General features: G+C 35.1%; 1 protein-coding gene and 2 non-coding genes across 3 annotated transcripts; 2 read left to right on the top strand and 1 right to left on the bottom strand.

Annotated features, from left to right (window-relative positions):
- Positions 1-2,210: 2,210 nt before the first annotated feature.
- On the top strand, positions 2,211-2,318 carry LOC148574247 (small nucleolar RNA R71). The gene has a single exon (XR_015906794.1). It is a non-coding gene; the product is annotated as a small nucleolar RNA R71 (small nucleolar RNA).
- Positions 2,319-47,042: 44,724 nt separating this feature from the next.
- LOC148574246 (small nucleolar RNA R71) lies at positions 47,043-47,150 on the bottom strand. Its single transcript, XR_015906858.1, has one exon. It is a non-coding gene; the product is annotated as a small nucleolar RNA R71 (small nucleolar RNA).
- A 9,141-nt stretch (positions 47,151-56,291) lies between these two features.
- On the top strand, positions 56,292-69,935 carry D-CDES (D-cysteine desulfhydrase). Its single transcript, XM_016327948.3, has 11 exons — positions 56,292-56,351; positions 59,670-60,009; positions 60,113-60,178; positions 60,315-60,509; positions 61,198-61,308; positions 62,118-62,209; positions 63,200-63,292; positions 63,615-63,672; positions 63,752-63,865; positions 64,346-64,443; positions 69,503-69,935. The coding sequence occupies exons 2-11, from the start codon at positions 59,773-59,775 to the stop codon at positions 69,705-69,707; spliced, it is 1,269 nt and encodes a 422-aa protein (XP_016183434.1). The 5' UTR covers positions 56,292-56,351; positions 59,670-59,772; the 3' UTR covers positions 69,708-69,935.
- Positions 69,936-72,089: the final 2,154 nt, after the last annotated feature.

The following is a 72,089-nucleotide window of genomic DNA, read 5'->3' as shown; positions in this document are numbered from 1 at the left end:
AGGTAGGGTAGTGGGGATCCTGTGGGGTCCATAGATCTAGAGGGCTCAAGGATTTAACATCCCTGCTCCAAGTAGGCGTACAAAAAGCCCTTAGAATGCAAGTCTGGCGTTAAACGGCAGCTTGCTGCATGTTTCTGGCGTTAAATGCCAGCTTGCTGCTTGTTTCTGGCATTTAACGCCACTTCCATGCTCTGTTATGGCATTAAACACCAGTCTGGTGCTTGTTTCTGGCGTTTAACGCCAGTTTGATACTTTTTTCTGGCGTTAAACGCCAGTTTGATGCTTCTTACTGGCGTTTAAACGCCAGTAAGCTCTTCCTCTAGGGTGAGCTGTTTTTAATGCAGTTTTTCATTCTGTTTTTAATTTTTCAGTAGTTTTCGTGACTTCACATGATCATCAACCTAAAAAAACATAAAATAGAAATGAAAAATAATTAAATATAGTTAAATAACATTAGTTTGCCTTCCAACAAGCACTTCTTTAATGTCAATCGCTTGACAGTGAGCTCTCATGGAGCCTCACAGATATTCAGAGCATTGTTGGGACCTCTCAACACCAAACTTAGAGTTTGAATGTGGGGGTTCAACACCAAACTTAGAGTTTGGTTGTGGCCTCCTAACACCAAACTTAGAGTTTGACTGTGGGGGCTTTGGTTGACTCTGCAGTGAGAGAAGCTTTTCATGCTTCCTCTCCATGGTTACAGAAGGAGATCCTTGAGTTTTAAACACAAGGTTGTCCTCATTTAGTTGAAGGACCAACTCTCCTCTGTCCACATCAATCACAGCTTTTGCTGTGGCTAGGAAGGGTCTTCCAAGGATGATGGATTCATCCTCATCCTTCCCAGTGTCTAGGATTATGAAATCAGCAGGGATGTAAAGGCTTTCAATCTTTACTAACAAGTCTTCTACTAATCCATAAGCCTATTTTATTGATTTGTCTGCCATCTCTAGTGAGATTCTTACATCTTGTACCTCAAAGATTCCCAGTTTCTCCATTACAGAGAGTGGCATGAGGTTTATCCCTGACCCAAGGTCCCACAGAGCCTTCTCAAAGGTCATGGTGCCTATGGTACAAGGTATGAAGAACTTTCCGGGATCCGGTTTCTTCTGAGGCAATGTCTGCCTTATCAATGCACTCAGTTCATTGGTGAACAAGGGGGGTTCATCCTCCCAATTATCATTACCAAATAAACTGGCATTCAACTTCATGATGGCTCCTAGATACTTAGCAACCTGCTCTTCACTGATGTCTTCATCCTCTTCAGAGGAAGAATAGTCATCAGAGCTCATGAATGGTAAAAGGAGGTTCAATGGAATCTCTATGGTCTCTAGATAAGCCTCAGATTCCTTTGGTTCCTCAAAGAAAAACTCCTTATAGGTCAATGGATGTCCCAGGAGGTCTTCCTTACTAGGATTCACGTCCTTCTCCTCCTCTCTGGGTTCGGCCACACCAAGTAAGGTTATGACCTTGCACTCTCTTTTTAGATTCTCTTCTGTATTGCTTGGGAGAGTACTAGGAGGAGTTTCAGTGACTCTTTTACTCAGCTGGCCCACTTGTGCCTCCAAATTTCTAATGGAGGACCTTATTTCATTCATGAAACTTAGAGTGGCCTTAGATAGATTAGAGACTATATTTGCTAAGCTAGATGGATTCTGCTCAGAATTCTCTGTCTGTTGCAGAGAGGATGATGGAAAAGGCTTGCTATTGCTAAACCTGTTTCTTCCACCATTATTAAAGCCTTGTTGAGGCTTTTGTTGATCCTTCCATGAGAAATTTGGATGATTTCTCCATGAGGAATTATAGGTGTTTCCATAGGGTTCTTCCATGTAATTCATCTATGCTATTGCAGGGTTCTCAGGATCATAAGCTTCTTCTTCAGAAGATGCTTCTTTAGTACTGTTGGATGTAGCTTGCAATCCATTCAGACTCTGAAAAATCATATTAACTTGCTGAATTAATATTTTATTCTGAGCCAATATGGCATTCAGAGTATCATTTTCAAGAACTCCCTTCCTCTGAGGTGTCCCATTACTCACAGGATTCCTTTTAGAAGTGTACATGAACTGGTTATTTGCAACCATGTCAATGAGTTTCTGAGCTTCTGCAGGCGTTTTCTTTAGGTGAATGGATCCACCTGCAGAATAGTCCAATGACATCTTTGATAATTCAGACAGACCATCATAGAATATATCCAGGATGGTCCATTCTGAAAGCATGTCAGAAGGACAATTTTTGGTCAGTTGCTTGTATCTCTCCCAAGCTTCATAGAGGGATTCACCTTCTTTCTGTTTGAAGGTTTGAACATCCACTCTAAGCTTGCTAATCTTTTGAGGAGGAAAGAACTTGGCTAACAAAGCCGTGACCAGCTTATCCCAAGAGTTCAGACTATCTTTAGGTTGAGAGTCCAACCATATTCTAGCTCTGTCTCTTACAGCAAATGGGAAAAGCATAAGCTTGTAGACCTCGGGATCAACCCCATTGGTCTTAACAGTATCACAGATTTACAAGAATTCAGTTAAGAACTGAAAGGATCTTCTGATGGAAGTCCATGAAACTTGCAATTCTGTTGCAGCAGAGAAACTAATTGAGGCTTTAGCTCAAAATTGTTTGCTCCAATGGCAGGAATTGAGATGCTTCTTCCATGTAAGTTGGAATTTGGTGCAATAAAGTCACCAAGCATCTTCCTTGCATCTCCACCATTATTATTATTTTCGGCCATGTCTACTTCTTTTTTGAAAATTTCTGTCAGATTTTCTCCAGAGAGTTGTGCTTTAGCTTCCCTTAGCTTCCTCTTCAGAGTCCTTTCAGGTTCAGGATCAGCTTCAACAAGAATGTTCTTATCCTTGTTCCTGCTCATATGAAAAAGAAGAGAACAGAAAAGAAAATATGGAATCCTCTATGTCACAGTATAGAGATTCCTTATATGAGTATAAGAAGAGAAGGATGGAAGAAAGAAAAGATAAGAATTCGAACACAGAGGAGAAGAGTTAGTTCGAATTTTTGAGTAGAAAAGAAGTGTTAGTAGATAAATATATAGAAGGAGTTGAGAGAGAGGAAAATTCAAAAATTAAAAATAAAATGAAAAATATTTTTTTGTTTTTAAATTCGAAATTTAAGATGGGAAATTAAATTAAAATTTAAGACAATTAGTTAATTAAAACAAATTTTGAAAAAGGGGTTAGTAATTTTCGAAAATAAGAGAGAGAAAAGTAGTTAGGTGGTTTTGAAAGAGATATGATTGAAATAGTAAACTTTTAAAATCAAACAAAAAGTTAAGCGGTTATTTGAAAAAGATTTGAAAATCAATTTTGAAAAGATAAGTGGTTAGAAAAGATTTTGAAATTGATTTTGAAAAAGATGTGATTGAAATTTATTTTGAGAAAAGATTTGAAAAAGAAATTTAAAAATATTTGATTTTGAAAATTAAAGTTGATTACTTGACTAACAAGAAACAAAAAGATATGATTTTAAAATTTAAAGATTGAACCTTTCTTACTAGGCAAGTAACAAACTTAAAATGTTTTGAATCAATCACATTAATTGTTAGCATTAATTTCGAAAATATGAAATAGAAATAAGAAAAAGATTTTGAAAATAAATTTTGAAAATTTCGAAATTATGAAAGAAAAAATGAAAATGATTTGAAAAAGATAGAATTTTTAAATTGAAAATTTGACTTGACTCATAAGAAACAACTAAATTTTAAAAAGTTTTGAAAAAGTCAACTCAAATTTTTGAAAATTTATGAGAGAATAAGGGAAAGATATTTTTTTTATTTTTGAAATTTTAATGGTGCAAGAGAAAAACATCAAAAAGACTTAATACATGAAAATTTTGGATCAAAACAAATGATGCATGCAAAAACACTATGAATGTCAAGATGAACACCAAGAACACTTTGAATGTCAAGATGAACACCAAGAACTTATTTTTGAAAATTTTTAAGAAAAGAAAAACATGCAAGACACCAAACTTAGAGATTTTCAAACTTTAGACATTAACAAATTGAAAATGCATATGAAAAACAAGGAAAGACACAAAACATAAAAATGCAAAGATCAAACAAAGCAAATCATCAAGAACAACTTGAAGATTATGAAGAACATCATGCATGAGTTTTCGAAAATTTTAATGAAATTAACAAGATGCAATTGACACCAAACTTAAAAATTGACACAAAACTCAAACAAGAAACACAAAATTATTTTTGGTTTTATTGATTTTAAAATTTTTTTTTAATTTTTCAAAAATTATTTTGAAAAAGGAAAATAAGGATTTCAAAATATTTTTTAATGAGAATTCCAGGAATCATGCAATGTTAGTCTAAAGCTCCAGTCCAGAAATTAGACATGGCTTACTAGCCAGCCAAGCTTTTAGTGAAAGCTCCGGTCCAAAACACTAGACATGGCCAATGGCCAGCCAAGCTTCAGCAGATATAAATCAGGCATATAACAGCTGATTATATGAGAGTCCAAGGGCTCTTGCCATGATAAGTGGAGGCCTCAGTCCAAAAAAATAGACATGGCTTGACAGCCAGCCTGGCTTCAACAGATCATGAAGAAACTCTAGAATTCCTTCTTAAAAATTTTGAAGAACATAGAATAATTTATAAATTTTTTTTTGAAAATTTTTTGAAAATAAAAAGAATAAAAACAAAAACTTAAAATTAAAATAAAATTACCTAATCTGAGCAGCAAGATGAACCGTCAGTTGTCCAAACTCAAACAATCCCCAGCAACGGCGCCAAAAACTTGGTGCACGAAATTGTGATCGTTCATTCCTTGGTAACGGCATCAAAAACTTTATATGCACGTTCATAATCTTAATTCTTTGTCATAACTTCGCACAACTAACCAGCAAGTGCACTGGGTCGTCCAAGTAATAAACCTTGCGTGAGTAAGGGTCAATCCCACAGAGATTGTCGGCTTGAAACAAGCTATGGTCACCTTGTAAATCTCAGTCAGGTGGATTCAAATGGTTATGGTGAATTGATAATTAAAATATAATTAAAATATAAAATGGGATATAGATACGTATGTAATTCATTGGTGAGAATTTCAGATAAGCGTATGGAGATGCTTTTGTTCCTTCTGAACCTCTACTTTCCTACTACTTTCATCCGATCATTTATATTCCTTTCCATGGCAAGCTGTATGTTGGGCATCACCGTTGTCAATGGCTACATCCCGTCCTCTCAGTGAAAATGGTCCAAATGCGCTGTCACCGCACGGCTAATCATCTGTTGGTTCTCGATCATGTTGGAATAGGATCCAGTGATCCTTTTGCGTCTGTCACTACGCCCAGCACTCGCGAGTTCGAAGCTCGTCACATCCATCCCTTCCCAGATCCTACTCGGAATACCATAGACAAGGTTTAGACTTTCCGAACCTCAAGAATGGCCGCCAATAATTCTAGCCTATACCACGAAGACTCTGATCGTAGATCAGGAGGCTAAGAGATATGCATTCAAGCTTGCTTTCATATAGAACGGAAGTGTTTGTCAGGCACGCGTTCATAAGTGAGAATGGTGATGAGCGTAACATAATCATCACATTCATCATGTTCTTGTGTATGAATATCTTAGAGAAGAAATAGGCTTGAATTGAATAGAGAGACAATAGTACTTTGTATTAATTCATGAGGAACAGCAGAGCTCCACACCTTAATCTATGGTGTGTAGAAACTCTACCATTGAAAATACATAAGTGATGATAGGGTAGACACGGCCAAGTCGCCAGCCTCCCATGGAGGTCTCAAAATGTAAAAGTTACATAATGTGTTCCAGAGATTCCTAACACAATAGTAAAAAGTTCTATTTATACTAAACTAGTTACTAGGGTTACAGAAATAAGTAAATGATGCAGAAATCCACTTTCGGACCCACTTGGTGTGTGCTTGGGCTGAGCATTGAAGTTTTCACGTGTAGAGGTCTTCCTTGGAGTTAAACTCCAGTTTGTAACCTGTTTCTGGCGTTTAACTCCAGAATAGGGTAGAAAGCTGGCGTTGAACGCCAGTTTGAGTCATTTAAACTCGGGCAAAGTATGGACTATTATACATTGGAGGAAAGCCCTGGATGTCTCGTTTCCAACGCAATTGAGAGCGCGCCATTTAAGTTTCTGTAGCTCCTGAAAATGCATTTTGAGTGCAGGGAGGTCAGAATCCAACAGCATCTGCAGTCCTTCTTCAGCCTCTGAATATGATTTTTGCTCAAGTCCCTCAATTTCAGCCAGAAAATACCTGAAATCACAGAAAAACACACAAACTCATAGTAAAGTCCAGAAATGTGATTTTTATTTAAAAACTAATTAAAATATACTAAAAACTAATCAAATTATACTAAAAACTATGTAAAAACAATGCCAAAAAGCGTATAAATTATCCGCTCATCATCCTTCCTGGAGTGTTAAATGGTGAAGGATCCACAAGAATGCAAGGTTCACCAAGAAAGCCAAATCAAGAAGTAACATTCAAGTGTGGTGCAAGGTTCAATTAGGAGGATTCCCAGATTTAATTGAGTGCTTCAAAGGTGGTTTGGGAGATTGTTCATCCAAGTACAAGAGTGAAGGTCAACAGGAGGATGACCAGAAAACTAAAGTATGGGATCTGGGTATATACTTCTACAACCAACAATCTTGAGTCCCAGTTGCTTGCTTGAGATTGCTTGAGAGCTTGAGGTACTTTGTTTGGGATCCCAGAGGATTTTGGAAGAGCAAACATGGGTGGCAACTCAAGGATGAATGGAAGTACAAGCCTCCTTGATGTGAGCTTCACCCAAAAGTCCAACTTAAGGACTTTAAATAAAAGTGTTAGGTGGGAGACACCCTACCATGGTAACATCCTTCTAACCCCTCTCTTCTTTTAGCTTTTGCTTATTGAATTTTGTTCTTTTTGTTTGGTTTAATTTAATTGGATTATAGGCTTAGTTTAGTTTAGTTGCATTTTAGCATGGTAACATCCTTCTAACCCCTCTCTTCTTTTAGCTTTTGCTTATTGAATTTTGTTCCTTTTGTTTGGTTTAATTTAATTGGATTATAGGCTTAGTTTAGTTTAGTTGCATTTTAGTTTTAATCATGTGTTTTTGATGAATAATATGTTTTGGGGTTGAAAACCTTTGTTTGATATCATGTTTAATGCCTTATAGACATTAAAATTTTTGTAGAAACGGAGCATTGTGCATACGCACAGACCTGTGCGTACACACACCTCCCCTAGTTTTAACATATGTGCGTACACACACCCAGTAGCAACCGTTCTGTTGGGAGCACTCACACACCCCTGTGTGTGTGCATCCCATCCTTTTTCCCTCTGTGTGTCTGCATCTCCTCATGTGTGCACGCACACATGACCTATTTCTTCTTGAAAAAAATCGCCTTTTATGTGCATGCACACAGCCTTATGCGTACGCACACTTCTGAATTGCCTCTCTATTCAGTGCGTTCACACATGTTTGTGCGGGTGCACCCCTTACATCTCCATCCTGTGTGCATACGCATACATGTACGTGCGTACGCACAAGTGCTGTTTTGGGCATAATTTTGATTGCACGTTGAATTAAGCCCTAACACACTTCTGCCTCCCCTCCATCCCTCTCCTCCCTTGCTTTTGCCCTGTTTTCAACTTATTCTAGTTAGTTTTAAATGTATTTTGTTTTTATTTTAGCAAATATATTAGGTCAAGTTTAGTTGTTTGTTAATTAAATAAGCTGCTAGTGTTTGCTTGATGTCGATTAGGTTGCTTGTTGCTTGAAATTTGGCTTAAATTTGATGAATATGTGCACTGAGCATTAAGTCTTTGTTTAATTGCCTAAATGATTTTTGAGTTTGATTCATATGTTGTAGCTACTATATACATTAAAGTATATCCTTGTTTGGAAACTTAATTAAATCATGAATTGTGCACCTTATATGATTGTTGAAGCTATTTAAGATTGAATTTCCTCAATGCACTTATACTTTGCTTTAAATTACTAGTACCTAGAGGGTTTGAAAATTCATGTTTTGATTGCATCCTAGGACAAATTATTTATAAGTGTATTTGAATTTAATCAAGTGAATTGAATTACTTGTTCATCATGATTTTCATATCAATTTAATCATATAACAAGGTCCTTGTTTCTTTTTAACGCTTTGCATTTGTTTGAGTTGACTTGACTTTATTCTTATCAAGCTTGTCACTTTTTACAACAAGCACCTTCTCCATGTGATTATTTCATTATTCTTGAGGATGAATAAGTAGTCTTCTTCTCATCATTGAATTGGTTATTGTTTTTGTGCTAATTTTTAACAATCTTGTGCTTTCACTTGCACAATTTCAATCTCCAATATTCTCTAAATTCAATTCACTCTTCTTGTAATTGCCTAAGCTTGCTTGTATTTAATTGATGCTCATCCTGATGCACGGAAAACTTGTCTCTCAACAAATTTTCCTTCGGCAAGTATACCGAATTGTCATCAAGTAATAACTCACAAAAGAGTGAGGTCGAATCCCACAGAGATTAACGGATTAAGCAATCAATGGTTAATTGATTATCCTAGTCAGACGAATCATATTGGAGTGATAAGTAACAAGGAAATGTAAATGGCATAAAAGTAAAGAAAAGCAATAAAGTGCAGAAAAGTAAAATGGCAAGAAAAGTAAATGTAAGAACTAAAAATAAAATGAACATTGGGATCAAGAGACATTGCAATCCTCCAGATCAAGTTCATTCTCATCTCTTCCTCAATCAATGCATTCATTGATCTCCTTGGCAATCTTAAGTGATTGAATTCCAATTCATTGGAATTCAATCTCTCAAATCTTGATCAATAGCCAATTCCTTGGTCAATTGCTCATGAGAAGAGATGAAGTATGGTCACTGATTATACCACATGTATTTCCAAATCAAGTGTTGGTAGGATTATAGTCACCATACCCATCCAAACCCCAATTTGGTCCAACATGAGAAAGTATTTCTAGCATGATCTCTTCTTTCCTCTTCCAAGGTTCAGAAGAGATCCAAGTATGAATAGCTTCTTTTCCAAGATAACTACCCAATTGGATGAAGATTGAAAGCTTTCTAGTAAAATCAAGAGAAAAGAAAGAAGAAGAGTAATGAAAACAATTATTGATCCATCAAACTACAACAGAGCTCCCTAACCCAATGAAAAGAGTTAGTTGATCATTGCTCTACCAAAATAGAAAAGAAAGAAAGTGCAGAAAAGTAAAGATGAAGATTAAAACTAAAATTGAAACTTCAAAATTCATAAATGAAAAGTATAAAGAAAACGAAACTACTCCTAAGGAAGAAAAGAAAAGAAATAGAAGAAGAGTGTAGGAGGGGAGGGGTCCGAAGACCCACTCCCCTTGGAGTGTGCCAATTCACAGAAGTTCGAATTGGTCTTCACTCTCTCCCCCTTCCTTCAATTCTCCATTCTAGTATATCCCTTGAATGTAAAAACTAAGGCCTTTATATAGGCTCTCCTAAATTACAAAATGAAATTAAAAGCAAATTACAATGAAATGAAAATTTCTATTCTAGATGCTTCTTGTGGCCTTGATTGGTTGACACTTGTGGGCTTGCTTGCTTGAGCTTTGAAGTAGACTTGAGAGAGAAGTGAATCAAATTGAGGTCCAGGATGACTTGGCATTATTTCTGCCGTTAGCCATACTAACGCTACAAGTGTGGCGTTAGTGCTAAAGTTAGTGTGGCTAACGTCACACTTGCTACCCAGTTGGTGTTTTAGGGCTTAAAAGATACCTCTGGTTTATGCTCCAATTTCATGCCCACTATTAAGTATTATATATCGTTGGAAAGCTCTGAATGTCAACTTTCTAATGCAACTGGAATCACCTCAATTGGATCTCTGTAACTGAAGTTATGCTCCTTTGAAGTGGACAAGGTCGCTGGCATAGTTGCTAGCTTTACTGGAAAACGTGAGTCACAATAACGTTAGCGATCAGGGGATGAATATTTCCAGTTTCTGAAGCTCAAAATTAATGTCAACCCCATACTATTATATATTTTTGGAAAGCCCTGGATGTCTACTTTCGAACGCCTTTGGAAGCGCATCATTTGGAGCTCTACAACTCGAGTTATACTTCTTGAAAGGTGAAGAGGTCAGCTGGCCTTACTAAAGGTTGACACCATGTTCATCTTTGCACTTTCGAGGCAGGTTTTCTCTCTTAAATTTAGTGTCCACCATGTAGTGCCATATATGCTTGGAAAGCTCTGGAATCCTACTTTCCAATGCCACATGAATCACCTCATTTGGAGTTTTGTGGCTCAAGATTTCTTGTTTGAAGAAGGCATGGTCAGGCTGCCAGGTGTGACATTTGCCCACGTTAACTACCACGTTCATGTAGTTAATGTGGAAGCTAACGTGGGTCTTTTTGCTTCGCAAATGTTAGTGGAGATCACATTTTCTACTAACGTTGGCATCTCCCTTTCTTTCCACGTTAGTTCCCACGTTAATGTACTTAACATGGAAGCTAACGTGGGTCTTTTTGCTTCGCAAATGTTAGTGGCACTCACTTTTTCCACTAACATTGGCGTTTCCCTTTCCTTCCACGTTAGTTCCCACGCTAATGTAACTAACATGGAGACTAACGTGGGTCTTCTTGCACCTTCGCTAGCGTTATTGGCACTCACTTTTGCCACTAACGCTGGTCCTTCTTCAAAGTTGATGCCATTAACGTTCCCACTAACGTTCCAACTTTCCTTCCTTCCACGTTAGTGCCCACATTAGTGTAACTAACGTAGCTACTAACGTGGCTCTTCTCTGCTTCTTTTGGCCTGAAATCAAACAAACAAAGTGCATCAAGGTAACATACAAGATGATCTTTATATACTAAGTGTGCTAATAATACTCAAAATCAAAACATCACTTAGTGTGATCTATTTCATCATATTTACCATGTATATTAACTAAAATTCACCTATGCTTGAGATTTTGTTTCATGCAAATATTTTTCATGCTTTTGCTCCTTTATCAGTAGAAATTGTATGAAAAGTGAATTAAAATCTACTGAAAAAGCATAGAAAAATAGGCCATGATGCCCTGGCATCAAAACACCAAACTTAAATCTTGCTTGTCCCCAAGCAAGAAGAGAATCATGCAATAAGGTTTTGACAATCCAAGGTAAGAAGAGTAGCAGTGTAATGTTCATGGTTAGCTAGCTTTCTATGCATGCAACACTCACAAAAGAACTTCAGATGATTGATGCCTCTATCTAGCTCATTTTATGAAATCTTTTCTGTATGTGTCTTCCTTGAACAAGCTTGTCATTCTCTTTTTATCTTATCTTCTTAGGTGCTTTGCATCATGATTTGAAAGCTACGACTCTAAATGCTTTGTTTTCAAGTATTACCACTTGATACATAAGCACCACAAGCATTTAATGAGAGGACTCTTTTAGCTCATTTTGTTTTCTTGTCTTTTTGACTCTCTAATCATTGATGCTCAGAGCCTTGAGCTTTGAGGGAGTGCTTTTGCACTTGAGCCTAGCCTTGACTCTAAATGTTTTGTTTTCAAGCTTTTTGCTTGATACATAAACACCACAAGCACTTAACAATTGAATTGTCATTGGTACTCAGAGCCTTCAGCTTTCTCATTCTCTCCCTTTTCTTTTCTTACCTTATTTGCAATTGCTTTTTCAAGGTTTTCATGATTTCAAAGATTTCATAAAATGTCCTAGATGAAAACTTCAATTAAATAAATTCAAATGCAATTGAGTAACAATATTCATGCTAGCTTCCCAATACTTATATGCTTATGCTAACTTCTTCTTAAATGACCTTGTTTGTTTATGATCATGAGACTACATTGCTTTGGACTCACAAAAATTCAAGATGGCAATCATAATGTCACAGCAACATATTATAATTCAAAAATCAAACTATGCTTATTCATGAGGAGCAAGCACACATACATACAAAGAAATTAGAAGACAATCATGCAATTGAATGTACTGGAAATAAGTAAGAGGAAAAAGGAACTTTACCACCTTGTAGTTCATCTTCATTGTTGTTGCCCTTTTTCTCCTACTTTTCTCCCTTCCCACACCAATTTAGACTAATTGCTTGTCTTCAAGCAGCAAATAAAATAGTGGTAGTGGGGTCTATGATGGGTCATGAACATCTTACATATTGAAATGTAAGTGATGTATGTGGTTAAGCAAGCAAAAATTAAGGATAACACTGCAAGCCAAAGAAGTACAGACATTATGATTGTACAAACAAGTGGTGTTGCTGGATACATTGCATAAAAAAATTAAGTGGCACACCAAACTTAGTGTTACACTTTCTCTTGGAATTGATGCAAGTATTCAGAAAGATTGAAAACAGATTGTTGCAGGGCAACACCAAACTTAGAATGTGATCATATCCCAATTTTATTTGGAAAGAAGCTGAGTAAAAGAACTGTTGTATTAATAACAAAATCACCAAGAGCCAGAGCTGTCACGAACAGGGGCTTCTTGGTGAGGCATTAACACAAACAGTTAGAGGGCATAGAAAGTAAAGAACTAAAGCAATTACATGAATAAAGCAAAAAAAAAAGAAAGAAAATGTCTAATCTAGGTAATCAACCAACCAGTAGTTTGTTAATCACAATTAATCCCCGGCAACCGAAAACTTGTCTCTCAACAAATTTTCCTTCGGCAAGTATACCGAATTATCGTCAAGTAATAACTCACAAAAGAGTGAGGCCGAATCCCACAGAGATTAACGGATTAAGCAATCAATGGTTAATTGATTATCCTATTCAGACGAATCATATTGGAGTGATAAGTAACAAGGAAATGTAAATGGCATAAAAGTAAAGAAAAGCAATAAAGTGCAGAAAAGTAAAATGGCAAGAAAAGTAAATGTAAGAACTAAAAATAAAATGAACATTGGGATCAAGAGATATTGCAATCCTCCGGATCAAGTTCATTTTCATCTCTTCCTCAATTGATGCATATATTGATCTCCTTGGCAATCTTAAGCGATTGAATTCCAATTCATTGGAATTCAATCTCTCAAATCTTGATCAATAGCCAATTCCTTGGTCAATTGCTCATGAGAAGAGATGAAGTATGGTCACTAATTATACTACATGTATTTCCAAATCAAGTGTTGGTAGGATTATAGTCACCATACCCATCCAAATCCCAATTTGGTCCAACATGAGAAAGTATTTCTAGCATGATCTCTTCATTCCTCTTCCAAGGTTCAGAAGATATCCAAGTATGAATAGCTTCTTTTCCAAGATAACTACCCAATTGGATGAAGATTAAAAGCTTTCTAGTAAAATCAAGAGAAAAGAAAGAAGAAGAGTAATAAAAACTATTATTGATCCATCAAATTACAACAGAGCTCCCTAACCCAATGAAAAGAGTTAGTTGATCATTGCTCTACCAAAATAGAAAAGAAAGAAAGTGCAGAAAAGTAAAGATGAAGATTAAAACTAAAATTGAAACTTCAAAATTCATAAATGAAAAGTACAAAGAAAACGAAACTACTCCTAAGGAAGAAAAGAAAAGAAAAGGAAGAAGAGTGTAGGAGGGGAGGGGCCCGAAGACCCACTCCCCTTGGAGTGTGCCAATTCACAGAAGTTCGAATTGGTCTTCACTCTCTCCCCCTTCCTTCAATTCTCCGTTCTAGTATATCCCTTGAATGTAAAAACTAAGGCCTTTATATAGGCTCTCCTAAATTACAAAATGAAATTAAAAGCAAATTACAATGAAATGAAAATTTCTATTCTAGATGCTTCTTGTGGCCTTGATTGGTTGACACTTGTGGGCTTGCTTGCTTGAGCTTTGAAGTGGACTTGAGAGAGAAGTGAATCAAATTGAGGTCCAGGATGACTTGGCGTTATTTCTGCCGTTAGCCATACTAACGCTACAAGTGTGGCGTTAGTGCTAAAGTTAGTGTGGCTAACGTCACACTTGCTACCCAGTTGGTGTTTTGGGGCTTAAAAGATGCCTCTGGTTTGTGCTCTAATTTCATGCCCACTATTAAGTATTATATATCGTTGGAAAGCTATGAATGTCAGCTTTCTAACGCAACTAGAATCACCTCAATTGGATCTCTGTAACTAAAGTTATGCTCCTTTGAAGTGGACAAGGTCGCTGGCATAGTTGCTAGCGTTACTGGAAAACGTGAGTCACAATAATGTTAGCGATCAGGGGATGAATATTGCCAGTTTCTGAAGCTCAAAATTAATGTCCACCCCATACTATTATATATTGTTGAAAATCCCTGGATGTCTACTTTCCAATGCCTTCAGAAGCGCATCATTTGGAGCTCTACAACTCGAGTTATACTTCTTGGAAGGTGAAGAGGTCAGCTGGCCTTACTATAGGTTGACACCATGTTCATCTTTGCACTTTCGGGGCAGGTTTTCTCCCTTAAATTTTGTGTCCACCATGTAGTGCCATATATGCTTGAAAAGCTCTGGAATCCTACTTTCCAATGCCACAGAAATCACCTCATTTGGAGTTTTGTGGCTCAAGTTATTCTTGTTTGAAGAAGGCATGGTCAGGCTGCTAGGTGAGACTTTTGCCCACGTTAACTACCACGTTAATGTAGTTAACGTGGAAGCTAACGTGGGTCTTTTTGCTTCGCAAATGTTAGTGGAGATCACCTTTTCCACTAACGTTGGCATCTCCCTTTCCTTCCACGTTAGTTCCCACGTTAATGTAGTTAACGTGGAAGCTAACGTGGGTCTTTTGCTTCGCAAACGTTAGTAGCACACACTTTTTCCACTAACGTTTGCGTTTTCCTTTCTTTCCACGTTAGTTCCCACGTTAATGTAACTAACATGGAGACTAACGTGGGTCTTCTTGCACCTTCGCTAGCGTTATTGGCACTCAATTTTGCCACTAACGCTGCTCCTTTTTCAAAGTTGATGCCATTAATATTCCCACTAACGTTGCAACTTTCCTTCCTTCCACGTTAGTGCCCACGTTAGTGTAACTAACGTAGCCACTAACGTGGCTCTTCTCTGCTTCTTTTGGCCTGAAATCAAACAAACAAAGTGCATCAAGGTAACATACAAGATGATCTTTATATACTAAGTGTGCTAATAATACTCAAAATCAAAACATCACTTAGTGTGATCTATTTCATCATATTTACCATGTATATTAACCAAAATTCACCTATGCTTGAGATTTTGTTTCATGCAGAGATTTTTCATGCTTTTGCTCCTTTATAAGTAGAAATTGTATGAAAAGTGAATTAAAATCTACTGAAAAAGCATAGAAAAATAGGCCATGATGCCCTGGCATCAAAACACCAAACTTAAATCTTGCTTGTCCCCAAGCAAGAAGAGAATCATGCAATCAGGTTTTGACAATCCAAGGTAAGAAGAGTAGCAGTGTAATGTTCATGGTTAGCTAGCTTTCTATGCATGCAACACTCACAAAAGAACTTCAGATGATTGATGCCTCTATCTAGCTCATTTTATGAAATCTTTTCTGTATGTGTCTTCCTTGAACAAGCTTGTCATTCTCTTTTTATCTTATCTTCTTAGGTGCTTTGCATCATGATTTGAAAGCTACGACTCTAAATGCTTTGTTTTCAAGTATTACCACTTGATACATAAGCACCACAAGCATTTAATGAGAGGACTCTTTTAGCTCATTTTGTTTTCTTGTCTTTTTGACTCTCTAATCATTGATGCTCAGAGCCTTGAGCTTTGAGGGAGTGCTTTTGCACTTGAGCCTAGCCTTGACTCTAAATGTTTTGTTTTCAAGCTTTTTGCTTGATACATAAAATCCACAAGCACTTAACAATTGAATTGTCATTGGTACTCAGAGCCTTCATCTTTCTCATTCTCTCCCTTTTCATTTCTTGCCTTATTTGCAATTGCTTTTTCAAGGTTTTCATGATTTCGAAGATTTCATAAAATGTCCTAGATGAAAACTTCAATTAAATAAATTCAAATGCAATTGAGCAACAATATTCATGCTAGCTTTCCAATACTTATATGCTTATGCTAACTTCTTCTTAAATGACCTTGTTTGTTTATGATCATGAGACTACATTGCTTTGGACTCACAAAAATTCAAGATGGCAATCATAATGTCACAGCAACATATTGTAATTCAAAAATCAAACTATGCTTATTCATGAGGAGCAAGCACACATACATACAAAGAAATTAGAAGACAATCATGCAATTGAATGTACTGGAAATAAGTAAGAGGAAAAAGGAACTTTACCACCTTGTAGTTCATCTTCATTGTTGTTGCCCTTTTTCTCCTACTTTTCTCCCTTCCCACACCAATTTAGACTAATTGCTTGTCTTCAAGCAGCAAATAAAACAGTGGTAGTGGGGTCTATGATGGGTCATGAACGTCTTATATACTAAAATGTAAGTGATGTATGTGGTTAAGCAAGCAAAAATTAAGGATAACACTGCAAGCCAAAGAAGCACAGACATGATGATTGTACAAACAAGTGGTGTTGCTGGATACATTGCATAAAAAAATTAAGTGGCACACCAAACTTAGTGTGACACTTTCTCTTGGAATTGATGCAAGTATCCAGAAAGATTGAAAACAGATTGTTGCAGGGCAACACCAAACTTAGAATGTGATCATATGCCAATTTTATTTGGAAAGAAGCTGAGTAAAAGAACTATTGTATTAATAACAAAATCACCAAGAGCCAGAGCTGTCACGAACAGGGGCTTCTTGGTGAGGCATTAACACAAACAGTTAGAGGGCATAGAAAGTAAAGAACTAAAGCAATTACATGAATAAAGCAAAAAAAAAAAAAAGAAAATGTCTAATCTAGGTAATCAACCAACCGGTAGTTTGTTAATCACAATTAATCCCCGGCAACGGCGCCATAAACTTGATGCACGGAAAACTTGTCTCTCCACAAATTTCCCTTCGGCAAGTATACCGAATTGTCGTCAAGTAATAACTCACAAAAGAGTGAGGTCGAATCCCACAAAGATTAACGGATTAAGCAATCAATGGTTAATTGATTATCCTAGTCAGACGAATCATATTGGAGTGATAAGTAACAAGGAAATGTAAATGGCATAAAAGTAAAGAAAAGCAATAAAGTGCAGAAAAGTAAAATGGCAAGAAAAGTAAATGTAAGAACTAAAAATAAAATGAACATTGGGATCAAGAGATATTGCAATCCTCCGGATCAAGTTCATTCTCATCTCTTCCTCAATCAATGCATTCATTGATCTCCTTGGCAATCTTAAGTGATTGAATTCCAATTCATTGGAATTCAATCTCTCAAATCTTGATCAATAGCCAATTTCTTGGTCAATTGCTCATGAGAAGAGATGAAGTATGGTCACTGATTATACCACATGTATTTCCAAATCAAGTGTTGGTAGGATTATAGTCACCATACCCATCCAAACCCCAATTTGGTCCAACATGAGAAAGCATTTCTAGCATGATCTCTTCATTCCTCTTCCAAGGTTCAGAAGAGATCCAAGTATGAATAGCTTCTTTTCCAAGATAACTACCCAATTGGATGAAGATTGAAAGTTTTCTAGTAAAATCAAGAGAAAAGAAAAAAGAAGAGTAATGAAAACTATTATTGATCCATCAAATTACAACAGAGCTCCCTAACCCAATGAAAAGAGTTAGTTGATCATTGCTCTACCAAAATAGAAAAGAAAGAAAGTGCAGAAAAGTAAATATGAAGATTAAAACTAAAATTGAAACTTCAAAATTCATAAATGAAAAGTACAAATAAAACGAAACTACTCCTAAGGAAGAAAAGAAAAGAAAAGGAAGAAGAGTGTAGGAGGGGAGGGGTCCGAAGACCCACTCCCCTTGGAGTGTGCCAATTCACAGAAGTTTGAATTGGTCTTCACTCTCTCCCCCTTCCTTCAATTCTCCGTTCTAGTATATCCCTTGAATGTAAAAACTAAGGCCTTTATATAGGCTCTCCTAAATTACAAAATGAAATTAAAAGCAAATTACAATGAAATGAAAATTTCTATTCTAGATGCTTCTTGTGGCCTTGATTGGTTGACACTTGTGGGCTTGCTTGCTTGAGCTTTGAAGTGGACTTGAGAGAGAAGTGAATCAAATTGAGGTCCAGGATGACTTGGCATTATTTCTGCCGTTAGCCATACTAACGCTACAAGTGTGGCGTTAGTGCTAAAGTTAGTGTGGCTAACGTCACACTTGCTACCCAGTTGGTGTTTTGGGGCTTAAAAGATGCCTCTGATTTGTGCTCCAATTTTATGCCCACTATTAAGTATTATATATCGTTGGAAAGCTCTGAATGTCAGCTTTCTAACGCAACTGGAATCACCTCAATTGGATCTCTGTAACTAAAGTTATGCTCCTTTGAAGTGGACAAGGTCGCTAGCATAGTTGCTAGCATTACTGGAAAACGTGAGTCACAATAATGTTAGTGATCAGGGGATGAATATTGCCAGTTTCTGAAGCTCAAAATTAATGTGCATCCCATACTATTATATATTGTTGGAAAGTCCTGGATGTCTACTTTCCAACGCCTTCAGAAGCGCATCATTTGGAGCTCTACAACTCGAGTTATACTTCTTGGAAGGTGAAGAGGTCAGCTGGCCTTACTACAGGTTGACACCATGTTCATCTTTACACTTTCGGGGCAGGTTTTCTCCCTTAAATTTAGTGTCCACCATGTAGTGCTATATATGCTTGGAAAGCTCTATAATCCTACTTTCCAATGCCACTGGAATCACCTCATTTGGAGTTTTGCGGCTCAAGTTATTCTTGTTTGAAGAAGGCATGGTCAGGCTGCCAGGTGAGACTTTTGCCCACGTTAACTACCACGTTAATGTAGTTAACGTGGAAGCTAACGTGGGTCTTTTTGCTTCGCAAACGTTAGTGGAGATTACCTTTTCCACTAACGTTGGCATCTCCCTTTCCTTCCACGTTAGTTCCCACGTTAATGTAGTTAACGTAGAAGCTAACGTGAGTCTTTTTGTTTCGCAAACGTTAGTGGCACTCACTTTTTCCACTAACATTGGTGTTTCCCTTTCCTTCCACGTTAGTTCTCACGTTAATGTAACTAACGTGGAGACTAACGTAGGTCTTCTTGCACCTTCGCTAGCGTTATTGGCACTCACTTTTGCCACTAGCGCTGCTCCTTCTTCAAAGTTGATGCCATTAACGTTCCCACTAACGTTCCAACTTTTCTTCCTTCCACGTTAGTGCCCACGTTAGTGAAACTAACGTAGCCACTAACGTGGCTCTTCTCTGCTTCTTTTGGCCTGAAATCAAACAAACAAAGTGCATCAAGGTAACATACAAGATGATACCTATATACTAAGTGTGCTAATAATACTCAAAATCAAAACATCACTTAGTGTGATCTATTTCATCATATTTACCATGTATATTAACTAAAATTCACCTATGCTTGAGATTTTGTTTCATGCAGAGATTTTTCATGCTTTTGCTCCTTTATCAGCAGAAATTGTATGAAAACTGAATTAAAATCTATTGAAAAAGCATAGAAAAATAGGCCATGATGCCCTGGCATCACATCCTGTCTGTGTATCTTAGGCCATTTAATTGAGGAATTCATGCTCATTTTTTTATTGTGTGGATGCCGTTTTAACCGGCCGTTGTGTGTATTCCAATCGCGCGCATAATTGGAATACGCGCCTGGCTTATTTTTATCGCACCACACCACTATGCAAACTTCCTCAATTAAATGCCTGTTTGTTTTCTCTTGGCTCTAAGTATGCACTGTATTTGCTTCTTCCTTTGCCTTTTTGTGCCACTTGCCTTATGATTCCTAATTATACTCTATTCATTCTTTTTGGAGGATGAGCCATAAAAACAAGGATCCGGTAGAGGAGGAGAACGCCGAGTATGGAGATGCCAATCCTACATTGGGCTTGGCAAAATTTTTCAACAGCTCGAGCCCCCACATCCGTCGGCTGAAGGTGGAGTGCTTTAGAGCCATTCTCCCCGGATTGTGTTCATGCATGAAGGACCGTGCAACGCTTAAGTGTGGGAGAGGATTCGCGATTTTTGGAGCATAAATTTTCTTCTCCAAACACTTTGCACTTTATTTTTATTTTCTTTAATTATGTTTCTTGTAGATATTTGTTAGTATTTTTTACTATTGCACCTTACTTTAGTTGATATATATATTGCATTTGCATTTTTGATAGGTATATATTCTATAGATAGAAGTTGTGATTGGATGTTGTGAATAGTATAGTGCCTAGTTCAATCTTGTCCTAATTGTTCATGATAATTTTTGGGTATTGGAAATTAGGAAAAAAACTAGGAAAAATTTTAAACTTTACATCCATCACATCATACATATATATATAGGAAATAATTTTGGTAAAAACAACAAAAATTTCTAAGAAAACTCTTTTAGGGCATTCCATTGTTTTGATTCGAAAAATTATTTTTAAGACTTGCTTAAATGGTTTTTGTGGAACATAGAAAGGAGATAGAACAAGACACCAAGTGATATTTGAGCTTCTAATATGTGGTTGCATATTTCAACCACAATCTTTATTCTTGTGTGCTATGCTCCTTCTATGATTGTGATGTTAGATTTGCTTGATTCTTTGTTTCTGATATTTGATGTTTTGAATGCATTTAGCATGATTGAGGCCATTTTTTAAGCTAAGCTTACTCACCCATATAGCCTAATCCTTATATCTACCTTTGTGAGCTAATTTTGAACTTTTTAATCCCCTTTTATTCTAGTTGTTACCACATCGCTAACCCTAAGCGAAAATCAAGAATTGCATCTTTGATTAGCTTATGTTGAGGTGTGTGTGTTATTCAAGTGTGGGAGAATTTTTGGAAAGCATTGGTAGAGACATAAAAATATTTTGGGTATTCATTGAAAATGGGTGCACATTCATGTATCAATTTGCTTAAACCATATGCATTTGTCATAGAAAAAAATATAGAAAAAATGAAATAAAAAATATAATATAATAATAGCAAAAAGGGGACAAAGATTGCCCCAAAAAAAGAAATATGAATAAGAAATGCATATGTGGACTTGGATGAAAAAGAGGCATGAATGTGTGTAAAAAGAAAGTATGGGGTAGTTAGAATGCATTTAGTGAGTGGGTTGGTATAGGTTGAATGGGATACTTGACCTAATTAAAGATCCAATTTATTAGTCCACTTGACCACATTAATCCTACCTTCACCCTAACCCCATTACAACCCTAAGAAGTCCTCATGATATGTGCATACATGTATCAAATACTTATTGATTGTTAGATGAATAGCAAATCCTAGAAAGCATGATTAGAGGAGACTTGAGTGATTAAACCCTAGACACTAAGCGTTGAGAGCGCATAAGCATCTGGTGAGGGTTCAATTCAAGGTTGCGAGAACCAAACCGGTCATCGAACCGGTCAAGTGACTGGTTCAATGGTTCAATGGTTCAACCGGGGTCAAACCGTGGTTGAACCATTTTAATTCAATATACATTAAAATTATTAAAATTTAATATACATATAGATATTATAAAAACTAAAGCAGTAACTAGGTATTATTATTTGTACATTTCAGTGTAAAAGAGTCATGCATATCATAATTAAATCAATTTTCTTTTGTATTTTTAAATTCTCTTTCACTCTATGACTTCTTGGCTCTTGCACAACAATAAACTGGTGTTGGTACTGCATAATTCTCCTATTCACGTTCATCATCTGAGAACAATTCCTTTACCTCTAATGACATTCTTGGCAACAACATACACTTGCTTTTGGAGGCTAGAACCTAACAGATCAAATTCAATAATCACAAAAAAGAATTCAGAATAACAAACTTACATAAAAATTCAAATCACTGGCAACAAAAAATTCAAAATCATAAAAAATTTTATCAAAGACTTCTAATCAAGTATTCAAACAATAAAAACTCAGAATTCAAAAATAGAAAACTCAGCCTCCAAAGTCAAAAAATTCCAAAAACAGAAGAACTAAAAGAATCCATAATCAAAACAAAAAATCCATACTCAGCATCAAAGTAAATTAAGAATCACATCACCAACAACCCCCAACTCAGAACACACAATTGACAAAATTAACAACTACCGTTAAAACCAACCATCAACCCCAACTTAGAATGACAGCAATCCAGAATCCAGCAATCCAGCAATCCAGACCAATATATCAATTCATAGCTCATAAAATTCATATGGCATTCAACATAATTAAATTCAGCAATTCATTTAGTTAATTCAACAGAGCAGAATTGAAAAAATAAAAAAACCAAAATGGCACCGTTTTGATGTGAATGAAAGAACCAGACCTTCAAAAAACCGACCGGTTCATCTGGTTCACCGGTTTGACCAATTTTTCACCGGTTTTTGGCAGACTGGTTTTTGGCGTTAATCGGACCGGCCAACTGACAGGTTCCCGGTTAATCCGGTCGAACCAGCCGGTCCGGTCCAATTTTTAGAACCTTGGTTCAATTAATCAATTCTATGTCTCCACCTCAAATTTTGTATTTTCTTGCAAGTTGCTTCATTTTTGAGACTTGAATCAATTCTTTGGATTGTGATTGCATTGAATTATTTCTTTATTTATTCCTATATGTCTACATGTTTGCTTGGAAATTTGATGTTTTCTTTTCACCAAGTCAATAGGACACTTTAGTATAGATGGATATAGAAAATATTTAGTATGCTTCAATGCATATACATAGTACATTTAATAAGTTCTTTACCCTTTGATCATTCTCTTTGTTTGTGTTTAGCATGACGACATGCTATTGTTTAAGTGTGGGTGAATTGATGAGTCCATATTTGATAACGATTTTTTGGCTTGAAATGGATGAATTTCATCACATAAACTCACACTTAATTACCAAAATAGCATACTTTTGTGATTTCTCTTTAATTTGAACCTAAATGTGAAAACATGTATTTTTATACTTAAATTGATCATTTTAATTCAACATTTATTCCATTCGATACCGTGATATATTTTGTTAAGTGATTTCAAGTCAATTAAGTGTGAATGGCTAGGAAAAAGTGGAAGGAAGCATGCAAAATGGGAGATTTCATGAAGAAAACAAAGGAGAAGCACACAGTCAAGTGTTCGTACGCACAACCTTCTGTGTGTATGCACAAGTGAAAAAATTAGCAAGTGTGCATACGCACAAGTCCCAGCACGTGACTTCATTAAAATGTGATGTGGCTCGCGATTTTGGGGTCTCTTGGCCCAATTTTTTATGTTTCTAAAACTAATTGGGTGCTATATCAAGGGGATTTCATTCCATATCAAGGAAGAGCTCTTTTTTAGGATAGAAAACATTATTAGGAGTAGGAGTAGAGTACTATAAAAAAATGCTCTCTCAGGGTTTTTAATTAGGTTTCATTGTAGAATTTTATAGTTCCAATTTTGGTCTTGGATTTTGCTCATCTCTTTTGTAAGTACTCTTTAATTTCTCTTTAATTACATCACATTTACTCTTATGTTCTTATGGTTCTAGTTATTTTGTTAATATATACAATTTTGATTCCTTGAAGTTTTGGTTGATGAATTTAATGTTTTATGATTTCTATTATTGATATTGTGAATATTTTGGTTATAGTTTTCACTTTCTTTTGCAATTTCCTATGTTTTGCTTTATTGCCCACCAAGTGTTTGTGAAAATGCCACTTGGAGATTTTGAGTAGATTTTCACACCTTGGCTTAAAAAATGAGTTCCTAGTACTAGAGTCATAATGTCCGACATTTAGTGGTAATTCTTGGGTTGTTAGTTGATTCTTGTTTCTATTGACGCTAGCTTTTCACTAAGTTAATTAGTGAGTTAGCTAGGACTTATGGATTAAGGTCAATTATACTTGCTTGACTTACTCCTCGATGTTAGGGGTTGACGAAGTGAGATTAACTCATCATAGTTGCCATAGTTGTGGTTATGACAATGATAGGATTCCTTAATTCTCATTCCCAAGTCAAGGCTCTTTTATGCATTTATAGCATTTTCACTAAGTTTTGATCTTGCTTTCTTTTAGTTTGCATTAATTTCCTTTTTGATCATTTGTTAGTTTTTTTATTCCTTAGTTCCTTTAATTTTCCGTTCCTTAATTGAAGAAAACCCCTTATTTCACAACCGAAAGTGTGACACCTAAATTGCATGATTCAAGGGAGACGACCCGGGACTTAAAAACTCCCGGTTATTAATTTATCTTGGATTGTGACAAACCTTTATATTTAAACTTTGATTGAGACTTAATTGTTGATTGGGAACTATGCGTACAACGAAGTTACAATTTGAGAAATTTCGAGTTGACATTTGGTCTTCATCAAGCCCCTAACCTTTAACAAGAGAGGTTTAGTTGTTCATGGTAGAGAAGAACACAACTAAACTCGAGAGAGGTGGTATACAATCCGTGGATTGACATCCTCCTCTTGTGAATATTGTTCACTTATTTATATCAACTTTCCTAACTAATTAAAATTCAAAAACTAATCTAATATTATCTTTTAGAAAGACAACTTATTCAAATTCAAATCTAATCTAATTTAATCCAAACAACCAAATCTTATCTTTCTAGAAGAGATTGTTTCTAACTAATCACTTAAATCTTGAATCTTGAATTCAGTTGAAGCTTCCTCGGAGTTGGTTATGCATTGGTGCCAGGCTTGGTGACTTTATGCCGGGCACCCAGTACATAGACTTTGTAGTGGGGTTGGGTGCTATGTTTTTGTGTCAGGCTTGGAGAAGTGGTGTTGGGCATCATTCCTTGATGCTGGGTGCCACCTCTTTGATGTCGGGCGCCACCTCTTTGATGCTGGTAATTAGATTTGGGCGCTAGCTTGGCTTTCTAAGAAGTGAGCTTGTCTTCTTTGGGCCTACGCCTCCAAGCTTGTTTTTGTGTCGATTTTTATCCTAATTTGCTTGATTTTGGCTGAAAATACAATTATTCTAACACAACTCTAAATATATGATCAGTTATCAAAATATCACTAAAAACATAAGGGTTTGATTCAAAAACTAAGAAAACTAATGAAAAAGAAGCTTAAAAACATAAGAATTTGGTTCAAGGAGGAGTACTTCAAAGTGAGACTGGCAAGAGGATATCATCCATTTTGACACACTCTAGAAGGGGAACCGAGGTTCCCGACCTACAGGAAGTATGAGGCCGCGGCCGACTACCTAGTAAAGGAAACTTTTGAAGGGTAGTTGAGAAAGTAAAAACATAGTCTAGGTATTGACGGTCATTTTTTGGAATAGGCCGTTGAACCCCCGACGTGTGATAGGTGACCAGGAGGCTGGTCGTCAGTATATATGGGTAGGTTTCTTTCTTTTTACTTCATATCTGTATCCTTCTTTTTAGTATCTTCATTCTCATGAGTTTCCTTTTTTTGCAGTTGATATAGCCGGTGGGCTTACGACCATGAAAAACCTCATGGCAGCCTCATACTGAGGAGGTCCCTGCCTCAGATGCCTCAAGCTGAGTATGATCTTCATGAGATCATGCCCCCCATCTCCTTGAAAAAATGAAAGACGGCATCGAGTGGGAAGAGGAAGGAGGTTGTCGTTTCTTTTGTGATGGAGAAAGCTTTTTTGATGCCCCAGCTTTCATTGATGAGCACTTGCTTCCAAAGACAGAAGAGTACTTCAACAACCACGATCTTGTCGATCAAGCAAAGTGGGTCTATCACTCATTGCTTCATTCTGCAATGGTGGTTCGTAGGATAAAAGATAGTTCTAGGGTAGTCATGAGTGTTTGATGAGAAACTTTGGCAGGCCCAGACCAATCTGATGACTGCCCGATCAGAAAGGGATATGACTGAAGCTACTAGGGCTAAGGCTAAGAAAAAAGCTCAGGAAGCTGAGAATGAGATCCATCATCTTATCGATCGTGAGACATCCTTGAGGATGGAGGCTTCAAAAGAGGAGTGTCGGGCTGAGGAGGCAGAGAAGAAAGCGAAAGCCACCAAGGATGCTGCGGACGTCTTGAAAAAGAGAAATAAGGAGATTGTGAGGATTGCAAAGGAAGCCATTTCTGCTACTAAGGAGTCTTTAAAGTTGCAAGTTTCCCTCCTTTCTCCTGATTTTGAAGTCTCCCGGATTGGTGCCTTCAAGACTACCTGAGATGGGCAGATTGGAGATTATAGCTTTGAGAAGAAAACCTAGTTTCTATTTATTGTATATTTTGAATGTATGCTCGACTTTGAATATTTTGGATACCGTATTTATGGCATGTTGGTTTAAGTTTGCAAACTTCGTGTCACGTTTTTGTTTTTGATATCCACTTTTAAGGTGTTTTAATTATGGCTTCTGGGTTGATAAGTCCCGGGATGCCGTGCAGTTAGCTTGGAAAATAATTAGGATTTTGTTTAAAGGATGAGCAGGTAACTTATAAAATTAAATACAAATGTAAATGAAATATTAGAATCAACTTTGAAAAGAGATTTAGGCCTTGTCAAAACCTTTCTTTAGCCCTCGTGGGTCCAAAAGGTGAAGAAAGAGTACCCTTTGGTGAGCAAAATAGTAAAAAATGATAAGAGAAAACTACAAAGATTCGGCGTTAACTTTTTTGAGTAGAATTTCTTGAGGTTAACGACATTCCAAGTTCTTGGGGTGATGGAACCGTCGAGCCTTTCTAGTCGGTAAGCTCCTTTACCACATGTTTCTCAGATACGGTAAGGGCCCTCCCAATTTGGTGTGAGTTTCCTTCGATTATTAGATCTTTCTTTGCTTCTTGGTCAAAGGTCCTGAGGGAGAATCTAGGACTTGGCTCCTCAATTTCCACTGGGATTACTGCCTGTGTGTCGTAGGTCAGGCGAAAAAGCACTTCTCCAGTTGCCGACTGATGTGGAATTTCGCAAAACCACAACTCAGCAAGTGCACCAAATCGTATCAAGAAATACTACAAGAGTGAGTTATCGTTTTCGTGAGGATTAATGGATTGAGCACACAAGAATTAATCGATTATTATAACTAGACAATTGTAAATTAGGATTTCAGAAATATCAAATAGTAAAAATAGAAGATTAAATGAAATAGTTTATAAATTGTTAAGAAAATAGTATGAATGGAATGCTAAGGTTTCAGAGATGTTTAAAACTTCAAGAAGAATGCCTTTCACTGTCTACCTGGATCATGCAAAGATTTATCTTACGGCGAACCCTAATTAACCAAACCCCAATTCCTTGGTAATTCGGTTTCCCTAAACTTAACTAATAGTCAATTCCTGATTAATCAATTATGATAAGAGATTAAGCACACATACTGATTTATAAGCCACACAATTCTTAAGATTTAAATCTAATTAATTCAGTGTCACTTATCAAGCCAAGTTCAAAACTTTCAGAATTGAGAGATGTAAGAACTGCGATTAATTAGCTGCTTAATTAAATTAATTTAATTACCCAAAATAGGATCTAAAAATTTAGAATATTAATTAGAAAATTTAAATATAATATTTAGACTAAGTAGATTTTTTGAGTTGGAAAATGTAATTTTCTGCAAAAAAAAAATTGCATAAAAATATGTACCGATAAATTAGCCGGTAGTACCGGCTTAAATCTGTTCGGTATTGTGTGAGAGTAGTAAAAATTGTAGAAAAACTTAAAAAATAATTAAAGTTGAAAACTGGGCACTAATTTTAAATGTTTGGCCCGAAATTGGGGCAAACGGCCCAAAAACGCTAACAGGTTAGCCCGGGCCCAAGTTGGCCCAAGCTCAATATATATAAAGCCACTTAAGTGACAAATTCAGCCACTTTCAGCACAAGAAGGCTGAAGCAACGTGAATGAGAGGAAGAGAGGAGAGAGTTTTAAAAATACTATTCACATCCAACTTCATTTGACCATAACTCAGGCTACGGTGCTTCGATTCGCATGTCATTTGCGGCTACGTGAAGCTCTTGTCGAGCCCATTAGTTCTATCTAACTTTCATAGGTAACATTTTGAATTTCACTCCCCATTCTGCTACTCTAAGAAATTTGAAATTTAAGGTTTTGGTTTTAAGTGGATTGTGTTTTCAATTGATTAGGTGGTATCTAAGGTTGGGATATTGGTGGTTTGTGCCCCAAACACCATCAGAAAAGGTAAAAAAAACTCTTTACCTTTGTGAAATTATGTATTTAGGAACCTTAAGTATTGATTTGTGTTAAATTAATGTGAATAGCTTGGAAAATTTGATTGTTGATGCTTGTTGGAGTTGATTGGTGATTTGTTGGTGATTGGAGGCTTGAGTTGGACTCAAATTGGTGTATTGTGCATATTGGGAATCGGCCAAGGTATGGTTTCGGTTTTTTCTATGTAATATGTAATATTTCTAGACACTTAGCCTAGTGGACCATAGGATAGGTGATGATTGGACTTTTGTGTGGTTTAGAATTCACAAATGAAGTCTCATTGCAAGTATAGTTTCTAAACCAACAATAATCCTTTCATACAAAAATTGTGTTTGTCACAAGTAACAAACCCCTAAAATCTATAAACCGAAGTATTAAACCTCGGGTCGTTCTCCCTAGGAATTACAATAAAATGTTCTTGTTATTGGTTATGAGTTATATTTTGGGGTTTTTGATAAGAGACATGAAATGTAAATGGCAATCAAAATAAACTAATAGCTAAAAAGGCCTTGGCAAGGTTATGAGAATTAGAAGTCCTATCCTAGTTATCCTCCTCAATTGTGACCACAATAATCCATTGCTACCACTTAGTTAACCCCTAATCATGGAGGAAAGTCAAGTGGATGAATCAACTTGATTCCACAAGTCCTAGCCAACTCCCAAGGGAAAGACTAACTTTAGTGGTATCCAAATCAATTAGCAACTTCTAATTATCAATCAACAAAGGAATTAGATAACTCAAGCGTCACTAATTACTCCACCTAGACCAAGAGGAACAAAATCTACACTAAAATCCAACCAAGTATTTCATCAAATAATTGGAAGGCACTAAAGGAAGCATAGTAAATTGATAACAAAAATAGAATCTAAAAACAATAGAATATAAGAAATCAACAACAACAATCAAAAGAAACACAATTATTATGAATTACCTCAACTTGAATTGAAAGAAAAGAGAAGGAGCAAGAGTAGATCTACAACAAAGTATAGAAGCAACATAAAGAAAATTACAACAAAAGAATAGAAGAAGATGATTGTAACAACAAGAATTGAGAATCAAAAGTAGAAGAAAGCATGAATCTAAATCTAGATCTACGAACTAAACCTAATCCTAATTTCTAATCCTAGAGAGAAGTGAGAGCTTCTCTCTCTAACTAAATCTAATCGTAATGTGTATAATGTGAAGTGAATGGTGTGAATGATGTGTTCCCCTTCAATCCTTGGTCTTTTAAAGCACTTCTGGCGCCAAAGTTGGTTGCAACTGGGCCCCACATCTTCTCAAAAATTGCTGAGCACGTTTTCTATTTAAAAATCACGTGCGGCCACCGACGCGTACGCGCACAGCACGCGTGCGCGTCCCTGAGGTTTTTCGCGATCCACGCATGCGCGTCTGGTGCGCGTGCGCGTGGACGAAGATTTACAAATCTTTTGGCTTTTTCCTGTCTTCTCCACTTTGTATGCTTTCCTCTTCACTCCTTTAATCCATTCCTAGCCCTTTTCTTCCTGAAATCACTTAACAAACAAATCAAGGCATCTAGTAGAATCGAAGGTGAATCAAAATCAATCAATTAAGGACCTAGAAAGCATGTTTTCACATCTAAGCACAAATAAAGAGACAACCATAAAACCATGCTATTTCATTGAATAAATGTGGGTGAAAGGTGATAAAATTTCCTAAATTAGGCACAAGATAAACCCTACAAAGGGGGTTTATCAACCTCCCCACACTTAAACCAAGCATGTCCTCATGCTTAAACCAAGAGAAAGCAAAGGGTATCAACATTTATTTAATGTGAACTAATCTAAATGCAACCTAAACTAATCTCCAAGACATACATGCACAAGTAGGGCTAAGATCATATAACGATTCATGAATCCTACCAATTCAAGCATAAAAATGAAGTTCAAGTAGACTTGCAAGAAGAAAGCTCATGAAAGCCGGGAATCAAAGAATTGAACATCGAACCCTCACCGGAAGTGTTTGCACTCTAGTCACTCAAGTGTGTAGGGTCGATTCTCTCAATTCTCTTCTAATCATGCTTTCTAAGATTTGTTTTTCTTCTAACAATCAACATTTATTCAATGCATGCATACAAGTATCATGAGGTCTTTTCATAAGTTGTAATGGGGCTAGGGTCAAGGTAGGATGCATATATGGTTAAGTGAGCTTGAAATTTGAATCTTTGATAAGCTTAAACTTCCCACCTAACCTATGACATCCTATACAATTTCAAAGCTAACCTAACTACCCATTTTTATCACTTTTTCACATACTCATGCATTTTCCTTTCATTTCACATCACTTGTGCATTGATTCTTATTGACTTTACTTTGGGGCATTTTTGTCCCCTTTTTATTTCTTTTCTTTTCTCTTTTTTTTTATTTTCCTTTTTCTCATTTTTCTTTCTATATATAAGATCATCAATGCATAAGATTTTACATTCATTACATATGAATATGTACCCAATTCCCAATATTTATAATAGAAATACAAAACTACCCTTTTATTCCAACCAATGTTCTCAAATCTCCCCAAACTTGAATAATAAGCACTCTCACTAGCCTAAGCTAATCAAAGATCCAAACAAGGGACTTTTATTATTTTTCGCTTTAGGCTTGAAATGTGCTAAAATAAAGAACAATTGGGTTAAGCATAGGCTCAAAATTGGTTAACAATGGAGAGTAAAAGGTAGGCTATTTAGGTAAGTGAGATAATGAAATAATGGCCTCAATCATATAAGTGCATGAATACACAAAATAATGGATATAAAGAATCAAACAAATCAAAGATTACAATCATAGAAAGAAAATAATGCACACAAGAAGGAAAAATAAGTGGTTATAAGATGTAACCACACAATTAGGCTCAAATCTCACAAGCTTGTGTTCTTAGCTCAAAACCATGTTCCAAAATAAATTCTTTCAAGCAAGTTCAACCAAAAATTTTTCAAATTGGTAGGGTGCCCTAAAACAATTTTCTTGGAAAAAAAATCATCACCCTAACCAAGTAGTCCTAATAAGAAAGAAATGGTAAAAATATGTACAAATTCTAACTAACATGCAACCTATCATGCAATGCGCTTCCTTTAGTGCCTTCCAAGTGTTTGATGAAATGCTTGGTTGGATTTTAGTGTAGATTTTGTTCCTCTTGGTCTAGGTAGAGTAATTAGTGACGCTTGAGTTATCTATTCCTTTGTTGATTGATAATTAGAAGTTGCTAATTGATTTGGATACCACTAAAGCTAGTCTTTCCCTTGGGAGTTGGCTAGGACTTGTGGAATCAAGTTGACTCATCCACTTGACTTTCCTCCATGATTAGAGGTTAACTAAGTGGTAGCAATGGACAATTTATGATCACAATTGAGGAGGATAACTAGGATAGGACTTCTAATTCTCATAACCTTACCAAGAGCTTTTTTAGTTGTTAGTTTATTTTCATTGCCATTTACATTTCATGTCTCTTATTCCAAAAACCCCAAATATAACTCATAACCAATAACAAGACACTTTATTGTAATTCCTAGGGAGAACGACCCGAGGTTCAATACTTCGGTTTATAAATTTAGGGGTTTGTTACTTGTGACAACCAAATTTTTGTATGAAAAGACTATTGTTGGTTTAGAAACTATATTGCAACGAGAATTTATTTGTGAATTCTAAACCGTCAAAAGTCCAATCATCAAAATAGCGCCGTTGCGGGGAAATTGCAATGGTGTTGTGTTATTGGTTATTGTATATATGTGAATAGTGTGAATATGTTTGCTTTTGTTAGCTCTTGCTAGTTTTAGGATTTAGTTTTCTTTGTTTGTTATTTGATTTTATTGTCCTTTTCTCTTGTTATCATGAATTCTCACTTTGGCTATGAGTGTGATTATAATTATGTTGTAGGAAATGAGAGCTACAATGAGAATGTGTATCAAGGATGGGATAACCAAAGGTGGGAGGAGCCACATGCACATGATCAATCTTCATGGCAACAACCTCCACCAATACACTATGAAGAAGAGCCATTCTTTGATGCATATCAATCTAATGGCTATGGTGAACTCCTTTGTGACTTTCAAGAACCACCACCATATGCCTATGAGTCATACCCTCAACATAACCCTCAACCATACTCACAAGCCACTTTTCACCAACCACCTTCATATGACCCTCATCCATATCCACCATTACAACAACCATATGAGCCATATGAACCACATATAGAGCCACCACCATCCCAACATCACCACTTCCAAGAGCCACCCTCTCTATATTATTACCAAGATGAATTCTACTTTCCACCACAACCTCCCATGGAAGAATACTCATGTCCATTGACCCAAGAGCCACATGATCCTAATCATATTATCCAAGAGGAACAAGAGTCACGGGATCGTCTCAAGAAAACATTGGATCAACTTCAAGCAACCATGGAGCGTGTTGTGCAACAAGTGGAAAGAGTGGAAAGTAGTGAACCACCACAATTCTACCAAGAAGAACCACCTTCCTACTATGAATCCTTCTCCCAAATTGATGAACCCTTCCATCCACCCCAACCTCCAATGGATGACATCCTTGATGTTCTTGTTCAAGGACAAGAGGAGATGAAAAGGGATGTGCAACAATTTACGGCCACCTTGGATGAGGTGGTAAGCCGGTTAGTATCCCAATGCTTGAACACTCAAGGAACTCCCATGACTACATGTGGAGAATCAAATGAAGAGCATAACATGAAGGAGAGATTGGTGGAGAATGAGGAAAGTTGCTTTGTATTAGAACAATTGGAGGAAGCTATAATTGTTGAAGAAGATGAAGAATTGGTTGAAGACTTGGAAGATGCGGAGCCTCCATGGGAACATAGGGTTGAAGAAAACCCCTCCAAGAAGATTGAATTTGAGGATAAGGAGGAATGTGCACAACCTCCACATATCCCTTATGAAGACTTGGATGCGATAGAGCAAGAATTGAGTTCCCTTGGTGGTGAAGATCAAGCATCAAACCTTAGTAGTGAAGAATCCTTTGAGCATGAAGAACCTTCTCCCAACAAGATGGAAAGCAATGTGGAGGTAAATTTTTCTCATCCTCCCATTTATGACTTGAGTAGGAGAAAAGGTTTAGATAAAATTGTTGAACAAAGGATTATAATTGAGAAGTCTTGTGAAGAGGTGGAAATCCTTAGAAAAAGGAGGATGGGAATTGAATACGCTTTATCAAGACCCTTGGAGTTGTCTTTGCCTAGGTTGCCATCCACTCCTTCATTTGAGTGGGTGAAATTAATCTCTATTAGCTTTATTATCCCACTTGAATATGGTTTGCTTGAAACGGATGGCCAACTTAGGGAGCTTTGTGGGATGAAGTGTAAATGAAAAAGGTTTTGTGGTTGGCGTTGCAAATCAAAGCTCATTATGGTTGATGCATCAAACATGAGATATAAAGGTTGGAGTAGTGCTCAAATAGATGGGTCTAAAAGGATTGTTGGGCACTTCATAGAGAATTCACCTTACTCACCACCCGGATGGACTAATAATGATGATTAAGTTCAAGACGGGTGTGAAAATAAAGTGTAGAATCCCGGATCACAAGACGAGGATCGACTTTGGGAGCCCCAAACTTGTGAAGAACTCCATCAACACTTGGTGCAACAAATAAGGAATCTTGGGGCACAATGGATAACCAAGCATTGGTGGATGTTCCAAGATAGCTTCAAGCACAAGACACCTTGAGGGGAGCTCCCCATAAGTCCAACTTAAGGACAATAAACAAAAGTGCTAGGTGGGAGACACCCCACCATGGTAACATCTTTTCATTTTTCCTTTTTGTACATATTGATAATTAGTTTAAATTCATGTTTTTACTAGTTTGTTGAGTTTATTTGGTAGTATCATATGTTAAATAAGGTTTTAGGGTGTTTTGGTAGCTGTTTGGAGGTTTAGAATGCCTGGATTGGTGCAAAAACATAGAAAAATTTTGAAAAACAGAGCACCAGCCACGCGTACGCGCACCTGGCGCGTATGCGCGCATCAAGCATTTTCGACCATCCACGCGGACGCTCCATGTGCACGTACGCGTGGATGCAAAAATTTCACCCCAGCCAAAAATCCGAAAGTTAGGCCTGCACTGTGCAAAAATTGGGCCTAAGGCACAAACCAACCCGCGCGTACGCGTCCATAGAGCTCATTGCGCAATGCGCGCGCACGCACACTGTGCGCGCGCGCGCCGATGGTGCCACCTGCAATTCTGGGCCATTTACCTGAGAGTTGTGCTAACTCTGGGCCAGCACTATACCTTTGGCCCAACCTCACCCACGCGTGCGCGCACCTGGCGCGTACGCGCCCTTCGGCCAAAATGCACATCGGCGCGTAAGCGTGCATGACGCGTCCGCGCCGGTAAAAAAAAAAGAGTTTTTTTTTCTCATCTTACGTTTTCTTTTGTCCATTGCATTCGCATACTTTTATTCTTTGCATTTTCATTTTGTTTTTATAGCCTGTTTTTACTTTATTTTTTTCGAGTTTCTTATTTTAATAATGATGTTGCATTTTCCTACTCAATTGTTGAGACTTTCTTGCATTATTTTGGTGCCTCTTGACTTGTTTGATATTGTTGGGTGATGAAACTTTTTAATCAATGCTTTATCTTGTATGACTCTTGTGTCTTTGTGCATTGATATGACCTCATATTGTCTTTCATGACCCACTCTTTCTTAGTTGAACTTAATGTTCAACGTGCTCTTCATGGTTTGACTCTACTCTTGCATCAAGTATTAGTTGATATGCCCTTTGCATATATTGCTTTCTCACTTTCATGTGTAGCTAACATGTAGTGAGCACCTTCCTCTCATTTGGCATTAGCCTCCGCCTATGTTCTATTTGCTTTGATATCTTTATTATAGGCTTAATTTTCTTTCTTTTTATCTTCCTTTAGGTTGGCCACCAAGAAAGGAGGAAAAGGAAAAGATTCGAAATGGGGCAACGAACAAGTCATCTGCACAACCTTTCGAAGAAGCTCATCAATTTTAGCAACCCATCCACCTTGCTCTTCTTTGCATGCACCGAGGATGGTGCAATCTTCAAGTGTGGGGAGGTCGTTCGAACTATCTCCATGGGTAACAATTTCCTTTTCAACACCAATTTTTTTATTTTCTTCGTTAGATAGTTGTTGCATTGCATGATAGGTTGCATGTTAGTTAGAATTTGTACATATTTTTACCATTTCTTTCTTATTAGGACTACTTGGTTAGGGTGATGATTTCTTTTCCAAGAAAATTGTTTTAGTGCACCCTACCAATTTGAAAAATTTTTGGTTGAACTTGCTTGAAAGAATTTATTTTGGAACATGGTTTTGAGCTAAGAACACAATCTTGTAAGATTTGAGCCTAATGGTGTGGTTACATCTTATAACCACTTATTTTTTCTTCTTGTGTGCATTATTCTCTTTCTATGATTGTAATCTTTGATTTGTTTGATTCTTTATATCCATTATTTTGTGTATTCATGCACTTATATGATTGAGGCCATTATTTCATTATCTCACTTACCCAAATAGCCTTACCTTTTATCATCTATTGTTAGCCAACTTTGAGCCTATGATTAACCCACTTGTTCTTAATTTAGCACATTACAAGCCCTAAAGCGAAAAATAATAAATGTCCTTTATTTGGAACTTTGATTAGCTTAGGCTAGAGTGCTTATTATTCAAGTTTGGGGAGATTTGGGAACATTGGTTGGAATAAAAGGGTAGTTTTATATTTCTATTGTAAATATTGGGAATTGGGTACATACTCATATGTAATGAATGTAAAACCTTATGCATTGATGATCTTGTATATAGAAAGAAAAATGAGAAAAAGGAAAAGAAAAAAAAACAATATGGAAAAGAAAAGAAAAAAATAGAAAAAAAAAAAGAGAAAAAGAAAAGAAATAAAAAGAGGACAAAATGGCCCAAAGTAAAGTCAATAAGAATCAATGCACAAGTGTTGTGAAATGAAAGGAAAATGCATGAGTATGTGAAAAAGTGATAAAAATGGGTAGTTAGGTTAGCTTTGAAATTGTATAGGATGTCATAGGTTATGTGGGAAGTTTAAGCTTATCAAAGATTCAAATTTCAAGCTCACTTAACCATATATGCATCCTACCTTGACTCTAGCCCCATTACAACCTATGAAAAGACCTCATGATACTTGTATGCATGCATTGAATAAATGTTGATTGTTAGAAGAAGAACAAATCTTAGAAAGCATGATTAGAAGAGAATTGAGAGAATCGACCCTACACACTTGAGCGACTAGAGTGCAAACACTTCCGGTGAGGGTTCGATGCTCAATTCCTTGATTCCCGGCTTTCATGAGCTTTCTTCTTGCAAGTCTACTTGAACTTCATTTTTATGCTTGAATTGGTAGGATTCATGAATCGTTATATGATCTTAGCCCTACTTGTGCATGTATGTCTTGGAGATTAGTTTAGGTTGCATTTAGATTAGTTCACATTAAATAAATGTTGATACCCTTTGCTTTCTCTTGGTTTAAGCATGAGGACATGCTTGGTTTAAGTGTGGGGAGGTTGATAAATCCCCTTTGTAGGGTTTATCTTGTGCCTAATTTAGGAGATTTTATCACCTTTCACCCACATTTATTTAATGAAATAGCATGGTTTCATGGTTGTCTCTTTATTTGTGCTTAGATGTGAAAACATGCTTTCTAGGTCCTTAATTGATTGATTTTGATTCACCTTCGATTCCACTAGATGCCTTGATTTGTTTGTTAAGTGATTTACAAATCTTTGGCTTTTTCATGTTTTCTCCACTTTGTATGCTTTCATCTTCACTCCTTTGATCCATTCCTAGCCCTTTTCTTCCTGAAATCACTTAACAAACAAATCAAGGCATCTAGTGGAATCGAAGTTGAATCAAAATCAATCAATTAAGGACCTAGAAAGCATGTTTTCACATCTAAGCACAAATAAAGAGATAACCATGAAACCATGCTATTTCATTGAATAAATATGGGTGAAAGGTGATAAAATCTCCTAAATTAGGCACAAGATAAACCCTACAAAGGGGGTTTATCAATAGGCTTGAATTGTTAATAATGGATTATGATTATTGATGCTTGTGATGATTTTAATGAATTGTGATATTTTTGTTGATTATTGAGATTGAAGTTGAATAATGACAATATTGAGTAGTGATATTGGGTTTGGATGCTTGTTGATATTAATGAATGTTGAGGATTGTGAATTAAAGTTGAGTTGTGATTTATTGAAAATGTGAAGGTGTGTAAGTAGAAATTTTGAGTGGAAATGGTGAAAATGTGTATGGATAGGTTGTGGAATGAATTGAAAGATATGTGAACATCATTTAGATCCATTGGAACTATTCTGGTTGTAGGATAATTGGTTTTGATTGTGAATTTTGGAAGTTTGAGAACTTAGTGAACTTTTCGTTGAAAATTTATTTTTAATGAATTTTGACGGATCATAACTTGAGCCTTTGTTTTTAAAATTGGTTGGAAATTATTTTAAATTAAAGGTTCTCAAGAGCTTTAAAGTAATATAAAGTTTGAGGAAAATGGAGTTTTGTAGGGGAAGTTATGAACATTTAAAGTTTGATGTTTAAAACTGATTTTCTGTAACTTTATGGAATTTTGAAATCTGGAGAGGCATGCGTACACGGGTACCCCCATACGCAGGCGTGCGTCTCTGCCAGGTCTTCATACGTACGCGGCATATGCATGCATACATGGGATGGGCCAAAACTCATGGATGCGTACGCAGCCCAATGCACGATACGTGGGTGATGGTCTCTGTCCAGCACCCCCACGTACGCGACATGTAAGCGCGTACGCGTAATGGTCCAAAATTGAAGTGTGCATGCGCACACTTGGGCGTGTGTACGCACAGACCCTGTTTTGCTGAAAAATTATTTTTTTTCATTTTTAAGGGTTCTCTTACTTTCTAAACTTCTTTAAATTGGTGTTTAAGAGTACTATATAGTAATTAAGCTCTAAAACTAATAGAGAAGAATTAGTGACTTAAATAGGTGAAATTTTACATGAATTTAGAAGATGGAGCCTTAGGTTTCTGGAGTACTGAGGGGGGATTAGTTGAGTGAGATTGTAGAGTACTGTAATAACGATTGATATGATGAATTGTGGAGTTATGGATTTGATGATGTTGAGATGAGTCTAGGACTCAGAGTGGAATGATGACTTTACTGAGTATTGAAAATGAATTTTGAAAACCACTGATATATTGTTTTATGCTGAGATTGTTGAGACTCTATGAGCTTGGCAAGGACGGTTGGTTGATCCCGCTAGTCTAGGTTGCGGCGGCTGCGTAAAGACGGTTGGTTTATCCCGCTTACGTTGAGATGTGAGGTCTATGGCTGAGCATCCCGCTCGCATCCTTTCGGATCACAAGAGTGTGCCCGACACTATATCCATGGGGGGATCCCACCTATATTCATGACCGAAAGGCGACATTCCTATGGAAATGTGTCGGGTTGGCAGTTGAACTGACAATGTGATATCACAGCCAAATAGGACAGGCCTTCATCATATGCATATTCTATATGTTTCCTTGCTTTGCCAACTTGCATTATTTGCCTAATTGTATAACATGCTTAATTGCTTCTTGAATTACTTGATATACATGATTATACTTGTGTTTTACTTGTATTACTATTACTTGCGTTTTCTACTGGGATTGAGTAGGTTTGGAAGGCAGTGGCAATGGGATCGCATGGAGGTTAGGCTGGTGAAGGCTGTGGGACAGCGGTGAACTGATAGTTTAGAAATCCCCTAAGTTAGATGACATGTTTAAGGATTTATTTATCTGTTTTATAAGCTTGAATATTATGATTGATATGAAGTTCTAGAATTGCCTCTAGCATTCCAGAATCTTATATCTTACATTACTGGGCACTGTTACCATATTGAGAACCTCCGGTTGTCATACCATATTCTGTTGTTGTTTTTCAGATGCAGGTCGTAACCCACCTCGGTGAGTTATGTGATGGTGACAGAGCGGATGATCTTTATCCCATTTTGGAGACCTTTGGATATTTTGTTTAGAACTCTCACTTTTGTAATTATATTTTCCTTAGAGGCTAACTTTGAGAGAGATATGTTGTATTCTATTTTAACTTTCAAAACTCTGTATGTCAGTATATAACTAGTCGGCCTAACTCCGCAAGCTGCGGCTGGTACTTTATGACTTTTATACTCATATATATACATATACCTCGTTATCTTGTATCTATATCTTGTGCCTTTTTTCTTTTAACTTCGTGTGAATGTTTTGTGCTTTTGTAACTCTGTTTTTGAGCTTATTTCTTCATCGGGCTTCTAGAATTATTATCTCTTTCTATATATACATATATATTATCGTATAAGCCTTAGAATTGTCATGACCTTTAATTATCCTTTGTTTTATAGCATGAGATAAAGTTTGGGGTAATTAGGGTGTTACAAGAGAAGAGGTTTTCAAGCTTAATTCTATCAAAGAATCTTTTTCAAGATGCATATAAAATTCAATTCAGATTTAAGCTATTTTCCAATGGACTCAAACCCTTGTGATGAAGAACAAAAACCATATTCTTAAGAAAACATCAGTACATGAATCAAGAATAGAAGAGTAAGAACATTATTCCATGGTAATAAACAGAGCTCTTAACCTTAGCAGAGGAGATTAGTTGCTCATGATCAAAAGAAAACATAGAATTATGAATTGTAAAACTGTCGAAGAAGAAGCTCACGTATGTGGCTCCTCTCCTTATGTATGTTAACCTAAAACCTAAAATTCAAAATTCAAAACAGAATCAAATTAAAATAGAATCAAATCTAACTAATTAATATTCTCATTCTCAAGTCAAGCTTTAGATCCTTCTCCTTATAATCCTCAATCAATGCTAGATAACATGGGATTTTTGCTTAATATTCATTCCCTCATTCAAGCTTATAGACTTAGAGATTAGTGATAAAGAGGCCATGGAAGATGGATACTCCATGCGTTGAACGCATTTCAGGCACGTTGGACGTGTCCTTTGGCATGTTGAATGTGAGGCTAGAGATGGTCACTAGAGGTGTCTTAAAAATGGCACGTTGGACATGGCTTCCTTCATGTTGGACACAAGCTTGGATGCACTTCCCTGGGAGCTCCACCATTGGCACGTTGAATGTGCCCCTCCTTGATTTGGATGCATGGCTAGAGTGAGCCATTGGAGGGAGCTTCAAAATGGTACGTTGGACATGCATTCCTCACGTTGGACGCATGGTTGGAGGCAATTGCCTAGAAGCTTCATTAGTGGCACGTTGGACGTGCCACTCTTTGGATTGAATGTGGGCTTGCTCCTACTAGGGGCACATTGGACGTGCCTTCCTTGGGTTGGACATGAGGGAGCTTCCTTAGAAGCACGTTGGACGTGCCTCTCCTTGGGTTCAATGTGGGCTTGCTTTTCGCTACTGGAGAAGGGGTTTAAGTGGCACATTGAACGTGCCATGGCTCATTTTAAACGTGAGCTTATGTGCAAGTCCCTGGGAGTGCTTTAGATTGGCATGTTAAATGTACCACGAGGCACGTTGGACAGAGCAAGAAATTATCATCTTAGGGGGTCTATGTTTGGTCCAGCAACCTTACTGTTTGATCTAGCACCTATTCTGTTTGCTCACTTCTGCTGCCTCTTCTTTGTCCTTGATCTTTGCTAACGTTTCTCCAATTTCTTCTGTAGCAAATGAATTCAAACTAACTCAAAGTAATACTCATTAAATCATGAAATCATTGCTTATCTACCAAGAATTCTTTGCTTATTGAATGAAGTTCTAAAGGAAAAACAACTAAAGATGCGGTTGCATAAAAATACCAAACTTGAGAATTTACTTGTCCTCAAGCAAACAAAGAATCATGCATTCATATTTGAAGAACTGAACCTCACAAATCAAGGGTAACTTATAGTATTTTCAATGGGTTTGGTTAGCCTTTTCATTTGTACAGAATCTAGAACAAAAATCTTAATTCTTGCAAGACTTCCATCCCGATCATATTATAGAATCCTCTCTTATCAATTCCAACCTTGAAGCAAGCTTAACTCTTTATTTTATTTCAAAATATCTTTTATGAAAATGCTTTGCACCTTGAGCCTAGCGGTGACTTTAAATGTTTTGTCTCAAGCTTTGCTCGATACAGAAACACCACAAGCACTTGATTCGAAACCCTTTGAGTTCATATTATCGTTTTAACATTCTAAATTAGTGGTGCTCAGAGCCTTTAGCTTCTCTTTCTTTGGGGGTGCATTTCGATGCATGCACATCATGTTGTATTTTTCTATGTTTTTTTATATAAGAAATAAATGCATAATGATTCATCATGGAGTATTTTTGTGCTTAAATTTAATATTTTTTTGATTGCTTGAGTTGATAAATTTTGCAGAAAATAATAGAAAAAAAAGTAAAAAGCACAAAATTAGCTCAAAAGAAGGAAAAAAGAGTTTTTGACACACTTTGGCATTGATGGCATGGCGTTTTACACGCCAGGGAGAAGGCGTGAAATGCCTTCGAAAAGGAAGTCATGCGTACGCATGCCTCATGCGTATGCACAATAGCTGAAAAGAGTGGATTCATGCGTATGCATGCTACATGCGTACGCGAAGACATGAGAAATTGAAGATTCATGCGTATGCATGTACCATGTGTATGCGTAAAAGCTGGCAGATTGAGGACTCATGCGTATGCATGACACATGCGTACGCGCAAGTGAAGATTTTCGCATTGTCATACGTACGCATGCCTCATGTGTACGTATGACACCCGTGAACAGTAGGTGTTCCACATGCCACAGGAAAATGGGTGTGTCAAACCCACACGCCTTTGAGGCTTATTGAGTGGCGTTTTGCATGCCAAAGCCCGGCGTTACACGCAGGGCCAAGTTTCCAGAAGACTATTTCAAAGATCCCATTTTGAGTTCTAGGAACCAAGAGAATGGGTATTTAACGCCACATATGGCGTGCCACACGCCAATAAAAAAAGCTGGGCGTTCCATACGCCTAAGGTGGCATTACACGCTAAAGAGGCACGCTCAAGGAAAGCTTAGCATTATGCATGCAAAGCATGGTATTCTACAAGGAAAGCGTGGCGTTTCATGTGAATTACGGCCCAACCTCCACAAGCCTTGTTTGCAACCCTCACACGCCCATTCAGAATGCAATTTGGGATCACTAAAGCCTTGAAAAAACGATACAAAGATGAAGATTTACTACAAAAGATTAGATTTTGATTTGTTTTGTTCTTGAATTTAAGTTTGAATTTAATAATTAGGTTTTGTTTTCTTTAGTATAAAAAGGTCCTAAAAACACTTATTCTGACGATCAGACTCTGTCATTTTTCATACCTTGTTTTTGAAGCATGAGTCACTAACCCCTTGTTTAAGGTTAGGAGCTTTGTTCATCCTTTGATGGATTATTAATCTAAATTTTCTATTTTATATGAGATTTATGATTTGATTTAATTTATGATTGAGTTTTCATTCTTCATTCCTAAAGATTTAGAATTGTTAGAAAACATTCTAGCTCCATCTTGGATTCTAAATATTGTTTTGGAGAAAATTGATATTTGAATTAGCTTGAAAACTCTTTTACACTACTTTTTTATTACACTAGGAATAGGTTCAAAGAGTGTGTGATACTTTGTGAGTTTCAATTGTTAGGACTAGCTTGAATACGTGACATATAATTCAACCTAAGGACTATTTTTGAATATTACTTGAAATTGAATCAAAATTGTGCTTCACCTTTTTTTCTTAAGTTAAAGAGAAATTAAATTGTCAAAGAATTGGAATTTAATTATTTATGATTTGTCATGATTAATCTTTGCATACCTCATATAAGTAGACACAAGGATTATTTTTCTAAGGAATGAACATTTCTAACACAAGGATCGTCTTACTTTTTCAACCAATCTTTGTTTGCTTTTGTTAAATTTTCTTTTTTAATGCTATTTATTATTGAAACACTTATTCTTGATTGTTTGACTAGAATAGTTAATTGATCATTGTTTGCTTGATCCATTAATCCTCGTGGGATCGATCCTCACTCACCTGAGGTATTACTTGCCAATGTTTTGTGGTTTATAAAATCCGTATCAAGTTTTTAGCGTCGTTGTCGGGGATTAATTGTGGTTAACAAACTACCAATCAATTGATTACCTAGATTAGACCTTTTTACTTTTGTTTATTTACTATTTTTTGTTGTTTTATTTCCCCCTAGGAATTCTCTTCACTTAGTGAAGGGAGTTCCAATTTGATTCCTTTGTTGTTTGTGTCTATGCAGAATAACAGGAACAAAGAACCTCTTTAATTTGATCCTGAGATTGAAAGAACCCTTTGGCATCAGAGGAAACAAGCTAGAAATCAAAGAGTTGAAGAAAAAATTAAAGAAGTGGTTGAGAAAAATTCTGAGCAAGGCATGGCAGAGAACAACAATGCCAATGTTTCTTCACCTAGGAGGACTCTTGGCTCTTTCACTATCCACAATCCAGGAAGTTGTGGAAGTAGCATTGTGACACTTATTGTCAATTAAAACAATTTTGAGTTGAAGCCTCAGCTTGTTACATTGGTTCAATAAAATTGTTAGTTTAGTGGGAGCCCGCAAGAAGATCCGAATCTATTTATGTCTAATTCCTTGCAAATTTGTGATACTGTCAAAACCAATGGCATGCCGGCTGAGGTTTACCAACTTTTGCTATTTTCTTTTGCTGTGAGAGACCGGGCTAAGCAGTGGTTAGATAATCAGCATAAGGAGATCATAGCCACATGGGAGGACTTGGTCACTAAGTTCCTAGACAAGTTTTCCCACCTCAGAGGTTGACTAAGCTCAAAACTGATGTTCAAACCTTCAGACAGCATGAAGGAGAGTCCCCCTATGAAGCATGGGAGAGGTACAAAGAGATGCTGAGAAAGTGTCCTCCATAAATGTTTGCTGACTGGGTCCAACTTCAGATATTTTATGATGGGATCACCCCCACCTCATGAGTTTCATTGGATAACTCGGCTGGAGACTTTGCATATGAAGAAGACCACTGATGAAGCATTGGAGTTAATTGAGATGATGGCCAATAATCAATACCTCTACTCCTCTGAAAGATCAACGAGGAAAGGAGTCTTGGAGTTAGATGCTTTGGATACCATCTTGGCTCAAAATAAAGTCTTGTCTTAACAAATGAATGCAATTACTCAACACCTAGGGAGAATACAAGTCTCTGCAGTTAGCTCTCAAGAGAATTCCTATGGTGTAAGTAATGGATTTTCTCAAGGTGAACGCATGGAGTATGGATATCATTCCTCGAAGCAAGTACATTTCATAGACAAGCCCCACAATGATCCCTTCTCCAAGACCTATGATCCTGGATGGAGAAACCACCAAAATTTTGGGTGGAAGAATCATAGTCAGAAGTCCAATAATTTCAATAACAACCATTCACAAAACTTCCAGGGCTTTCCAACGATATATAATAGTATACCATTTTCTTTCATTTTCTTTGGCCTTCACGGCGCCAAACTTGAGATACTTCAAGTTTGGCACCACACTCAAGTTTTCAAGAAGAATGCATGCTGGCTTGCTGAAGCCAAACTTGAGAAACCTCAAGTTTGGCACCAGCAATGAGTTTCCAAGGAGTGCATACGGGTAACTTGACACCAAACTTGAGAAATCTCAAGTTTGGCACCAACCAAGAGAACTTGAGGAATGCTTCACGTATCATAAACTCAAGTTTGGCGCCAGCAAGGACACCCCAAAGAGAAGCTTTTGGTTAGGTTGAAGCCAAAGTTGGATCTTCCAAGTTTGGCGCCAACCTTTACAAATTAGATGGTCCCCCATTTATTCAAGACAAGGCCGCACGCAGAGTTACATTAATCTTGATTAAATTTTATTTTCTTTTAAAATAGGAAAATATATTATTTAGTTTTAGGAAATATAATTTACATTAATTAGGATTAGATATAAATGGGAAAAGAATCAGCCCTTCGGGCTTTTCTCTTCTCTTACCTTATTCCATAATTTACAGTTTACCTGAATCTTAGTTTTTTCTCTGAACCATGAGCAACTAAACCTCCACGGTTAAGGTTAGGAGCTCTGTCTATTGTATGGATTGATAATATTACTTTTCTATTTTAATTCATGTACTAATTTATAATTCAAGAATTGTTTTCGTTCTTTATTTTATGAATCTGGGTGGAACGGAAGTATGACCTTGGTTCTACTTGAGTTCTTGTATAACTTGGAAAAGCTCTTTACTTGAACAACAGCTTGAAAATAATTTCTCCTAAACTTCTAATTATCTGGACTTAACGGGATACGTGACATATAATCCTCTTATATTTGGGTAATTAGGGTTTATGTGGTATATAAACTAGAATTGAACTTCACCTCTAATTAGAATTAAGTGACCAAGGAATTGGCGGTTGATGAAGGTTAGAGGAGACTAAAAATGTCTAAGGAATTAGGGTTTAGTCACATATAGTTTTCCATGAATTGAATCTTGCATGATAAAGATAGTTAGTAAGAAAAGTTAACTCGGAAGATAGATATCTCTGAAACCTTAACTGTTTCTCCAAATATTATTCACAACTTGTTTACTGCTTGCTTCTGATTTTTTAAATTACTGTTTAATGCAATTGAACTCTCAAAATACCATTTTCTGTTTGTCTAACTAAGTAAATCACTTAACCATTGTTGCTTAATCCATCAATCCTCGTGGGATCGACCCTCATTCACCTGAGGTACTACTTGGTATGACCCGGTGCACTTGCCGGTTAGTTTGTAGGTTATAAATTCTGCACCATATTTTTGACGCGGTTGCCGGGGATTGATTGTGATTGACAATTACTCGTTGTTTGATTACTTAGATTAGATAATTTTTTTTTCTTTTAATTTGTTTAGTTTTAGTATTATTAATTTTTGTTTTTCATTTTTTCCTTTATTTTTTTGCTTTGCTTTTCGTTTCCCACCCCCTGTCCCCTGTTTTATTTTTACTTCCTTTTACTTTTGAATTTTCTTCAAAACCTTCGTCCGTTTTTTTTTTATTTTCCTTTTTATTTTTATTTTCTTTTATTTTCATTCCGTTTCTGTCCATTATTTTTTATCTTTTTATATTTTATTAGTTTTATTTTATTTGTCTTTAATTTTCAAAAAAAAAAATTTTGCATCATATATTTATTTTTCTTTAATTCTTGAAATTAAGTTTGGTGTCACCTAGTTATTTTTATTTTTATTTTTATTTTTTTGTTTATTTTATTTTATTTTTTTAATATAAATTTTGAAATTTTCATTTCCATTTTGCTTACAATTTTTGAAAATTTATTGCTTTAATTATTTAGTTGTTTTATTTTATTTCTTTTACATAAGTTACCTCACTGGAAATTCTCTGCACTCTAAAGTAGAGATTCCCATCTTTTCTTATTTTTTTGTTTGTTTATGAGCAGGAACAGGAACAAGAAATCTCTTATAGATTTTGATCCTGAACCTGAGAGAAGTTTGAGGTAGCGCTTTCAACAAGCTAGACTTTACAAGGCTAGTGAAAATCAGAGTGAAACCCTTGAAAGGGAAGCTGCAGAGTTCACCATGGATCATAATCGTGCTGTGAATGCCAATATGGCAAATCTGAATGAAAATGAACAACCTAGAAGAGTGTTGGACTCATACACTGCTCCCAATGCAGATCTTTATGGCAAAAGCATTGTGGTGTCTCCCATAGCTGCAAACAATTTTGAACTGAAGTCACAGTTAGTCACTCTTGTGCAACAAAATTGCCAGTATCATGGACTTTCTCATGAAGACCTGAATTAGTTTATTTCTAATTTCCTACAGATTTGTGATACTGTGAAGACTAACGGACTGAATCCTGAGGTATACAAACTCATGCTCTTTCCATTTTCTGTGAGGGATAGAGCAAAGCTGTTGCTAGATTCTCAACCCAAGGAGAGTCTAGATACTTGGGATAAGGTAGTCACTGGATTTCTGACTAAATTTTTTCCACCACAAAAGCTGACTAAGCTAAGGGTGGATGTTCAAACCTTCAAACAGAAAGATGGTGAGACCCTTTATGAAGCCTGGGAGAGATTCAAGCTACTGACTAGGCAATGCCCTCCGGACATGTTTTCTAAATAGACTCAGCTGGATATCTTTTATGAGGGCTTATGTGAAATGTCTAAAATGTGTTTAGATAATTCTGCAGGTGGTTCATTGCACATGAAGAAGACACCAGAGGAGACTACTGAGCTTATTGAGTTGGTTGCTAACAACCAATATCTCTACTTATCTAACAGGAATCATGTGAACTTTGGGATCCCTCAGAAGAAAGGTGTCATGAAAGTAGAAGCTTTTGATGCTCTTCTTGCTCAGAACAAAATTTTGTCTCAGCAGATGAATTTACTTACTCAACAATTGAGTGGGATGTAGGTTTCAGCTGTCAACACTCTGACTGCACCTCAAGAGGCCCCTTATGACCTGACTGGTTGTTCTATGCAAGGTGATAACTATGGTTATACTCAAACTTCTTCTGAATAGGTCAATTACATGGGGAATGCTCCTAGAAACTCCAATAATGATCCATACTCTAAGATCTATAATCAAGGGTGGAGAAATCACCCAAATTTTGGGTGGAGAGAGCAACCTCAAGGATCGTAGAATTTTAACAATAATTCTCAGGGCAGTTTTCATCAGAACAATTTCAATAACCATCAGTTTCAGTCATCTCAGCAAGTAACTCCTCAGTCTCAGAAGAACACTGATTTGGAAGCACTAATGGCAAGCTTTATACAGGAAACCAAAGCATCAATAAAAAACTTGGGGATGAGTCAATTAGCCACAAAAGTTAATGAAATTGATCAGAGGAACACTAATAGCCTTCCTGGTAACACAATTCCAAATCCAAGAGAAGAATACAAGGCTATCGCCTTGATAAGTAGACAAGTGGTAAGTACGGAAGCACAAGTTAATGAGGAGCCAGTTGAAAAAGAAGCTCTAGAGAAGAAGAAAGAGGAGGTGGAACACGCCCCTCCTAGGCATGCAGATAATTCATTCGCAGTCTCTCTTGACACTCATCCTACATTGCCTAAGGCGCCTGAGTACAAGCCTAAATTGTCATATCCTCAGAGACTTCAAAAGGAGACTAAGGACAAGCAGTTTTCAAAGTTCTTGGAAGTCTTCAGAAAGTTGCAAATCAATATTCCTTTTGCTGAGGTTTTGGAGCAAATGTCTCTCTATGTCAAGTTCATGAAGGAGCTGTTGTCAAAGAAGCCTTTAAAGGGAGATGAGACAGTTGTCCTGACTAAGGAATTTAGTGCCATCATTTAGAATAACTTGCCAAGGAAGATGCCAAATCCAGAGAGCTTTCAAATTCCATGCACCATTGGGGGTACAACCTTTGAGAAAGCGTTATGTGATATGGGAGCAAGCATCAATTTAATGCCCTTATCTGTGATGAAGAAGTTGCAAATCCAATAGGCACAACCCACAAGAATATGGCAGACAAATCTATAAAGCCTGCATATGGATCAGTGGAGAATATTCTGGTCAAAGTGGGTAAGTTCTTTCTCCCAGCAGATTTTGTGATTCTTGACACGGGGGAGGATGAGAATGCCTCTATAATCCTATAAAGACCTTTCCTAGCCACTAGGAGAGCTCTAATTGATGTAGAAGTAGGTGAATTAGTGCTTAGAGTGCATAATGAGCAACTAGTCTTTCATGTCTTCAAAGATATGCATTCAGCAGGTGAAGAGGAGAGGTACATGCAGACTGAGCTTATTAATCCAAACCTTCAAGAACCTCCTGATATTGCACAACAGAATCTACAGCTCAAACCTCCTTTGTTGACAATCAATAAAATTTCTTCTGACATCAAACCTAAGTTTGGTGTCGGGAATGCATCATTCACAAGGAGGAGGCTCCCAAAAAGAAGAAAGTACCCAGGGGATGGAGAAACAAAAAAATTCCCACTGAAGACTTCTCCCCAGGAATGAAGGTGGTATTCACTACATGCCCAATCCTGCCTCATACAGTGAACAGGATCCTGTCTCTTGAGCATATAGAGTTGATCTATGAAAGCACAGGAAAGAAGCTCACAGTGAGGCATGAAGAGCTGAGCCCCTATGATCATCCTCCTTAGAGGATTTGACCGTCAAGCTAGTGACGGTAAAGAAGCGCTTGTCGGGAGGCAACCCAATGTTTTCGTATCCTTAAGTTTGATTTTTTTTATTTTGATTTTTTTTATTTTTAATTTTATTAGTATTGTTTAAGTTTCTACTATTTTTCCTTTGTTTTTCGTATATTTTGGTCATGAAAAGTGATTAGAACAGGAATAGGAGCAATTAAAATGAATTTTTTACACCTGGAGTTTTTCTTTGCTTGAGGACAAGCAAACTTTTAAGTTTGGTGTTGTCGCTTCACTTGTGGCTTTTCTATTTATTTTAATGGCAACTAAAGGAGGCGAATCATCTTCATGGAGGAGCACAGCCTGAAGAATGAGACGGCCACTAGGATAACTGAGGTGATTGAGTTCCTTTCATTCTATATTTCCTCCCGTTCTTATTATGTTATATTCCTATTTTCTGCTATTTTACGTAGTTTCTGCATGATCCTTTGTTATTTCAATTCCTAGGTTCTAGTTTGATTTGATATTTTAATTCTGTTATTTGCTCTTAGTTCAAAAGTTGTCTCATGTATCGTTCAATGAGCTTGAATTCAAAAGAAAAGAAAAGAAGTGATGTATTGCATGAGAAATTGAGTTTATATTTAAGAGTAGTCTTATTTACTTAAATGTGGTGGTATTATTTGTGATTCTGAATGCATGACATGAACCGTGTATATTTGAATTTGAATCAAGGGATGTTGATGTATAAAGAATAGGAATTTAGAGAACTATTATGAATTCTCTGCATTTAGTGAGAGCTTAATCCTTGAAGCAACAGAAAAAGCATATAAAAAATGTTTTTAAAGAGCAAGGTCTAAGGCTCTGAGCATCAATGACTAGGGAGGTCAGACATGATTAAAATCTCAAAGAGTTGTTTCCCTAGTCATATGCTTGTGGTGTGAATGTGTCAAGTAAGCCTTGAGACAGAACACTAAGACTCGAGATCAATTGCAATTAACAGAGTATGCCAAAGGCTTTGAGCACCACTGTCTAGGAGTAATTGAAAGAAAAATCAGAACCTCAAGAGAGTTCTCCAGTTAAGTGCTTGTGGTGTTTTTGTGTCAAGTGAAGCTTAAGACAAAACATTTAAAGTCACGGCTAGGCTCAGGGTGCAAAGCACCAAAGAAAAGAGAATTAAAGGAAATTTGCTACGTTCAAGGATTAATCCGAGTAAAAAGATTAGAGAATTCAAAATATTATCCGGATTCTAATTCCGAATGACAGTGGCATTCCTCTGATTCAAAGGATAGTGAGATGCCAAAAACTATTCAGGATTACAGTGTATAAACCCCACTTTGAGAAGAGACAGGAGCTTAATTGAATACTCACTTCTCATGCAAATTCACATCCTAAGCCTATATTAGTTTGGTTGCATGAGGACAAGCAATAATTCAAGTTTGGTGTTGTGATGCGTGAGCATCTTTTCTATCCTTTTCTAGTGAATTTGCATTTAAATTACTAAGTTTAATCAAGATTTAGTTACTTTTAGCCACTATGAATGCTACCTTGAGTTGTGTGCAATTTCTATTTATTTTAGGTAGCATTCGGATGGATTTGATGGAGTTTTGTAGCAGAAAAGGAAGAAAGCGAATGATGTTGTCAACCCCGACCTCCTTGCACTCAAACAGAAAAAACTTGAGCTATAGAGGTCCAATTGATGTGATTTCAGCGGCATTGGAAAGCTAACTTCTAGGGCTTTCCTAATAGTATACCCTTTTTTCCATTTCGTTTGGCCTTCATGGCACCAAACTTGAGATACTTCAAGTTTGGCGCCACACACAAGTTTTCAAGAAGAATGCATGCTGGCTTGCTGAAGCCAAACTTGAGATACCTCAAGTTTGGCACCAGCTAAGAAGAATTGGAGAATGCATGCTGGCTTGCTGAAGCCAAACTTGAGAAACCTCAAGTTTGGCGCCAGCAATGAGTTTCCAAGGAGTGCATGCGGGTAACTTGACGCCAAACTTGAGAAATCTCAAGTTTGGCGCCAACCAAGAGAACTTGAGGAATGCTTCACGTATCATTCAACGCCAAACTTGAGTTTACTCAAGTTTGGCACCAGCAAGGACACCCCAAAGAGAAGCTTTCGATTAGGTTAAAGCCAAAGTTGGATCCTCCAAGTTTGGCGCCAACCTTTACAAATAAGGTGGTCCCCCATTCATTCAAGACAAGGCTGCACGCAGAGTTACATTAATCTTGATTAAATTTTATTTTATTTTAAAATAGGAAAAGATATTATTTAGTTTTAGAAAATATAATTTACATTAATTAGCATTAGATATAAATGAGAAAAGAATCAGCCCTTCGGGCTCTTCTCTTCTCTTACCTCATTCCGCAATTTACAGTTTACCTGAATCCTAGTTTTCTCTCTGAACCATGAGCAACTAAACCTCCACTGTTAAGGTTAGAAGCTCTGTCTATTGTATGGATTGATAATATTACTTTTCTATTTTAATTCATGTACTGATTTATAATTCAAGAATTATTTTCGTTCTTTATTTTAGAAATCTGAGTGGAATGGAAGTATGTCCTTGGTTCTACTTGAGTTCTTGTATAACTTGGAAAAGCTCTTTACTTGAACAACAGATTGAAAACAATTTTTCCTAAACTTCTAATTATTTGGACTTAACGGGATACGTGACATCTAATCCTCTTATATTTGGGTAATTAGGGTTTCTGTGGTATATAAACTAGAATTGAACTTCACCCTCTAATTGGAATTAAGTGACCAAGGAATTACGGTTGATGAAGGTTAGAGGAGACTAAAAAGGTCTAAGAAATTAGGGTTTAGTCACATATAGTTTGCCATGAATTGAATCTTGCATGATTAAGATAGTTAGTAAGAAAAGTCAATCCGAAAGATAGATATCTCTGAAGCCTTAACTGTTTCTCCATATATTATTCACAACTTGTTTATTGCTTGCTTCTGATTTTCTGAATTACTATTTAATGCAATTGAACTTTCAAAACACCATTTTTTGTTTGTCTAACTAAGTAAATCACTTAACCATTGTTGCTTAATCCATCAATCCTCGTGGGATCGACCCTCATTCACCTGAGGTACTACTTGGTACGACCTGGTGCACTTGCCAGTTAGTTCGTGGGTCATAAATTCCGCACCAGTACACATGCTACATGCATACACGCAAGACATGGGAAATTGAGGATTCATGCGTACGCATGGTGCATTCGTACGCGGAAAACCTGGCAGATTGAGGACTCATCCGTATGCGCAAGTGAAAATTTTCGCATTGTCATGCGTACGCATGCCTCATGCCTATGCATGATACACGTGAATAGTGGGCGTTCCACACGCCACAAGAGAACGAACATGTCAAACCCACATGCCTTCAAGGCTTTAATGAGCAACTTTTCAAGGGGCGTTGCACGCCACACTTGGGCGTGTTGCATGCCAAGATCACCCTTGCTTATTGAGTGGAGTTTTGCACGCCAAAGTCCGGCGTTACACGCGGGGCCAAGTTTTCAGAAGACTATTTTAAAGATCCCATTTTGAGTTCTAGGAACTAAGGGAATGGGCGTTTAATGTCACACATGGCGTGCCACATGCCAATGAGTAAAGCTTGGTGTTCTACACACCCAAAGTTGGCGTTCCACGCCAAGGAAGCATGCTCTAGGAAAGCTTAGGATTATGCATGCAAAGCATGGTATTCTACATTTGAAGCATGGTGTTTCATGTGAATTATGGCCCAACCTCCACAAGCCTTGTTTGCAACCTTCACAAGCCCATTCAGAATACAATTTGGAACCACTAAAGCCTTGAAGAAAAGATACAAAGCTAAAGATTTAATGCAGAAGATTAGATTTTGATTTGTTTTGTTTTAGAATTTAAGTTTGAATTTAATAATTAGGTTTTGTTTTCTTTAGTATAAAAAGGTCCTAAAAACACTTATTCTGACGATCAGACTCTTTGCCGTTTTTCATACCTTGTTTTTGAAGCATGAGTCACTAATCTCCTTGGTTAAGGTTAGGAGCTCTGTTAATCCTTTGATGGATTATTAATCTAAATGTTCTATTTTATATGAGGTTTATGATTTGATTTAATTCATGATTGAATTTTCGTTCTTCATCCCTAAAGATTTAGAATTGTTGAAAAACATTCTACTCCGTCTTGGATTCTAAATATTATTTTGGAAAAAATTGATATTTGAATTAGCTTGAAAACTCTTTCACACTACTTTTTTATTACATTAGGAATAGGTTCAAAGAGTGTGCGACACTTTTGAGTTTCAATTGTTGGGACTAGCTTGAATACGTGACATATAATTCAACCTAAGGACTATTTTTGAATCTTACTTGAAGTTGAATCAGAATTGTGCTTAACCTCTTTTTCTTAAGTAATTGACTAAGGAATTAGCTATTAATTAAGTTAAAGAGAAATTACATTGCCAGGGAATTAGAATTTGATTATTTATGATTTGTCATGATTAATCTTTGCATACCTCATCTAAATAGACACAAGGATTGTTTTCTTAAGGAGTGAACATCTCTGACAACTTAACTATCTTTATCATCTTACTTTCTCAACCAATCTTTGTTTGCTTTTGTTAAATTTTCTGTTTTCATGCTATTTATTATTGAAACACTTATTCTTGATTGTCTGACTAGAATAGTTGATTGATCATTGTTTACTTAATCCATTAATTCTCGTGGGATTAACCCTCACTCACCTGAGGTATTACTTGATATGATCCAGTGTACTTGCTGGTGTTTTATGGTTTATAAATTAGTCATACAAAATATTTATAAATTATTTGCAGTTACTCACTAGACTCCAATGGCATTCATAAATTAAAACGAATAAATTTAAAATAAATCTCCTACCTTAATGTTGAATATTGCAGAAACCATCAAATACGATAGCTCCGTTAACAGTTCAAGCACGCGTTCTGTTCTCTTGGCAGCAACTATGGTGGTTCTGGGCATCTCCAGTGATGGTGGAAGGCCTCAGCATCAGCCAAACAACGGCGGTAATGGTTCAGAATAGAGCCAGAGCAAGGCCAGATCAACAACAACAACAGCTCTAGTAGCAGCAGTGGCGTTCTTGTCAGATTCCAAAAATCAAATTTAGAGGTAGAACTGCGAGCCTCTCCTTTCGATCCTCCAACGATGACGTCTGGCGATGTAGCGGCTCGGCGACAACGACGACTTCCATCGACGGCGAAGAGATGTGGCAGCAGTGGTGGTCTCCACGGTGATGGCGATGGAGTGCAGGGCGGTGGCAATCTGGCTTGACAACGACGGATTCATCCTTCTCCATCACAGTCTCAACTCTTTCTCCCTCTCAAGCTGTTTCTCTCTTCGATCTCCCTCTTTTGCATCACCTTCCTCTCTCGGTGATAGCAACGGCCCAGCAAGCGGCGGCAGTTTCCCCTATACCGCTGGTGACCTCTTCCCTCTCTTTCTTTCTTCTTCTCTACTGTGGGGTTGTGTGTAGTGAAGGTTGTGCGTGTTATGCGAAGGTGAGGGGGTTTAGGGTTTTCAATTTGAAAATTTAGGGTTAGAAATTAGGGATTTTATAAAGGAATAAAGATAGGACAGATATTTTAATAAAATTAGAAGTCAAAATAATAATTTTAAAATTAAATATACATCATTAAAAATATTTTAGAACACTATTTATTAATATATTGCTGAGTTCAAATAATTATTTCTATTTTAAATTATAAAATAAACATATTAATCACATTCTATATAGTATAATTTATCAATTATCTAATTAAATCACATAACCTTTTATTATTTTTCTATCATCATAACTTTAATTTCAAATTATATAAAATAATTAATTATAATAAAATTATACAAGAATATTAATTAGCTTAACTCCAAATATTCATAAAACTAATTTAATTTCTCTTAATAAATTAGTTTCTAAAAATAAAGAATTCAAATTAATAAATAAGTCATAACTTATTCACTTCAAATTAATGATAAGTCATAACTTATTTATAATAGAAGTTACTTAAATTAAACTATACAATTCTTTTTTATTTTTCAATTACCAAAATTATAATTTTAATTATACCAAATATCCAATTATAATAAAGGTTATATAAAAATTCTAGTTAATTTAAACTTCAACTATTATAAAAATTACATATAACTCCTAATTATTTTTAAATTCAAAGTATCATAAAGTTTTATTTAATTATTTTTTAGTAAAATAATTTTCTTAAAATAAAATTCTCAACTAATATAATAAATCATAAATAACTCATTATTTAATTTCCAAAAACTCAGATTATTACAGTCGCTGCTGACTTCTTGATGTTGTTGTTTAATTTCTTCTCTTTTTTTCATCATCTTTTTCCTTTTCTATAAATATTCAAAAAACTAAACAAAAATTTTTATGCACAAAAAATTTGTATGTTTATATCTTAAAAATTTGTTTATTATGTGTAAAAATTTGTATACTATACCAATGAAATACGTATAATGTACAAAGTACTAATGTATGAAGTTACAAACATAAAAAATCAAGAAATTCAAAAAGTGGTTCCTTGGTTGATTAAATTTTATTGAAGTTAAAGTTAGTTTTTTGACTTAGTCTTAGATAAATTTGTATATATATAGACGTCCTTAGTTGTAAATAATACAATAGTTCTTTTTATAACTTAATTCTATCCAGTTTTATTCTATTCCATTTAGTGCACAATTTTATTTTCTTCTTTTATAATTTAAATGCACCATTATTCGTTCATGTAACGTATAAATTTTGGTGTACAGTATAAAAATCTTAATTTATAGTGCAGAAATTTTGATTTGCACTTCAGATATTTTTTAAGAATTACATAATTAGAACATTGACTCACCCAACTCATAAAATACATTTGCAGTAAAAATTTGTGTTATGTGCAAAACTTGTGTATTATGTTTTAAAAATTTATATGCTATGTGCAAAAATATTTGTACTATATTGATAAATTTATGTTGTGCATTATGCTTTAAAAATTTGTGTATTATATTAATAAAATTTTGTATTCTCTAACAAAAAATAAATTTTTATATTCTTCAATAAAAATTTATGTACAGTAAAATAATAATAAAAATAATAATAAAATATACATACATTTTTTTTTCTGTTAAATTTTACACCAATTTAGTTGCACTTAATTGAGTAAATGCCCATAATGATTTCTGAGATTCGGATCGTTACTCAATGTGGTCCCTAAGATTCCAATTGCACCATTGTAATCCTCCAGATATGGCTCCGCGCACCATAATAGTTCCTGGACAGTTTTCCGGTGATGAGTCATCATCAAGACACTGACGTGGCCTCATTTTGCCACGTTGGATGGTGCCAACGGCTAGTTGAGCTGGCACAGTTTCAATTTATACCCAACGTGGTTCCTCCCTCTATATTTAACCTTAAATCTCCAAATGTTCAGTAAGTTAATTTCTTCTTCTTCTTCATCGTTGTTTTCTCATTCTTGTTGTTGCTATTGTTCTTGGAGCTGGAAGTGAATATCCATGATGGGTGGTGGAAGCACTAGAGTTGGAAGCTCTATTAGTTCACTGTGCAGTGGCCATGGGACGAGAACGCAAAGCAGGAGCAGAAGATTCGGGGTGCCGGAATGGTGCGGTTGCGGCTGCCAGCCAGTTCTCAGGTGGTCTGGGACATATTCAAATCCAAATAAACCATTTTTTGGTTGTCCCAATTATAATGTGAGTTATCAGTATTACTTGTGTTTTTATGATTGCTCCTACCTACCTGACTGTTCTTCTCTTGTTCTTCTTCCCTGAAGCTTGAGCATGTTATATGTTTGCTTGATTACAGACAAGTGAAAATAGATGGTGTGGGCAGATATTGGGCAGGATGAACCAGTTGAGAAACCAGAATCTTATGGAGATAATCATGAAGTGAAGATGAACTTTGATTGGAGGCTTGGGAGATTAGAAGAAGATATCTAGAATGAAAAATTAGTTAACCAATTGTTGGTATTAGTTGTGTCTGTATTGATTGTGTTAATTGTTATCCTGTATTGTAAAGCCTGAGTTAAAAGAGTTGGTGGTGTGTACCCTGTATTCATTGAATGAACAATATGTAAAAAAATGATAACATGATTATGGTATTAGAAACTGTTGAATGGTGTTTGTTGATGGAATTTAAACTTGGATAACTCAATTAATTAAAACAGTAATATGCTAACGAAGGCAGTATAAGTGATTGAAAACCAGCCAGCACTGTATTAAGATAATGGTTCAAATATAAAAGATAAGTGTATTAAGATATTAGTTTAACTTAACACAGTTAGTCACATAACACAAAGGGCAGCCAACTAACATGAGCATGTTAAACAAAGTCGCCTCCAAAGGGAGGACTTTACAGCAAAATATAAAGGATTGTTTTTTTCTTGTGTAGTCTTTGTCTAGCAAAAAGTATTAAATTCAACACAGAAAGTCCTATACATATTAAGCTAAAGTCTTCAATTCTTCTTTCTTGGAGCCTTAAATCCTGGAGTTGGAATGAACTTCATGTAATTGACAAGTCTTGTTGTAGTTCCTGAACTAGCACCCTGCATGGGATTCACTGGGACAGAAGTTGTTAGTGGAGAGGATCTTCTCCTTGGTGATAATTTTGAAGGCCTTTTTATTCCATGATCTTAGATAGAAAAAATTTACATTACACATAAATTATGATTTACTTGAATCACAAAAAATTTAAAAAATATTAATAGGTAGTTAACTTTTGAGAATCTTCTACATCAGAAGCAGTTGGCTGAGATATATCTATCTCTACAGGTTGTGCATCAGAAGTGGAAGGTGCAATCTCAGTAGACTGCACAAGAGGATTGTCTTCTCCATCACGTTAGTCACCATCATCTTGAGGCTGCTGAAGTTGCTGCTCAGATACAGGCGTACCTCCTTCATTTTTCTTCTTCTTATCAGCCTCAGCAGCAGTAGCAGCAACTGCAGCAGCTGCAGCAACCGTAGGAGCATCACAAGCTCTCTTCTTCTTACAACCTCTCTTTGTATATCCTTTATCACTATAGAGCATGACCACAATCAAACAGAACATCTCATGAAATCCCAACCTAATCAAACCATAGAACCATAGTAATAGGAAAAAAAAACCATAATTTCAACCACACTTACAACACAAGCATATACAAAAACCATCATGCATTGCAAAAAAAGAATAAAAAAATTTACCTTTACAAATGGCAGAACATCTTGTTTCTAACGCAAGAGGAAACCAACGATGAAGTGAAACTTGATTTTGATGTCTTTTGAGTGCAAGAATTTCAACCTCACCAATAGAACCCTAAGGTAGTGGCATTTATGAAGAGAGGATGAACAATAAGAAGAAAAGAAGACAGAGGGTGGAAGTGGAGAAGACAAGTGAAGGAAGGGTGTGTTTTTTATCAAACCCGTTTCATATTTTTATTTTGAGTCAAACGACGACGTTTTTACTAAATTGGGGCGCCAACCCAAAATGCCAACGTTTTGGCTCTCCAACGTGGCAACTTAATGACACATCAGATTGTCGGTCATGACTCATCACCGAAAAACTGTTCAGGGACTATTATGGTGTCCGGAGTCGTATCTGAAGGATTACAATGGTGCAATTGAAATCTCAGGAATTACATTGGGTAACAACCCGAATCTCAGGGACTATTATGGGGAAGTTACTCGCACTTAATTATAAAAAGACTTATGCAGGAGGTACTTATGCGTTTGTTTCTAAGAACAGGACAGGACAAGGCACTGAAAACAGGACAGGACAAGACACTCATGGACAGAGACACAAAATTTTGTGTTCTTGTATTTTGTTTGATGATAAACTAGAACAAATGATGAAAATTCAATTTATTCTCATTTTTTTCATTTAAAAAATTTGAGATGAAAAATATAACAATAAAAAATATAATTATGAAAAATTAACAAGAATAATGAAAGAAAAAATAAAAAATAAGTTGTGTCTGTTGTTAATGTCTTCATATCCTTTCTATAAGAATAAACACAAAATACACTAATTCAATGTATATATTATCTCTATCCATATCTCTAGACATATTGTGCATGTTTGGGCGCCATTATTTTGTTAAAAAAAGATCTTTTTTTATTTTTTAACGTGTTTGGCAAATTTCTAGTAGTAAAAGTAAAAGCACTAGTAAAACCAGAAAAAGATCTTTTTTGAGAAGCTGTAATTTACATCTTTTTTTAAAAGATCTTTTTCCCTAAAAAAAATATGTTTTTCATGTAATAAATAAACAAAAAAGTACTTTTATATTGTTATACCCAAACATAATTGATTGATAAAAAAGCCTTTTTACATGAGATATCCAAACATAAAATTATTTTTACTTTTCTATAAGATCTTTTAAAAAAAAATAATTCGAAAAAATATCTTTTTTTTAAAAGCTCACCCAAACAAGCCCATTATTTCTGTGTATGTCTCATCTTTCAAATACAATTTTATGTGTCATTGTACCTGTCTCAGGTCCAGTCTATGTAAACAAACGCAGCCGTTGGAACGCTGATGGTCGGTATAGAATTTTATGTATGAATTGGTATTAATGATGAAGTAACGAGAAAACGAGAGCCCTGATGGAGTGAGAGAAGAGAGAGATGTTGTGCATGCCCAGCTGCAGCCGATTCATTTCCTGCTCCCAACACAACCACAGCCTTCGTTTTGGTCTTCACCTTCACAAACAGCCACTCACGTTGAGCTTCATCCACTGTGGGTCCCACCACCATCAAATGGCAACGTCGTCCTTCGACTTCCTCGCCAAGAAGCCTTACACTCCTCCTTCTTGGGCCTCCCACCTCAACCCTTTACCCTCTCATGTCTTCTCTCTTGCCCATGTAACTGAATATTCAAATAATATCATAACACATCTTTGTTTTAATTCTTTCTTCATCTTTGTTTTCTCCCCTTTTACTGTTTTGTTATTATTATCTTCGTCAGCGTCCTACGCCAATTCACAGATGGAACCTCCCCAATTTGCCACCAAATACCGAACTCTGGCTCAAGGTTAGATGCTATTACTATTCATTTCGAAACCCTTGCTTTTTAACTAATGACTGTTTATCTGAGACTGTTTTGATTCATTTCTCGAAATTTTACTTTCATGATTTGTTGTTGTTGTTGTTGTTTCGCATATACATAGCGGGACGACCTTTCAGGAATGCAACTGAGTGGAAACAAGGTCAGGAAATTGGAATTCTTGATGGCAGATGCTGTGTCGCAAGGCGCTGACTGCATAATCACGATTGGAGGCATTCAGAGCAACCACTGCCGCGCCACTGCGGTGGCGGCCAAATACTTAAACCTTGATTGTTATCTTATACTCCGCACTTCTAAGGTTGGAGAATTTATTTTCCTTTTTAATTTAATTTCCTGTTTTTAATATTGGTTATAAAACTAGCACCTTATTTGAACAAATTACCATTTTTGTTGACAATTCTAACTATTAAACATGTAAACTAACTTTATACTTATCAAAGATCAGGGGTACTTCGACAAAACTACCCAAATGAATAGTCGGCTAGGTAGTTTTGCGAATGTTTTGGGTAATTTTATTGAATTAACCTGATTTTTAATGAGTATCAAGTTAGCTTATATCTTTTATTATTAGAATTATATCAACTTAGCTTATATCTTTTATTATTAGAATTGTTCAAGCTTAAATCTTCTATGGTAAAAAACACTAATTTATTCACCTTAATTACATTTTGTTTCCTATTATTGATGGGAATATTTGGTGAAGTGGTGAAACCAATGCACAAAATCATAAATGGTTTAAATTGCAGTTGCGGTTACATAGCATTTCTAGCAATTCTAGAAAATTGCAAGGAAATGTAGCTGATGGCAGATGTTGCTATGATGCTGTTGTGGAGTGTTGCAACAGCATTGGCTTTAGTTGCTGTTCAGACTGTAACTTAAAACTACGAAATCATATAAAATTAGGAAAGAGAAAAAAAAAACTATGGTGATATTTCAAATTAATAGTGAGAAGAAAGAAGGAAAAAAAAAAGTCTTGTCAATTTCAGGCCCTTGTCGACCAAGACCCAGGATTGGTAGGCAATCTCCTGGTTGAGCGTTTGGTAGGAGCACATGTTGAACTTATATCAAAGGAAGAGTATGGAAGAATTGGAAGTGTGGTGAGCACACTCTCAGTTTTTGTTTTGTTCTTTCTTAGTTGTTGTACCAATTCATTCACAAGCTACTTTACTCTTAAAACATATTTCACTGCCTCCCTTATTTCTTGTATGTTAACTCACTTAATTTGGCATGTGTTTGCTGACATTCATATTATGGTTTTTCATGTTCGCACCAAGACAGACATAATGACTTCGAAACCAAGTTTTAAACTTATAATACAACTTCCATGAAGTATGAAAGCTTTCCTTTTGAAGTTTAGCTATTGGCTATTTTTGCTTTGAAATTAGTAAATATCATTATTGAGAAAGCTAAAAGGTGTAAATATTTCTTCAACAGCTATCTTACTTGGTACAAGAATGATCTAGAAATATTTCTCCACCATAATGCAGCAAACGTGTTGCTGCTAATGTTGTGCCACACACTTGGTTTTCATTGTTGTAATATATCTGTAGAACGTCTTGCCGAATGTGTTAATTTTTATCTTTTTCCTCTATTTCCATATGTATTTTGCAATAATTGGTTATTGTAAGCTTCTGTGTTTCCCCAAATTTTGGTTTTAGCTGGATTTTTTCCCCCTGATTTACATGTTATCTGCTCTCATTCTGCAAATTGTTGCTACGGTCATGCGGCATTAATTAATGAACAATAGTTTCCTGTTCTCTGGTTGATTTGATTTGGCATATTTATTATTTAGGAAGCAACATTTTTTGCTGTTTAGTGCCATTTTTTTATGTCAACTGTGTTTTAATACTTTAGTGTAGATATTGCTAAACAATAACATAATATTTACCATCAAACTGTTTCCTAGACACTCACCAATGTTCTAAAAGAGAAGTTGATAAAGGAAGGGAGAAAGCCATATATTATTCCCGTTGGTGGATCAAACTCTTTAGGAACATGGTGAGTGAGACAAAATCACTAATGTAATTTTCTTTTTCCCTTTTACAATTCCCTTGATCCCAATAAGCTCAATGTATTTTAATGTCCAAACATATTAGTTATATTGCATTGCTTTTTGTTTTCTGCATCTGTACGCTGAACATTGACCATGTTTACTGTATCTTAAATGAATTCCCTTGCTTAAATTACCTGTTCATGATTTAATATGTCTAGGTAGGTTGTGAATTTAGTCTCCAAAAGCCAATGCATTATCACCTCCTCCTTTTCCCTCCTTCCCTCCCTCCCCCCGCCCCCACAACCCCCTTTCTCTCTCGCTCTTCTCAGATCATAGTTGAAAAATGATATAATGATAAATATTATTGGAATTTTTGGAGGTCCATGCTTAAACCGTTAGGTAACAAAGCTCTCTTACCATTGTCTAAATGGTCTATAACTCTATATCTATTACACCGATAAATTGTTACTTGTCTATTATTTTTAATATAAAGGTATTTTGTAAGAAACTGGCATCTAGATTAAGTAGAAAAATGAAACAGTGATACAAGGGCAAGGGAGACAGAGTGATATCGGTGAGATCACCCAATTTCTCAATATTTGTTATTAGTATTTAGTAAAAGGAAGGTATACCAAAATTATTAGGTATTCGAGAGACCTGATTCTTTCCTAAGTCCTACCATCTGATCTCAACTTTTTCCAGGCCTTTCCCACAACCCTTTATAGTTCTCACCACTCTCACATAACATAATGCTCACTCTCTCGCACATTTTTCAGCTAGGCAAGTTAGTTACCAAATCCCATCCTTGCCTATAGTTCACTCAATTATAGTTAGGTCCCTAATTTCTAATTTGCTTGGTACATAACATATTTCTGTGAAATTGGTGAGTGTCTAAGTGGATTTTAGCTTTGGGCCACATTGACATTGTTTTACAATTTTTGATTTAGATACGTTATTAGTTTATCTTACATTATTATGATTTAATTCTGATTTAGGGGATATATAGAGGCAATTCGGGAAATTGAGCAGCAAATTCAAAGTGAGGCAAATGATATCAAGTTTGATGATATTGTTGTAGCTTGTGGCAGGTTCTAGTCTACTTGATCAGTTTATGTTTTCCTAAGTTACTTTCCATATATTTCTTCTTAATGGATTCTCTTTTAGATTACTTTATTAGCATATTCTAGTATGCATAATGCAACCAAACGAAAATAAATTATCTTTCTTGAAAAGAAGTATGAGTTATGTAGTAAATCAAGATCTAGTGATAAATTTTATGTCCTCTATTGGTTTTCACTTTCATAAATGAGAGTGAGTTTTAAGTCGTAACATTGTACATTTTTAATTGAGATATCATCAATGGTTAGATAAGTTTTTCTTCTATTTAACACCTCATAACATAATTTTCAGTGGAGGCACAATTGCTGGTCTATCATTGGGGTCATCATTGAGTACATTGAAAGCAAGAGTATGTCATCCATCTATGAGATTCAAGTAAATCAGATTATTGGAACCAGCATATATCATTTCTGTGCTCCTCCCTGTAGGTACATGCATTTTCTGTCTGCGATGATCCAGATTACTTCCACAACTTTGTCCAAGGCTTGCTTGATGGACTGAATGCTGGTGTCAACTCAAGAGATATTGTTGACATACAAAACGTGAGTGTTGTGGCAAAATAGAAAGTAAAGACCTATATGCATGCTATTCCTTGGTCTTGCTGCTGCTGCTTGTTCTTGTGCTCTAATCACATTAAAGTCCTATAATCCTCCTATATATCTCTAATAAATTGAACGGTAGCCTTGGAGCAACTGTTAAGTTGTCTCATTTTTACCTAAGGTCACAGATTCAAGCTGTGGACTCGGTCATCACTCTTGCCTTAGGTTAGGCTTTCTACATTACATGTATAATGTGGGATGCTAGTTTTCGGGGCTGCCCTTTTTGTTAAAAAAATCTTAAATTTGTTGTTGCTTGTTATTGGGGAAAAGAATGATGAGACATCTACATAGCAAGCATGCTTGACTTCTCGTAATGTGCACATGTTTTCTGAATACATAGATTTATCATTTGGAATACTTGCTTGATAATCTATGTTCACACTGGTCTTTCGATTGACAATTAGACTTTAATTATATCTACAGGCCAAGGGTCTTGGTTATGCATTGAACACCTCTGAGGAGCTTAATTTTGTAAGAGAAATTGCTGCAGCTACTGGTGTTGTTCTAGACCCGGTATACAGGTATTATAATAACAGTGCTATATTTGGGTTTATTAAAGTGAATGCGATGACCATTTTTTTGGTACGTAGATCAAGGCTCAGTAGTTTTCTCTGCCTTGTTCCCGTAGTTGGCCCAATTAATGAAGCATTATTTGTTTGATTGAAAAATAATATTCTATAAGTAGAACCAATCAACCAGAATGCCATATTTGTACTTCCTCTAGAAATTTCTGGGTTCTGTCATATCAAATTGGTGATGAAGAAAGTGATATTGAAATTGGGAATGGATCGTCTGAATTTCTTTTTCTCTCAATTGTTTTGTAAAGTGTGATTCCTCACCATACTCTTGTTAAGTAGGACCAAGAGAAAATATGTGAGAGAAGATATTGAATGGTAAAAGATCACACTTTACAAAACAATTGCGAGAAAAAAAAAATTGAAAGAATCCATTCCCATTGAAATTCGATGTTAATTTTTTATTTGGGATCATAGCCTTATAGGACTCAGGAGGCTTAAGCCCATCTTCTGATTATAGCTATACACCATCAGAACTATGAAAATGTCTATGAACCATGAATTTATCAAAATTAGTTTCTATGAAAAGTAACTGAATGGTTCTTGTTAAAAAGCGTTGAACACCATCATCGAATCCTGTTGAATAATTATACCTTTTTGGAATCCTTTGGAAATGGAATTGATTCCTTGTTTGGTACATAAAAACTGAGGATTGATTTAATTTATAAATCCCATGGATTTACTTTCCATCAAATCTCAAAACCTCTCATTTTTTTTATAGGATTTTATTAGAACTAGAGTGAGACCCGCGCAATGCGCGGAGAGATAGATTATTTATACTTTATAGTATATTTTAATAATTGTTATATTAAAAATATTTTAGAGAACATATTATAAATATATTTTGAATTTATTTATTTTTAAAAAAGACATAGGTTATTTATATTAGAGTTATACAAAACGGCTCTTTTTTTTGTATATGGAAGTAAAAGTGGTGATATACCTTAACATTGTAATTTTTGGTGTTCTTCAAAAGTGTGGAAGATACACAAATCGGAGGGTCCGATTTCTATACTTCAAAATTTTTAATTTTTTTTAACAGAAATCCTTCGGTCCGATTTTTGTTCTCTCACAAATCCCTTGGTCCGATTTCACAAATCTCTCAGTCCGATTTCTGTATCCTCACAAATCGGACGGTCCGATTTCTGTACTTCTCACAAATCGGACGGTCCGATTTTTGTTTATCTAATTAAACGGTTTCACATTTGAGAATAACACCCATCAACCCACATTTTGAAAAAACATAGTTGCTACTCCAATATCAAAAACAAAATCTGTATACAAAACTGTATTTTCATTTTTTTTTTCATTTTTCGATTTGCATTAATGGCTACACTTTGTCTTTTCTTACGAGTTTTTTGTTTGTAAATAATTAAAAAAATAAATGAATGAGAATGAAAAACATATAAAAATGTTATATTAAATTTAAGAAATTTTTAACAATTAGTATGAGAGATTAAGAAATGAAGAGTAATAAGAGTCTTAATATGTATAAGTTGTAGAATTTGAATATTTGTAACTGAAATTTTTTATAATTATTATTATTATGACACTTTTAATGTATGTTTATTGCATTTAATTAGTACTTGATGTTTCAATTGAATAATAATAAATAAGAGTTTTTTGTTTTAATTTTTTTAAAACATTTTACTAAATAGTGATTGGTTGATTTTCATTTTTTGCCAAGTCATTAGAATTGCTGATGTGGTATCATTAGCAAAGAAAAGATGACTTAAACTCATTGTAGAGATGGTTGGTATCAGTTTTTATATATTATAAATAGAAAATAGATAGATTGAATTGATGTGGTATTTTTAAAATGTAAAAAGTCAATTTTACCCTTTTTGATATTAAAGAGAAGGGTTTGAAAAGGGAGCCTTATCGACACCAGACACCAGGTTACATGCCCAACTGCCTTGGGCTACCCCGTGTGGTGGGTGACAGTCTGGCGGTGTCCAGTGGCACTTAATCAGTGGCGGAAGATTGTGTGATACAAATATATAATTAGAGAGTAACGGATTACACTGTAAAATCTTACCCTCCCCCAATTCAATTCTCATTAGTTTACAATTCAAACATAAAAAATGATTTCCAAATCAATTGAATTCTTATTTTATCAGTTATTTCAAACATGTTATTTGATTTACAATTCAATTCAAATAAAATCAACTCCAGAAAGTTTTGGTTCCAAACATACTTAATATTAAAGAATTGTTTGGTATTGGATTAGATTAGTTTTCATAAACTTATTAGGATGAGAACTTTGGGTGGTATGTCTGAGATCCTAGATTTAAAAATGATTGCCACCATTGTACAAAAATTTGTTTGTTTTCATAAGCTGTTCTGAATTCAACATATTTTATATAATTGATCATATGAAAATTAATCATTTTGAAATAATCAGCTTCTCTCTATAATAAGCTTCAAAATGTTGCTTATGCTTATAAGATGTTTTACAAATTAAAATCATCAACCTATTTTTTTTAAAAAAAAAGATATTTATACTTATTATTGTGAGGATTGGAATAATTATTAGTGTTTCTCATATGGGAGCCACTTGGATAAAGATGTCAAAAACGTCTTTTTTTAAAAGATATTTTTGAAAAATTAAAATTTAACACATATAATCAATTAAACCGTGTTTTTTTTATTGAAATTAGATCGAACAAATCAGTTTAGCCAAAAAATTAATAAATTAAATTTTGAACAAGTATAAATTAATATTTTTTATAAAAAATGACTACAATATCTCTATTATAAAAAAACTAAAATACCCATATATATATATATATATTGAAAATTCTAAATCCTTATCATATGACGACAGAGAAGAAAAGGGTTATAATTTAGGATTCTCAAAATTAATATATATAATAAGAGTATTTTAGTCATTTTCTATAATAAGGGTATTGTAGTTATTTTTTATAAAAAATAATATTAATTTAGACTAATTCAAAATTTAATTTACCATTTTTCGGTCAAATTAATTTGTCTGGCCTAATTTTAACAAAAATAATACAATTTAATCTATTATGTGTTAAATTTTAATTATTAAAAAATATTTAAAAAAAAAAAACGTTTTAGATGTCTTTATCCGTCGGAAAGGCTCCCTTCTCATATTTGCTCTCTTTTGGTCTCACAATTTTATAAAAACTAGTATTTTTACCCGTAATATTATTACGGGAATATAAGTCTTTTAAAATTACGTAAGTTCTGGTATTATAGATTATGACACGAAAAATTTATAATATTAAACTATTTTTATAAAATGGTATTAAGGGAGAAAAGTTCTCGTCGGCTAAAAAGACCAGAATCTTAAACAAAATTAAATAATAAATTTTTTAGTTATTATTTTCAAATGAAAGAGTTTAATTTTTTTACTTAATTTTAACATTCGTTATCTAAAATTTAAAAGAATTTAACGTGTATATTTTTATATTTGATTAGGTATTAAGTTTGTTGCACAAATAGAAATAATTAATTTTTATACTTGCTATTTAAAAATAATATTTTTTCTATATATATAAAAATATAATTAGATATTAATATAAAAAAAATTTATATTTATAGTTATAAAATTAACTCATTTTTTTAAAACAATTGAATCTTGATTCTAACTTTTAATCACAACATTTGTATTTTTTTTAAAATTATATGTAATAAATATTTAAAAGAAAAAAGTAAAAACATATATTAAAAAGATAAGCAGTAAAAATTTAAATTTAAATAAAATATATGTATATAATAATATTTTTTATTTAAATTATATTATGTTGTTAATTTTATTTTTTGTAGAACATAAAAGTAGAAAAAAATAGAGAATGAGAGAAAAGAGAGAGAAAGATAAAGAAGAAGAATGAGAGAAGGAGTTTGTTAATTTTGGAAGTTAAGAAAATTTTTTATTTTAATTATAATGAAAATATCTAGTGACAAATTTTGATTTGTCAAATTACTAATATAAAATATGAATTATAAATTATATATAGAGTAGGAAGGATAGAGAGAAATAGAAAAAAAGAGAGGTAGATAAGAAAATATAAGAAGGATGTTTACTAATTTTAGAGGAAAATATTTTCTCTAAATTTTAATAAGAGAGTGTCGTATGACACATTTTAGTTATTAAATTAGTTAGTAATATATAAATATAATATAAAATATAGCTATATTTCAATTTTAGTATTTTAATTTAATTTAAATACAATTAGAGAATGTTATATTGTATATTTTGATTGTCAAATTCGTAATTAGTCATTAATAATGATAATGATATATAAGAGAGATAGAGTGAGTGAAGGAATGAGAGAGATAGAGAAAGGAAGAGAGAAGAGGGGAGAGTTTTTTAATTTTGAAGAAAAAGATTTGATTTCAATTGCAATGAGAGAGTGACATGTGGCACATTTTGGCCTTAAAATTAGTAATATATAATAGATGATTCCAAAATGGTTATTGGGGCAAGGTCGAACTTGGTTCTTAGAAGTTCCTTATGCATACTTTTAACCACTGAACTTAAGAAAACCGTTTTTGTATTTATTGAGTTATTGCGACACGGAGTGCCCGGTAAGGTGCTAGTTATTAAAATCCATTTTCACTATAATGCTCACGAGACCATTCACGAATTCATTTAGGGTTTAGTTGTGAGTTAGAGTTTTGGAGGGAAAGGGAGAACAAGGTTAGATATGTAGTGTTAAAGTTTGAACTTTTACACTACAAACCTTTTCATCTCCTCCCCTTCAAAATCTCAACTCACAAACAAAGGGGAGGAATGAAAGGTTTTAGCTTGTTACAAAACATGAATGTTCAAGGTACCAAGTTTGCTGCTATTTATTCAACACTTCATTTCTTATTTCCTTGGCCTGTACCTTAATATCAGTAGTACAAATTCCAAACATATGGAGAAAATAAAAATCTAAACAGAAATGTAAACCTAGTCAGATAACATACATTCAATGTTGCATATTTTACTTAAAACTTCTTATTTGGTTGTTGTGACTTGTAACACTTTCAGTGGGAAGGCTGCATATGGATTGCTGAAAGATATGTCTGAAAATTCAAAGAAATGGGAAGGGAGGAAGATCCTCTTCATTCACACAGGCGGCCTCCTTGGATTGTACGACAAGGTCGATCAGATGGCTTCTTTGGTGGGCAATTGGCGTCGAATGGATGTTGCTGAATCTGTTCCTAGGCAGGATGGTATTGGGAAAATGTTTTAGAAAAAGGAAAATTAGAAAGACTAGGATTGCTTTCATTATTGTTTTGTAATAACTGTATTGCGCACGCTGAAAGCTGCCGTACGATATAATAACGTTCTCCAAAACAGTGTCAATGTTACCAATGATCATGATTCTTGTAATCATGGGTGCTGTTCTTTAGATTGGAGTTTGGAATGTATCACTTAAATGCCTCAATATAGCAATGTATTGTTTCTGTTTTGTTTGTAACATTCAGCAGATTTGGGGACTAATTTGATCTTCAGGATTACATTCCCATCCCCTCCTTAATACATGACAATATTAAAGATTAATATTCAAAATAGTTCTTAAAAGATTAAGCTCAAGTTCTCAAAAGATAAGATATTTTAAAGTAGTTTTTTAAAGTTATAATTATGTTAGATTAATCTTTTCGTTAGTTAAATGATTTATAGTATAAATTATTTTAAAATATGTTATCATCAAATAGAAAAATCAATTTAATTTACTATTATATATTTTAGAGACTAATTCAAGGTATTTCATTTTTCAAGGCTCAATTGATATAGAATGTTTTATAGATCATTTAGATCATTATCCTCAAGTATTACACTCTTGCACCCCTCTATTTCCTAAACATACCCTTTTTTTAAAATAAAATACAGTACCTTCCCCCGAGAGAGAAAGATTCTATAATGCTCTCCGTCTATTTCTATAACAAGCCCTTTCCCCTCTATAAAAAGTAGGAAATGTTTATGGTGGAAGAGAGTAAATACTATATTCGGTTTTTATCTACTTTTTTTTAATCATAAGGCGATTTCTATAATTCTATGTATTAAAAAAAATATTTTAGTTTCTAACAAAATTATTTTGAAACAATAAGATTCTTTTGTTAAAAAAATCGTTAAATAGTAACAAAAATTAATATTGTAGGGTTTTTATTGTAATTTGTGAGAATCTAAAATTCTACAAAATTTTTTTCTACAATAAGACCAACTATTATCATTATTATCATTGTCTTTTTCGTCACCATTATAATTTCTACTTCTATCTATTCTTAATATATAAAAGTAGATACATAAGTTTATTCACATTACTTTTAAAACATCTTTTTCTTTCTACTAATGTCATGTCAGCAACATCGCTTACTTGACAAAATATTAGAACCAACTACTCAATTTTTGCCAAATCAACTATTATTTTCAAATCAGCAAAAAAAAAAAAATACAAAAAATTGTAATCAAATTTCTAACCTACAAAGACATTGATTCCACATCCATATATTTATTATATCTCACCGTTATAAACAATACAATAAATTTATAACTCCAATAATTAATTTATTAATTTCTATAAATAACTTATTAAATATAATAAACATTCATATTACAAATGTAATAATAATATTATTAATCATAATAAATTTTACGTTACAAATATTCAAATTCCATACTATTTAAACTACTTATATAAGTCTCTTATTACTATTCCTTCAAATGATATCAAATTTAGCACAAAAAATTTATTTTTAAACTACACATCTCAAACTTACTCAATGCAGCATCATTCTTTGGACAATATTACCAAACAAAAAGACAATTAGTTTATCAAAGTTCGCGTGATTCATCTATGGGAAACATTAACACCCACAAATGAAGAAGAGTCTCTTTGCTTAAAAAAGATTATATTAGATGAAAAGGTACAAAACAAACATATTTATTATATTTTTAAATTGAATTTACGAAAAAATACTTTAATTATTTTTGTTTTTTATACTTTTTATATTATTTTATAATACTTTATATATAATTGTATTTTAATATCGTTAAAATTATACTTCTTTTAATATGCTATTCATTATTCTTTTTTAACTAATTATGAACTATGATTTACTAACACGCCAGGGAAGGAAAAGTCTATACTATACAAATTTAAAAATAGAAGATACAAATAATTTGTATAGGCCAATTAAAGGTATAATGAAAGCAAACTTTTTACTCACAATTGTTTCGAAAGAAATTAAAGATCCAGTTTTTGAACATTTTCCAAGATTATTTTGAATTTGCATCACTTGAGACATTGTCTGACAGAGTGGGTTAAAGAAAAATACTAACAAGTAATTTCATTTTATACTATTTCAATTATTCTTATTAAAAATAACTTATTAAAAATAAAATCTACACATTTTTGTTCTTTTTATTGTAGATGTCATTGGAAAAGTACATCAAGAGATTAAGAAGAAAGAAAACCATACAAATTCAAGACACATCTTCGGAAGAAAAACATATATACAAAGATGGAACAAACAACATAATAGAAAGTGCATACAACTCAACAATTCATAAAGAGCATGCCTTCACAAGAACCTCGACAGAAAGAAAAAAGCAACAATTCTAACAATAACCA

Source organism: Arachis ipaensis, chromosome B2, assembly GCF_059453495.1.
Source record: "Arachis ipaensis isolate K30076 ecotype BB chromosome B2, ASM5945349v1, whole genome shotgun sequence".
Classification (NCBI taxonomy): Eukaryota; Viridiplantae; Streptophyta; class Magnoliopsida; order Fabales; family Fabaceae; genus Arachis; species Arachis ipaensis.
This window is presented reverse-complemented; position numbering and strand designations above follow the sequence as displayed.

Bases quoted from the DNA above. Each gene is read 5' to 3' on its own strand.
- D-CDES (XM_016327948.3), top strand. From the start codon at position 59,773: ATGTTGTGCATGCCCAGCTGCAGCCGATTCATTTCCTGCTCCCAACAC. The intron at 60,510-61,197 runs GTTGGAGAATTT...TGTCAATTTCAG, and splicing joins TTATACTCCGCACTTCTAAG to GCCCTTGTCGACCAAGACCC. The intron at 61,309-62,117 runs GTGAGCACACTC...ACTGTTTCCTAG, and splicing joins ATGGAAGAATTGGAAGTGTG to ACACTCACCAATGTTCTAAA.